The 70,744-nt window shown below is 40.2% G+C and overlaps 6 protein-coding genes across 8 annotated transcripts; 1 reads left to right on the forward strand and 5 right to left on the reverse strand.

Annotated features, from left to right (window-relative positions):
* Positions 1-648: 648 nt before the first annotated feature.
* On the reverse strand, positions 649-6,542 carry pigv (phosphatidylinositol glycan anchor biosynthesis, class V). The gene is made up of 3 exons (XM_017694034.2): positions 5,404-6,542; positions 3,660-4,826; positions 649-2,607 (listed from the first exon to the last, which is right to left on the reverse strand). The coding sequence occupies exons 1-3, from the start codon at positions 5,491-5,493 to the stop codon at positions 2,314-2,316; spliced, it is 1,551 nt and encodes a 516-aa protein (XP_017549523.1). The 5' UTR covers positions 5,494-6,542; the 3' UTR covers positions 649-2,313.
* Positions 6,543-7,263: 721 nt separating this feature from the next.
* Positions 7,264-33,413, reverse strand: arid1aa (AT rich interactive domain 1Aa (SWI-like)). Of its 3 annotated transcripts, none has more exons than XM_017694033.2 (20): positions 32,140-33,048; positions 24,187-24,393; positions 23,252-23,836; positions 22,180-22,293; positions 20,715-20,955; positions 20,446-20,538; positions 20,184-20,354; positions 17,068-17,380; positions 16,347-16,489; positions 16,074-16,177; positions 14,814-15,023; positions 14,436-14,640; positions 14,196-14,328; positions 13,942-14,108; positions 13,014-13,155; positions 12,744-12,866; positions 12,542-12,638; positions 11,351-12,188; positions 10,652-10,782; positions 7,264-10,548 (listed from the first exon to the last, which is right to left on the reverse strand). In XM_017694033.2, the coding sequence occupies exons 1-20, from the start codon at positions 33,046-33,048 to the stop codon at positions 8,617-8,619; spliced, it is 6,858 nt and encodes a 2,285-aa protein (XP_017549522.1). In that variant the 3' UTR covers positions 7,264-8,616. The 3 variants fall into 3 exon arrangements, with proteins under 3 accessions (XP_017549522.1, XP_017549520.1, XP_017549521.1); XM_017694031.2 differs by having other exon boundaries at positions 13,942-14,114; XM_017694032.2 differs by having other exon boundaries at positions 8,617-10,548; positions 13,942-14,114; positions 14,814-15,020; positions 32,140-33,413.
* Positions 33,414-40,372: 6,959 nt separating this feature from the next.
* Positions 40,373-42,485, reverse strand: gpn2 (GPN-loop GTPase 2). Its single transcript, XM_017693901.2, has 5 exons — positions 41,622-42,485; positions 41,359-41,515; positions 41,032-41,192; positions 40,806-40,936; positions 40,373-40,615 (listed from the first exon to the last, which is right to left on the reverse strand). The coding sequence occupies exons 1-5, from the start codon at positions 42,120-42,122 to the stop codon at positions 40,543-40,545; spliced, it is 1,023 nt and encodes a 340-aa protein (XP_017549390.1). The 5' UTR covers positions 42,123-42,485; the 3' UTR covers positions 40,373-40,542.
* Positions 42,486-45,623: 3,138 nt separating this feature from the next.
* On the reverse strand, positions 45,624-50,036 carry snip1 (Smad nuclear interacting protein). The gene is made up of 4 exons (XM_017694030.2): positions 49,731-50,036; positions 48,347-48,482; positions 47,212-47,738; positions 45,624-46,644 (listed from the first exon to the last, which is right to left on the reverse strand). The coding sequence occupies exons 1-4, from the start codon at positions 49,892-49,894 to the stop codon at positions 46,380-46,382; spliced, it is 1,092 nt and encodes a 363-aa protein (XP_017549519.1). The 5' UTR covers positions 49,895-50,036; the 3' UTR covers positions 45,624-46,379.
* Positions 50,037-50,906: 870 nt separating this feature from the next.
* Positions 50,907-52,720, forward strand: dnali1 (dynein, axonemal, light intermediate chain 1). Its single transcript, XM_017694029.2, has 6 exons — positions 50,907-51,085; positions 51,300-51,436; positions 51,515-51,684; positions 51,992-52,170; positions 52,337-52,501; positions 52,597-52,720. Exons 1-6 carry the CDS (start codon positions 51,005-51,007, stop codon positions 52,630-52,632), a joined length of 768 nt encoding a protein of 255 aa, XP_017549518.1. The 5' UTR covers positions 50,907-51,004; the 3' UTR covers positions 52,633-52,720.
* On the reverse strand, positions 52,714-67,401 carry gnl2 (guanine nucleotide binding protein-like 2 (nucleolar)). The gene is made up of 16 exons (XM_017694028.2): positions 67,176-67,401; positions 66,397-66,481; positions 66,171-66,265; positions 64,891-65,030; positions 62,307-62,491; positions 62,097-62,163; positions 61,805-61,963; positions 60,543-60,656; positions 58,879-59,007; positions 56,949-57,053; positions 56,690-56,848; positions 55,329-55,436; positions 54,549-55,051; positions 54,143-54,228; positions 53,368-53,447; positions 52,714-53,184 (listed from the first exon to the last, which is right to left on the reverse strand). Exons 1-16 carry the CDS (start codon positions 67,237-67,239, stop codon positions 53,050-53,052), a joined length of 2,214 nt encoding a protein of 737 aa, XP_017549517.2. The 5' UTR covers positions 67,240-67,401; the 3' UTR covers positions 52,714-53,049.
* Between the last annotated feature and the right edge of the window lie 3,343 nt (positions 67,402-70,744).

Below are 70,744 nucleotides of genomic sequence, written 5' to 3' on the forward strand. Positions count from 1 at the left end.
ACTTAATGCTTCAGCAGACCAAGCGATTTTGGAAAATTTAATGCTCCCAACTTTGTGGGAACAGTTTGGGGATGGCCCCTTCCTGTTCCAACATGACTGCACACCAGTGCAGAAAGCAAGGTCCATAAATACATGGATGAGTGAGTTTGGTGTGGAAGAACTTGATTGGCCTGACCTCAACCTGACAGAACACTTTTGGGATGAATTAGAGCGGGGACTGTGAGCCAGGCCTTCTTGTCCTATATCAGTGTCTGACCTCACAAATATGCTCCTGGAAGAATGGACAAAAATTCCCATAAACTCACTCCTAAACCTTGTGGAATGCCTTCCCAGAAGAGTTGAAGCTGTTATAGCTGCAAAGGGTGGGCCGACATCATATTAAACCCTATGAATTAAGAATGGGATGTCACTCAAGTTCATGTGTGTGAAGGCAGGCGAGTGAATACTTTTGGCAATATAGTGTATTACCATTTACTAAAGATTTTTTTTATTCAGTCAAATACTGTACAGCATACTACTATTAAGAATAGTGTGCAGTATACAGTATTTACTAGTGCAGTACGCAATGTGTGGTAAAGTAATATGCCATTTTGGAGGCATGCATATTTTCACAAGGGGGCGCCAGAAGTACAGACCTTTATAATAAGAGAAAATATCATCTGAGGTTTATTAGCATAATTATATAACAATGTACAGGTGTAATTAACAGAAGACCAAAAGTGAAGCAGCGTACAATTTTTCCACATCTTATTTCTGGTTTTGTGGTTAAACATCTTAAAATATCTTTAATCTCTAAAATAGGTATTACATATTTAAAATCTAAATAATATATATTGTGGTATCTGCCACAGAGCGCACTGCTGAGGACCACTACACCACTCTCCTAGCATAAAGAGAGACATTTGTTGTTTATACTGTTCTGTTGTTAGTGTGTAGTTGCCTTCACTGGAGTAGTTGTGGCCGAAGACGGGCTTTGTATTGTAACAAGTGGTTAGAAGTGTCCTCCCACCTCCCCACCTCACCACTGCCCCGTGTTTCAGGTTCTACACACACAGTTTGTCACTCACATTAAGAGAAAACTATCTTGTGAATGTTTCAAAAACTCGAAGTTAAAAAAAAGGCAAAAAAAAGAAAGATTTGCACGCCACTTTAACCCACACATTAGTATTAGTTCTTTGTTTTTTTTATTTATTCATAGACAAAAGGTTACTTGTCTACTCCTCTCAAGAGTTTTAACATTGGTATTTCCTAACTTTGTCCTAATAAAAATGACTTAATTTTTAATGATTTCATTTTCGTATGTATCATGGGTGGAGTTCCTTCAACTGTGACACAGCATCAGGACTCCCGAATTTTCAGAAACAAATCTACTTCCCACTTTAATCCGAGAAAAGTCCCAGAAATCATTAGTGTAAAGGACTAATGGTTTAAGACGGGATCTAATGGGATCTACAAGAAACTAGTGGGCGGTAATGTTAGCCACCAAGCAAGTCCTATTAGAAAGAAAATACATCAGGTTTTAATCCTAATAGTTCTAATGTTGTTTTTCAACCCCAGCAGGTTAATCATATGAACGGGATCAGTCGGGTGAACAAGCTCCTTCGCATCGCTTCGTCTTTCTCACCGTCAGTGACGCGAGTTGTTTTCACTCTAATTCTACTCGGCTGTCATGAATGCCGACATGCAGCTGCTCACGCAGTTACCCCGAAGACCGTGGCCCTCGAAGACGTTCTTCTCCTCCAAAGTCTGGCGACTGTGCGCACAACATTTTAGTACCACGAGATGGCGCCACAACGTCACGTTACCATCGACAGCTGCAGATTTTCTCTGGTTCAGCACGATCACTTATCCAGGCCTACAGAATACAGTGATCACCACAAGAAACAAGCTTTACAATGATTTACGATTTGGCTCTTTTGGCACACATTTGAAATCAGTTTCAAGAAATTTTTGACAATCGTTTTTTTCCACCAGCACTGTGCTTAATAAATCAAACAAAACTGCTGAAATTGTCATCTGGGGACAATGGGCTAACATTTACCACGCTAACTAGCTTTATTTTATTTTTTTAATCTCAATCTTACTTTCTAATTTCTGTTAAAAGTACAACATATAGAGAGATTGTCAAACATGACAAATTCTTTAATTCAAGCAGTTCTTCATCAAAAAGGGATGTTTTCAAGCAGCCAAAGCAATAATGACAAGGATATTTGCAGTTTGCTCTGTCATAATTCCTCATGACCATCCACCCAACACTGAAAAACAGTCCAAAGAAACTCTAGGCACGTTTTGTGTCCAGTTGAATCCTGAACATTAAGTCCAAGGTAGGAAGTTGCAGTGCAGAGCCAGACCTATCAGCCAGAAGGACAGGAAGTATCCCAGGATGCAGCGGGTGGAAGAAGAGCAAGTCCTCCAGTGCATCAGCAGCTGAGTGACAGGATTGTTAATGTACATTAAGAAAAAATGAGCAAAGTCTTGTTTGAAGTTGTCCAGTCGCTGGCCATAAGAAAAGTCTTTGGTCTCTCGTAATAAGGGTTCAGATGAGAGAAGGTGGCTGCTGATCCAGTAGATCACAGGTGAAGAGGAGGCTAGGAAACGGGTCAGCACCTTGTGAGAACATTTACAGTGAATTATGTTATGAACATGTCTCATTTACGTTCTACATTTGCTTACATTTAACCCTAGAGGTGGATGATATGGTGACAGTATTCTGTACCAAGTTCAGATTCCTAGGTATTTCAAATGCCATGATAGAAAAACTATTCTCAAACATGCTTTAAAGTAGTTGAAGCATTTCTTCACTTGAATGTGTCTTTGAATGCAGCTCATATCGCAGAACCCATAGTAATTCATGCATAAATCAATTTGACCACAAGGTGGCAGATAGAAATGGAAATCAGAATTAGAAACAGATGCTTTATCTTGTCTTCTTTAATCATTTTCTCCCAAATCTAAAGGCTTCCTATACACAAAATACATAGTATAGACCTAATTCTGATTCTTTATTATAGTCTTTATATAAATATAATTATGTGTATTCTAATTTTAATACCACCAAATCTACAGTTCCCTCAGTAGATGGCTGGTTTTCCACGTTTCCATTGGGAAAAGAAAGGAGCATTCCAGCCAAAAACTAGGGTTTATTGTTATTTATCGGATTATGCGGTGTTCTGTAGCGCATCATCATAATTTTCAGCTCCATACGTTTTGGCAGAATTCACAATGTTATATCTATTAATGTTTTCACTCATCAGTGTTCTCTCACTACAATACCCAGCATGCATTACACAAATCAGGGAACCACAGAATCCCTGGAATATCAACCAGTCCTGAAGGCTAGCTTAGCCAATAAAAAAAAAATAAAAATACAACCAGCACTAGTGGAACTCTCACCTTAACTGATCAAATGATCAACTGTTTTCATTATATATTTTAAAACATCTTCCACTGCAGTTATTGCAGAATCTTTCTATGACAAATGCCTTATTAAGTATTAGCTGTCAAATGGGGAACACAGTTACACAAGTTGCTGTCCCTAAAGACCTCTCTCATCATACTGAAAATAGTGTGCACAAAATGTTTTTGTATATTCAGTGATTTCACACTGCGATACCCTCATCAATAGAACCATTAGCTAGTACTGTTTAAGAGAAACTTACCTGAACATGCATGCAGAATGTGCCAAATGCAAGTAAGCAAGAGCAATGAGCAATGTAGACGAAAACCTTAGAGTTGCAAAAGTCTGTTGGTGGCTTTTCTTCTTTTTCTTTCATTCCCCTCTGCCCCAGACCGAGACGCAAACAAAAACGTGGATTGGCTTTTATGTATACGTACGATGCAATTACACTCAGCGTAGCAATTGGCAGTGCCAGCAGGAAGTTCGGTATCTGCTTTAACTGAAAATAGCGGAGGAATCCGATGTCCCAGTAAACATCTTGAATGTAAGAGTAGAGCACTGGAATGGGCTTCAAGCACCAGCTTGGAATGGGTGCTGCTTCGTCAGGAACTCTGTATCCTTTCTCCTTGGCCAATTTAAGAAGCACAGGAGAAACCTGCTCCTGAGTCACAGAAGGTGTGCAGAATGTGTAGTAACCATAAAACTGGAACAGACAAAATGGTAGCACAACTACTGCAACACAAAGCGCTGATGTAAGCAAAAATCTGAGCGCTAGGAAGGTGTACTGACGATATCTCCTGTGCCATGTAGATCCTTTGCCAAGGACCTGGGCCTCAGCAAGGGTCCGCTGCAGTGGCAGGTACAACAAGAATCCAGCATTAACCAGTCCATTAGCACGAGTAAAAGTGGCTAAACCTAGAAGAAGACATGCTCCGAACATGAATCCGCTCTCCAATAACCACAGCCCTCCAAATGTAAGAGCTGCAAAGAGGGTTTCTGAATAGCCTGCTAACATAAAGACACTGGCAGGTGTAATGCAGTAGATAAGACCTGAGACAAGGGCAAGCTTTCTGTCCTGTAGAACTACATGACTTAGTCCACGAAGCGCCACTGCGCTCAGCACAAAGAGTGTGCTATTAACTAAGGCCACTGCTAAAAGTAAACGTCCACGAACTGTGAGAAAGGGACTCAGAGGCCACAGCAAAGTAGCTGCTACCAAACGAATCACAAGGGGAAAGAGCGGAAAGAAAGCAAAGTTGTGTTCATACAAGTATCCTCGCTCTGCGATGAAGAGGAAATGTTCTGCATCCCAGCGGCCTAGGCCACCAAGCAGCAGTTCCACGCCATAGTCTAGGAGTAACGGCTCCTCTGCCCGGGGAGGACTGAAGGCATCTGCTATGTGATCAGGAATAGCTGCATTTAGAACAGCCTATGTGGGAGACAAAAGAAACAAATTCAAACATTTCTTCATTCGCATGTGCCTTTGAATGGGGGACATAACCAAGTAATTTATGCACCATCAGCTTGACCACAAGGTGGCAGAGCAGTATACATTTATGAGAATATACACAAAGTTTATGTGAAAGGAACAGAATTTAAAAAGAAAATGCCTGCTGAAATCGACAGACTTTTTCATTAAATGCGAGTTCGTTGTCACTTGCACAAAAGTGCAAGAGAATTACTACAAAGTGGTGGGGCGTCCTGGCGTAAACACCCTGTAACTTCACCTTAAACAGTTGGATATGTCTAAACGAGTTGGTTTTCGTGCCATCGCAAAAACAATAAATTCAAGACGAGCTGTTTTCGTAGCTAGCAGTCCCTGTAGGGACTATGGGAGTAAAAGGTACATTTTGAAACTTTTACAGAGCTTATACATTAAGAAATTCATACACATTTGTTTTGTGTTGTACGGATCCTTTAATATCACAGAGTTGATACAGCAAACAGGAAAACTGTACAACGGTGATTTTATTATTCACCTTTACTTCAAAGTCAAGTCGTCTTACCTGTAAGAACAGTGATGACACTCGTGTGAAAGCAGCAAATCGCACAATTATCCGCACGTCCAGTTTGGCAGGACTGTCTGAGCCCAGCATGTTTGAGCAGACCACCCCAGAAAGCCTTGCTGAACCGACTACCACATCTCATTCAAGAAAGAAACAAGTCTCTAGATATCTAGCAATTTATACAAGTTAAATACCAAAAAGGCACACAATTACAGAAACATCTACACAGTTTCGTTTAATTGGATTAGGACCGTGTAGTTTGTGTACATCCGGTGCGCTGTGCCTCGACACCGTCAAAATAAAAGTCTTTTCTGGTTCTATGGAGTTCTCTTTAAATGAGAGGCTGCGTTGAAGATCATTTAGAAATGATGCTGCCTCCAACGATAAAAAAATACACCTACGACAAATATAGCAGCGCTTCCTACTGAAAGTGACAACATGTGAGATTATCGGCTCAAACAGGACATTAGGAGACAATACCATTTTGTTTTCTATCTGGCACCAGGGCTAATACCAATACAGATGCGTGTCGTTAAAGAGACATGTTCATTTCTACAGTCTAGTTGGTATCGGGAGCATATTTTTAATCACCAATATCCTTAGCAGTGTTGTTGCTAAGAATAAAATCACGAAAAAAAGACTTCAAATCTTGCTTCTCTTTCTTTGTGCTTGTACATTTATGTGAGAACCGTCTGTGTAAATGGAGCGGGACGAAGCAGCGGAAGAAAAAGTAGTTCCAGAGAAATTAGCTACAGTGCAAATTCACACGCCACAGGAAACTAATGTTAAAACTGCTATAAATAATAAAACACTACACATCGATATTTTTAGGTTTGTGTCCCCAAAATAAAACGCCAGGATTGGACGTATGGAGGAAACAGTACATCATCGTCTAGTTTCAGTAACCGCCGTATAGTACCTGTTCATCTATGGCCACTGCTCGGAGTGAGACCAGAGAACTTGTAGAGGCGGATGTCCGTCTGTACAGCAGATCACAGGCACACGCGGGAATTCAAGTTTAGTTCAGAACTCAGTCATTTTAAGCAAATATATTTGACCAATGACTTCAAATAAATCCAGCAAACATAATAAAAGATACAGTTTAAATAAACGTTAACCTCTTCGATGTCGATTTTAGCTAAAGCAGTTAGCAGCGGCGCTTGTTCGAGGCGGAACTTCTTCAGAGTGAAAGGTCATGGAGTAGAGAGCCACTCTACTCACTCCTTACAAACTTACACGTTTCTAGTCACCAGACGCGCCTGAGAAACTCGAGGCATTTGGTACCAAGTCAATTTTCTCGGACGGCTGAAACCGTTTTAAACTTTCAGTGGTGTATACTAGACAAGGCACAGAACTGTAGACTTGGCTTTGAAACACTTCGCAGCCATTCGCACTGGATTCCTGCTCAACATGTCGCGGCACAAAGGTGTTCAAGCATGATCTCCGTAGAAAAGTACTGCCTGTAGAATGAGGCGCTCAGCAGCACCAGCAAAACCGCGTTAGGTCACCTTGCCCAAGTGCTTTTTTGGGCTGTGGAGCTGCATTTTCACTGCATGTAGTGAAGGAGCTCCATAAAGACCTTTGTGATGAGCTGGAGTGGCGTTTATGCTCATTTCCCTTGATTTCAGAAGAAACGCTGCATGAACTCTGGACACACTACATATCCTGTATAGAATTCTTTATATTGTACATATAGGTGTAATTTTCACACTGATGTTACAAGAGTTGCTTAATCTACCAAAACATTAAAAACTTTATCAAGGGCATCAAAGTAACAAAAATGGCCCAGTCAAGCCACTGTATTTGAAGAACTCTTGGGGCCTCCCATAACCACCCACTCAAATGAATAAAACAATCACAAACATCTTACGAAGATTTAATGTACATTTATTCTTACCACATGGAACATATAGTATAAAGATTTCATACTGAATAAATGATATTCATTGAGCCAAAAAGGGGAAAAAGGAGGAATTTACATTAAGTTTTAGCTACATAGTCTGAAATACAAATATGCAGAATTCATCACTGGAGAAAAAAAAATATCTCAACTGTGTTTCTTCATCTAGAGTTTATTTTGTTGTACCAGGAGATGAAATTAAAATATTTAATTTGTGTTCGCTGTACTATGGAGAAACTGTGGGGAGGCCAAAAGGTGGTTCCTTTTATATACCTAAGGATTTTATGTAATGAACCCGACTCGAGTGTCCACTTTCATTCTTCATAGATAAAAAGTGTGAAGCATAAGAGTGAAAGACAGAGGGAGAGAAAGAGAGACAGAAAAAAAGAAGTGTAATGTACAACATCTTATATACATTACAGCCTGGGCTGTATCTTAAGTTGAAAATCAGTCCTAGAAGGTGATTTCTTTATAAGGGTCAAGTCATACAATCAAGGGGTTAGAGAGAGGAGGTAAGAATGTCCGAGGTTCTCGATACTTTGGGGAGAAAGCCGTTCTCTCTTTACCATCAAACTAAATTTTAAAAACTTTTTAAAAACTAGAGTGGAGCTGCTGAGCCAACATTTCTCCACATGAAACAGTGCTGCAGTAAGTTTACAGTCATAAGGAAAATGGAGTACAGATCTGCACAGAAAATGTCTACAATCTACTGCACAGGCCTCCATTGTAAGGGTATCCTGCTCACAGCTGACAAGGTGGCTCCTGTGGGGCTGAATGTGCAGCATCACAACACAGCAACATCACCACTGGAGAGTTCATCTGTCTAATCAAACTTCAAATATGAACCAGAGACGTGCACTCAGGGTGCCCACTAGGGGAGAGCGAGGGCACAGTTAACCCCAAACTCACTGTAAACGAGACAGCAACTTTGGTCAAGAGTTTTTTCTGCTATTTATTTTATTCATTTATTTATTTTGCTATAAAAAGTAATCCCCCACTACCCTCCCACTGGGCAGCAAATAAAACCTGGGGTCCATGGCCATTTATTTTGTCGGCATCATGGTTGCTAACAGTTTGTGTCGTTATTTTTTGAGGCTCTGGTTCATGACCCGCAGCTAATTTGTGATATCCTCCCCAAAGTGAGACACAGCAAAAAAGGGGGATCAAAGGGTTGAATCCGAAGGGGCTTGCATAAATTAAAAAAAGGGAAACAGTCATTTTTCTCTGTTTTTCATTCCCTGCACACTGAGGGACACAGGTGGAGAGGAGAGAACGAAAACCAGAGAAGATGGAGCCACCGCTCCCCACAGCTGTCATGACTGGCCAATCAAAAAGAGTACATCACAGATGACATGGGACACTAAAGAGTTCATAAGCGGTGAGACAGAGAGGTCCAGTAGCCGCGATTCATAGAGCGTAAACTCAGAGTGGTTCTCCTCCACCTTGGCGAGGGCATGCAAAGCCCGAGCAGCCCGGCGCATCATGTCCACACTGGTAGGTTCAAAGTGTGCTCCCTGCATGTGCAGAAGGGAGCCCTGGCTCTGCTGGAACTGTGTGGCTGCTAAACTGTCCTCAAGAAAGCCTAAAAGGTTCCCTACACTGCCTTTTTGTACCGCAATGGCACGCGCTGCCAGGCTGTCTCCCTGGGCCAGGTTGGCCAACAGCACGACTGCCATCTCCCGACATACAGGTACCTTTCGGTCCCCAACCAGGCGTACAAGGTTCCCAAAAAGCTTCTCTAGTCGACTGAAGGGAGGTGTCGCCAAAATTAGGTCCACATTATTATCCTGGATGCTAAGTTTACTGAGCGTCTCCAGGACAAGTCTCTGAGGAGACAAAGCCCCATTAAGCCCAAGAGTGGGGAAGGGATCCTGGGCTTCTGCCGACGGACAGACAGCCCAATGGAGCAGGCCATCAAGCAAAGGCAGGCAGATACTTTCAGAATAGATGGAGAAGTCAAGCTGGCCTGAGATGTTTGCCAATGTGACCAAGCAGTTCTCTCGCAGCATGTCCAGACAGTCCCACCACCATTCCTCCTTGTCATGACCCGTGTCCTCATCAGCCTCCTCCTCCTTCTCGTACGTTAAAGGGGCCTGCTTACGCTCAGGATGCCAATGGTGAAGCAGCACAAGACGACCCAGTAGCAGCAGCAGTCCTGGGTGCTTGGACATCTCCAAGTCATTGCCAGGGATAAATGAAAGACTGCGGACAATATTGGAGACACAAACACAGCGACGGGCAAGCGAGTCCTGCCAGTCAGATAGCGTGATTAGTGGAGCTTCATCCTTGCTGTGAGGTTCATCCTCCAGAACGGTCACTGAACGCTGAATTGGTGAGGAAGAGCTGATGTTGGGGAGAACTGACTTGCTGCTCTCTCGGTTTATTCTCTCAGGTCCCTCTGTCTCTTTGTCCTTTTCCTTTTGTGATACTGGCTCTGGGGCAATCTCAGGGCCATTAAAGGGCTTTTCTTCCCTTGCTTCAGAAACACTGTCTGTTAGCTTGCCTGCAGGTGACTGCTGAGAAGGCCTTTGGTCGTCTTCTTTTCTTCGCTCTACACTAGATGAGGGCACTACGGGTGCTTCGCTTTCTCTCTTCTCAGATGTTTTCTTTCTTCCAGATGCCTGGTTGGGCAGTATCCACTTCCGTGGCTGCAATAAATCTGCCTTTCTCTCAAAATGGGTTTGAATGTGTTCTGTGGTGTCTCCCCCTCCAATACTCCAGTGCACCAGGCCACTGTCAAACTCCTGAAGCCTCCCAAGCTTGCCAGAGCAGTCTACCACAAAGGGGTCCTTCTTCTTCACCACCTTCAAGGGAAGTTTGTCAAACTTGCTGGCCTGTTTTGGCTTCTCCTGAGCTACAGCAAAGTCCTGAACAGGTGGCTCTGACGTTTTGGGATCTGTAATAGAGGCTCTCTCCATGACTTTACCATCTTCATCTTTCTTTGATTCACTTGTCCTCTGCTCTGACTTTATTTGAGCCTGCATTGCTGAAACACGTTCTTCTTGTTGCTGTGATGACAAATTTTCTTCATCTCCTTCATCCTCATCTTCTGTTTCATCATCTTCATCCATACCCTCCACTACTGGCCCCTCCTCATCCTCACCAATCTCTTCTTTTCTGAGAGCATTGGGGTCCAGCAGTGTTCTCTGTCCTGGATCCCCAACTTCATATTCCCTCAGAATGCCAAAGATTTCAATGAGGCAACGCCTAAAATACTCCACTATTAGTTCCAAGAAACCAGGGAGCTGCAAGGGAGACAAATGTGTAATTAAGGTATTGTGCCTCTTAATGGAGAAGAAGAAAAAAATTGATTTAAAGATTGTTATATGTTGCTTAGGGAAGGCTCACCTGAATAAGATTAAAATTGGAGATACTGTTGTCATCATACAGTAGAATGTTGATGGTGTCTAAAGCCCACGTGCTCTCGGCCAAAAGACCTGATTTCAGTGACATCATGACTCGCCATGCCTCTGGTGTGCCTATACAAAAATATAAAAAAAATGATCTGATTAATACAGTTGTGGGTGATTGCAAGACAATTATTGGCAGTTAGAATCAACAGATCTTGCATATCATCTCACATTTAAAACTTAAAAACCTATTCTGAACTAAAATTTCTCTTTTATTTGAATTTAATATAGTACAAATGTTGCAGGACAACACAACAAGACCTTATTGCAAGTTAAACATTTCTGTTATATGAATATAGCCTTACAGAAAATGTCAAAAAAGTTAATCTTTCAGTTAAAGTTTTTGAAGGAAAGATATTGAAAAATTTAGAAAAATTACAAGACATGACAGCCTGTTCTGTAAAAAAGGAGTACATCTGAAATACCCATGTGATATTCAAAACAATTAAGACAAATAAACATGGCAAATGCAATCTTTTGTAAATATACAGCCAACTTACTAATGATGTCATCTGTCATCATTCAAGGGCAGACCGAACAGAAACCTGAAGCAGACTTCTCTGCCTATACCTACTGTTGCACCTTGAAATACGCTTGAACCCTCATACATTCTAACATGGAAAAATAAGCTACTTACCAATATCTTTCATTGTGAGACGCCTACGAGCCTTGAGAACAGGTTGTGTGGCCTCTACAGAACCTGGTGGGAATGGTGGGTCTCTTCTCATCAGTGGGGGCTGTACAGAGGAAGGGATGATGTGGGAGGCAGGGACTGGAGGACCTGCCTTCTGCATCTTGATGTTGCTGTGCATGTAAGGAGATTTACTGGGGGAAGTCCTGCTCTCCATGGGACGGGGCATTGGTGTAGGGCTGGATACTTGTGGAATGTGGTTCTGCATTGATTGTGGAGACTGGTAGTTGGATTGCAAAGGTCGGCTCATGGGTGGGCCTGCCCCAGCTGGGCCGTAGGGGGGTTGCCGTGGCCCTGGCCACTGCCCCTCGTGGTTCATGCGTTGTTCAGATGACATCATCTCATCAGATCGATTCATGGCATGGTATCCAGGGCCCTGTGCAGGCCCACCAGGAGGACCTTGTCGGTTAGGAAAGTTGGGATAACCCATCTCACCTCGACCCTGCCACATCCCACCCTGGGGGCCATCAGGGGCTGACTGCATTGAGCTACCCATCATCTGTGGGGGCATAGAGCCCTGAGAGTTAGGGCCCGACCCAGCCTGCATTCGATCCCTTCCAAAGGGAAAAGGAAACTGGTTTTGTGGTACAGGAGGACGCCGTTCTGATCCAGGGTAAGAACTGCCATACTGGTTGAACATCTCCTGCTGACCTGATGAGGGGCCTGTAGGAGGAGCCTGAGCTTGCTGCTGTTGTTGCTGGCCACTGAACGGTCCGCTGTACATCTCACCATCATGATGACGTTTTGCTGGAGGGTAACCACCCTCACCTGGTCTCTTGTAGTTCTGATTGAAAGCAATTTGAAATTTAATATTTATAATATTAAATAAATATAAAAAATGAAAAAGAAAAAGAAACCATATACACTTAATTGCCATAAAACAAGTAACAAATCACTTTAAAACTAGAGTTAGAATAGGATTAAGTTGGGTTTTCACATGTTGCCTTTCTCTCCATGTTTCTAAGAAAAAAAAACTAAACAATAATAGCAGGAACACCACCAGCTGTGGTTTGGTCCCAATTTCAGTGTGGTCATTACGTCCAAACAGGTTATTTTACTGTCATAAGTTCTCTCATTTAACATGGTTAAAGCTCATTTAACAATTAAGACAATTGTTAGCTTATTGTAATCACTTACTGACTGCTGCTGTGGGAACATTCCTGGTTGTTGATTTGGGTAAGAGCCACCAGGAGGCGCACCCTGGCCAGGATATTGATTACCATAGGAATCATGCCTGCAAAAGACACCAAGCATTAAACGGTTCAGTAACAGTTTAGTGACAGTATTCAACATTAAGCAGCAGTCTGATCCTAAATGTTTTAAAAAATTGTAGACTGACCGCTGTTGTTGTGGAGGGTAGCGATTTGGCGAGTACATCCCAGTGTCCGTGTTAGAAGGCATCATGCTTGGCTGTGGTACCCCAGGTCCCATACCACCTTCAGGGCCCATCCCTGACTCTGGCCTGTACAACCCAAAAAGTGAGCTCCAGTCTCATTGCATATCCCATAAAAAGAAAACTATTTCTGCCAGAAGCATCTCAACATGCACAGACACAAAACACAAATGTTCATGACTAAGATCAAGCAGGTTAAGGTTTTCTGCGGTTTACCTTCTCTCATAGCCTGGCCCATATGGATACTGCTGTCTCTGTGCCATGGGCATGTTCCCAATGGCACCTCCTGGTCCACGGTTAAACTGCTCTCCTAGAGTGCTGTTGGGACCTTGCCCACCAGGCATGAACTGCTCGCCAACTACAGCCACAAAACCACATCATTACTGTCAAGTGCTACATGAACTTTCGGTAATGTTCAAATGAAAAAAAATATTGCCAGCTACCCTACACAGCATTAGCACTTGCAAAAGAAAATCACTACCCTAGTAGTCAAAAGTGCAGTTCCTAATGTTTAATTAATAATTTGCTTACATGGCCAGTGAAAATGATATTTCAACTGAATACATGACAAAGCTAGTGCAGCAATACAGCATTATCTTATTAACATTAGTATTTTAGAACGAAGATCTCTTAATAGTACCTGTAAGGTCCTTGCATCACTGAATTATAAATAGTACTATATGAATACATCCTGTAGACATCACAAAAGTCAAGCTACAACTCCTGGTGGTGGAAGTTAAAATCTACTTTAAATTTTTCTCAAATCTACTTTTCTTTCAAAAATTGTAGTGTAGTGCATTTGGTACCCCTGCTGTTACACTATTTCTGCATAGTTGGCGACTTAATAAATAACTAAATTAAAAAAATAAATAAATAAATATTTTAAAAAAATAACATACATACATAAGACGAGGGAATCAAGACATTTGCCTACTCTAACGTTGTACGGTTGTGACGACACATACCATTTCGGATCTGATGAAAAGACTGCTGAAATTTTGTGTGTTAAAAATGAAAACCACCCTAAAATTAGCAGTTCTATTTTATTTTCAGAGATATACAGACTTCGCAGAATCTTTAAATGCTTGTAAAACAATCCAAGTAGAGAAAATGAAAATCCAGACACCTTAAACTGTCCTCTTACCTTTGCGCATCCCACCAAAAGGGTCCTTGTTGGGCTCATAAGGGCCCATGCGACCAGGCATTTCTGGAGTGCTCATTCCAGACTGGTAGCCAGAGTTAGGGGTCATAGTGTTTCTCCGGGAAAAGGCTGGGTCATTACTGTCAGCAAATGGATCCTGAAGGTTCACACTGCTCCTATGAAACAGACCAGTTAAGGAGATGTTCACAGTTAAATAAGATGTACAACAATGACATATGGTGAATGACCTGACTCACCTGCCACTTTGCATTGAGGGCATCTGGCTATGTGGTGTTGAAGCTGGAGTAGGAGGTTTTAAGTCTCCACTTTCCGCCATAGAGCTGCTTGTGGACTGTGGGGTCTGTGGACCCTGTAGAGAACCAGACCCAGCTGGACCATGAAGAGAAAGGAAAAGGTCAGTTAGGTAAGAAAGACAGACAGATCATAGCATGATTTTACAAGGCATAACCAACATGTTCAAGGAGCTAAGCCCTTACCTGGGGAGGGTGGCTGGATTTTAGGCTGGTTCTTTTTTCCTTCTGCAGACAAGATGTCAGGTGGTGGGTCTTCTCCACGCTCAATCTTGCATTCAAAAGCATACAGACACTGAATGTACTGCTTTTTTAGAGAGCTAGCTGCACTGCTGGAAGTGCCGACATTCAGGCTTGTGGCAAGCTCCCTCCACTTTTTATTCTTATTCACCTGCCAAAGAAAATCATTAGCCATATCAGTAACCAGCATTGTCACAGGAGTACTCATACCTCACACATAAACCGACAGCTATTTTGGTGTGCAAGATCTTTCTCATACCTCACAATGTCTGCTGGAGTATATATAAGCATGGGTGGAACCTCACTGCCTGCTTGTATTCTCACCTGTGTGAGACCTCCAATTTCCTTAACGGACATGTAGAGGCGGAAGAGATCTAGTGGCCTGCGGCCCACAGCGGGAAGGTTGCTCATGCCCATGGCTTTCTCCTCGATGAACGCAAGGTATCGGTCCACCCACATCTTCCGCTCTGGCTCAGATCCCAGCTCATACAAACGTGTGATCTTCTCATTGGTTGTTGTGGATGAACTGGACTTCTAGGCATAAGCAAATTTTTGGAGAAATTACACAAGTAGCTCAACAAGTTTTTAAAAAGAAATATACTTTTTTGGGGTTGCAATAACATAGCCTCTTAAAAATATTCACACTTATCAGTTGTGTACCCAAGACTAAAATTATTGCTCAGAGTCAGCAACAGCAGCAACTAAAAAGAAATGAAGGCCAGTTGGGAATGGATACTGTTATGGTAAATTCATTAAATCACAGAATTGCTAATTTTGTGATTTTAAAAGTATACTTCTACAGGGAAAAACGAATGATCGCTGTGAGAGGTCGATCAACGCCAAGCTTTCAACTCTCATTTAAACCACAAGTAAAATGTTTATTTGAGTGACCCTAATCTCCACAAGTTAGCAAACAGTGAGCTTAAAACCCAAGCTCGCTAGAGCACCAAAAGTTTCATTAAATATTCATAACCTAACCTATATCCTAAATGGCATTGTGCATGTTTCAATTTATATTAGACAGTCAACATCACAAAAGTGTACCACCCATTTTGAGCGTTGAATGCCAACATCTGTCTCCACAAAGCCTGTATCAAGCAGAATTCTGTTAACTTTCACATGGTATCGCAGGCACACAAACTGAAACGCCAGCTGTTGAATGCACCTTGGCAAAACTAAGCAAGGCAGCCTAGAGGAAAATTGTTGAACAATTCTAAAAAGGGTCCTTGCAACAACCCTTCTTGCCAAGAACACCCATCACAGGACTGACTCCACTACAGCTGTTAGTTGGCATTCAGAACACCAGCTACCTTAACTCAAGATTGACACCCTTCTCCAATTCACTCACTTAAGTACATTAGCATACACTGCATTTAGGGGTTCTGTTCTGAGGTTTCCTGTTCTGCTCATTGGATAGTCATGCCCCTGCTACCCTTCAGAAACTTCAGAGGCCTCAGGTGTCATAATGCTAAATTATTAAATAGCACTGGATAAATGTTCAAAATCAAATGCACCATTTAATAAAAAAAAAAAATAGTCTACTTTACTTCTTATGCTCAACTGTGAAGGAAATAAGCTGCAAACCTTGGATTTGGAATCCGTCTTGGGTGTCCCCTCAACCTTGTTATTCATCTTCTGTGCCTGGTTCAGTTTCCCATCCATGCCAAATTCTGGACCAGGGGACATGCCTAACAAACAAAAGAACAGGCCACATTTTCGACAAAAAATAAAAAAAAAACCCAAGAAATAAAATCAAAATGAGGTTATTGTAAAAGAATGGCTATTCAACAAAAGTCTGTGGGAAGGACAAACTTTTTTTTTTTTTTTTTTTTTTTTAATTTTATGTGGAGTGCTCACCACTGCTATTGTTGGGCATATTTCCAGCCATAGGGTAGGGTGGTCCCTGGGTGTTCATCATTCCTGGCATATTGTTCATGGAGGGCCCATATGGAGGTCCTGAGCTCATCATACTAGGAGACATATTGGGGTAACCAGGCAGCCTGCAAGTCAAAATACCAGAAATTACAATGCTAAATATAAAAAACTAGAAAACATTAGGGGTAATTCTGGACATTTTCCCCCTCAAGTGAAAAGAGCATCATCTTTGTCACTTGATATGAACTATTGGGGAGTGCTTCAATCACATGGGCTCATGTAGCACCTGTTGAACTGCTAGTTGAAGGGTTGACCTCTGAAGAAAGATACCTGTCTGTTTCTTCCTAACAGCAGTGAGAAGAGTGCCTAGTGTGTGTCCATCTCTATACCCTGCAGAGCTGTCTATCTTGAAGCTGACCTGCTTGGTCTAACTTTAGACCACTGCAACAAAGCCTTTAACACACAATACAATTTGAGAATGCACAGTCCTAAAATTCTCACATTCTGTTATGTCTTTTAGAATAACCCTATAAGACACCACTTAGCCGGTAAATTATACTGGCGTGTGAAAGAGTACTGGTTTGTGGCTTACAAAGTGGGTATACAGTTGCTCACAAGCCTGCAGATCACCCTCAGTTTAAGTGCTGCTGTTACTTCAACTTGATCAGTCTTCTGAATGATAACAGAACTTTGACAGACATACCTGTTGTGTATGGAGTTTGTGGCTCCATGCTGCATGGCTGCTGCTTCCTGGGGTTTCCTGTTGAGGCCTGGTGGTGGGCACATCCCAGAACCCACCTGTGGTGGCATGTTGCCCATATTGGGCCCCATGTTAGGAGCCATGTTAGGGCCATAAGGACGGGCACCCATCTGTCCATGAGGCATTCTACCAGGAGGCATGCCAGTAAAAGGTGGTCCTCCTCCTTGGCCAGGCATGGGATTCATAGATCCACCCATGCTAGGGCCTGGATAATTGGCATTGGGCATGCCAGTGTAGCCTGGTTGCCTGGGATAACCTACAGAGACAGGAGGAAAGAGTGTCTTAATATGTGCTATGGAAATTGTTATGGTAGGTTTGGGTTGATATGAGTAGAATTGCTTCCCACCTACTGAAAGTTATACAGTCAGCTTAAACTAACATGAACACTGTTGAAAGCAGAGAGCGCTACATACAAGATTAACCACTCACAAGTAGCCACAAAAGTTGCACAAGAAGTTGGCATGATCATTATTAATTAATGAAAGAGGATTGCCAGTGAAATTGTCTTAGAGTCTTGAGTAACTAACAAAGTAACCAGCAATGCAACTTTTTCACTGCGCCAGTTTAGGCAGACAGCAAGTTAAACCGATGTTTGTGAATTAATTCATGACAGCAGCTGATTTGGTTAGAATAGTGAAATGAAACGAACTCAAGAGGGGTGAATATAAGTAAGGACAGAGACTTCATAACACCACCTAACCATATAAGGAACAACATGACAAACATCTACATAATTGCCAAATTTAAAAGTTGAGCGCAACTCTTTTCTGCCTATTTATTTGGTGACAATCGCCATAACTTTTTGTACATAAAGTGGAGAGAGCTGCTTCCTAGCTATTGATACTGAGTGACTAAGTGACAACAGATAAGCTCAAATAAACAAACAAACATTCACTGCTGCCATCTAATGCTGATACAGCACTGTGCCACGTGGACCAAACGGTTAATTTAAGGTTCCATATAAATCAAAAAAATCAAAGTAGCTTTCAGCAAGTCTCGGCTCACAAATTATACTTCCCTTAACTAGAGAGGTAGTATTGGAGAAGGCTGTGACAAAATAAATAAATAAATAAATAAAAATAAAAAAAACTCAGCAAACCCAATGCAGCTAGCAATGAAATGCTACTTGGTTTCAAGGCAGTACCAATATCTATCCATCAACTCTGTCAATGGAACAAGAATCACTGGTTATAGTTGTATTCCAAATCCTTATTTCTTAATATTAATAACACACTGTATCAAATACGCATTATGCCTCACTCAAGGCCCAGTGGAGTCAGAGTCCCCTGAGTGTAATAGCAGGCTAGAGTGCTGCTGTAGCACACAGTCACAGTGGCAGCTCAACTGACGTGGGCTGTGCTACGTCAGCTGCCTCTTTTCACCCAGGCTAAAAATAGCTGCACTGTGATCCACTGGGCTCTCAGAGAGCAAGGCAGAGGGAGACAGAGAGACAGAGAGAGAACAAATTGAAGTCCAGTCCAAAAAATAAAAGTTCCCCATGTTGAACTTCACAGAATTGTAGACCTGCTTCAACCCCATCTCATCAGTACATGCCAAAGGAATTATGACAATCGGAATTAGCCATTATTATTCAGATCTCTTAACTGAGATGATATAGCAGCTGTCTATATATTTGGGCACACTGATGAGGCAACAGACAAAAAAAATGGGCTTAAATACACACTGCACTTTGGGTTTTACACTGCTGTTGAAACTACGAGATATACTTTTCAACTGTCAGTAAGCTAATGGAGATTGAAACGATATATGCATATATTTGCACAATATACTGCAACTTGAATAATGCATTTCCTGAAGAAAATGTAGAGTAACTGCATGGGTTAGTAAGGAGTTGAAAGGCAACTGCAATGGTACAGGAGTTGGTTGCCCAGGTGTTGCTAGAAGTTTGCCATGGTGGATGGGATGTTTTCTGGTTTGTGTGAGGGAAAAAATAATTGGGACTCTAAGGGAGAAATGAGGGATTTAAAAAAAAAAAGAAACAGATGACTGTAGTACAGAGGATGGGTGTCATTTTTGTACCTATTCATTCCTTTGGGAGGCAAATTTACAATTTAACAAAGATTATATGAAAACTAAAAAAAAGCACACCATTCCTGACCAAACTGAACATTCCAGAGTTATAACAGAGGTAATATCTCAAAAATCGCAGAACAAGTCCAGCAGATTTTTGTCTGGCTGAAAACTATATAATTAATAATGTCAGAATACTGCATTTTCAGAACGAAATGCAGAGTGACTGCACAGCTAAAGCTTGTTGCTAGGCAGTTGCTATGGCATTAGGGGTTTAAACTGAGTGGTTGTTAGGGGGTTGCCAAGTGGTTGCTAGTTGTTTTGAAAAATGATTGTAAGTCTACGGGAGGAATGAGGGATGAAAAAAAAAACGACACAGTGGAGTGCAGGTCAGTATGGCTGTGGATTAGAGGATGGGGACCTGCCCTGAGTGAGTACATGCAGTTTGTGCTCAGAGGCCAGCCCTGATATAGTATACGCGAAAGTGTCCTTTGCTCGAGCAGAAGTACAGCAGACAATTTTTATCCCATTAATTCCTATGGGACAAAGCACTGAACACTCGTAATTCAATGCAAAAAAAAAAACATGCGTCGGATCAAACAGTTGTGTAAAAGCCCACCATTCCTGATCATTCAAAACATTTGAGTTGCGACAATGTTGATATTTTGAAAACCCGTGGGACAAGTTAGTGGGAAAAAAAACTGGCAGTACAAGATAAATCAGACATCAAAAATGTTGCGCATTTGTTGGGTTAGTATGGCTTTGTAATGCACAATCACTAATTATACTGCTCTGTCCACTGCACAACATTTACTGTACAATTTTCTGTGAGGGCTTTTTGCATGTTGTGTCCAACAATATAATACCACAAGGGTCAATGCTATGGTGTGAAAAAGTAACTGGACAACACCCTTGGGAAAACTACAATACCTACCAATTCTGCTACATCAGCAAACAGACACTGGGCAATCTGAACTCAAACCTTGATACATGCTTCCTAACCATGGCTTCAGTTTTTAAGTGCTCACCTTGTGGGCCATATTGGCCACCCTGAGGCCCATAGTTGCCCATCGAGTTATTCTGCTGATAAGGCCCCATGCCACCATGCATCTGACCTCCAGAAGACTGACGAGGAGACAGAGCAGAGCCAGACTGAGGAGAGCCGTAAGGTGCCATCTGAGGGTTCCTTTGCAGAAATCCTGTTTAAGGGGGGGGAGAAAAAGTTGTTTAAGAAAAAGCCAGGTAAATTGAATAATTACATTAATACTTTCTGCCTAGAGTTATCTTTACCTCTCTCCTGGCCCATGCCACTAGGCTGATTCATAGCAGGGTGCATGATACCATCAGACTGACCACTAGGGGGGCGAGGAGGCATCTGATTTCCTATTAGTAAAGGATGGATGAATGAACGAATAAATAAATAATCGTTAGGCATGTAACATTGGTGGAGAGCAACAAAAATATCTGAAACAAGGCAAAGCTCATTTAAAGCTAAATTAACCAGCTCATACTGATGGAAGTCTTCAGCTGTTACGACCATCGTTCTTGTATGGAATTACCTGGCATGGCAACTGGAGAAAGGGGTCCAGAGCGGGACGCCGTGGCACTAGCAGGTGAGCTGACAGGAGACGGGGATGGACCACGGATGCCTGGCAGGTGAGGGGAGGTGTGGGGGGAGAATGGGGACTGTGCTGGGTTACTCTGTTCCCCTTGACTGCTGGACACCCCAGATGTGCTGACACCAGGACTGAGGGCTCCCTCTGTACCTGTTGGTAGGTCATCAATAGACCCTGACAGGTCCTACCGAAAGAGAGGGTTATACGGTCAGACGAAAGACATCACCAGGTTCACACTACGCTTCAACCAGAGTACCTTATTATACATGGCCTTCAAAATCACAAAAATTGTAGCTAGTTTGAAGTTATTATGACCTCCCTTGACAGATTAAAAAAAAAAAAAAAAAAAAAAAAAAAGCCTACATTTTATCAAGTTCAACATTTTCCTTTTAGCTTTAGGACCTGTGACACTCAATTCAACTGAGCTAAACAATACCAAGTCATCGAGCCAAAAACTAAAGAAAACTTAATTCCTACTGTTGGATCAATAGATAATGACTTTTTCCTCTTCAAAATCTGAAGACTATTGACAATGTTGTTTCGATGGTGTTTCGCCCTGCAGAACTTAACACTGGCCGCAAATAAATTCAAATTGTAGAATTGAAAAATAATGTATTCACTGCATGTTTAATTTGAACAAAAAGCAGAGATAAAAAAAAAAAAAAAAAACCTATCATCAACTAAAAGCTGGGAATTCAGAGGTTAAACACCATAAAAAAGCTATAGTTTTATAATCAAAAGAAAAAAAACATCTGATAAGACATTGAACTGGAATGCCATGTTAATCCATAAAACAAGAAAAAGTAATTTAATTAACATTACAAAAGGTCAATCACTCATTTTTACTTTTACTGCCCCTCCCTCCACCCCCCCCATCACAACCTCTAGGACATGAGCAAAAATTTTAATCTGTCACTGTTTCTGCTGAGCCACACACACCAACCCCAACCAACCCACTGGCCTTATTTATCTCATCTGGAGAGGGAAAAAAAAAAAGAAAAAAGAAAAAAAATCCACAAAGCGTTCAGGGGTTGCCATGGTTACAGCAGTTAACTGCACATATGCTGAGTCAGCGCAGGCAAGTCTCTCCATCTGTCTAAGAATTCAAGAGGTCAAAGCATCCACTTTCTTGCCCTAGCCTTAAAGTTTCAACGATCTCCTATCTCCCCAGATCTAGCCCTTTTACAGCCTTAGAATCTACTAACAAACAATCAAAAGAAAAACCTTAGATTAGAAACTCCTTAGGAATACCCTTGGCTGACACTGCAGTTAATGATGAGATTCTTTAATGACAAAAAAAGAATCACCTCAGAGGTGCAAATTCTCATTTCGCAATGCATTAATGTTACACTACAAGCTCAAAATGTGTGAGGCATGATCAGCATGAGGTGAATAACAGAACACTTACGGGTAGACTGGAGGGCCTGCCCTGCATGTCCTCAGAGCCACTTTTGGAGGAGGCCACAGGTTGACTGGAAGGAGGAGCACTGGACTGGGAGCTGAAAGACTCCTGAGAAATTTCCTATGGTACACACAGGAGCAACATGAGTCCAAAGATGACAGTAAAAGGTGAAGCATAGAGCTACATATATTATGGCTAGCCTTTAGTGAGAATGTCGACTTTTTAGATGAGCCTACACCACACGATTATTTGCCTAATTTGCCTGTTCCAACAAATTTTCACTACCCGAAGCAATTTTCTTGGTTGGGAGCTCAGTTAGAGGCAATTGACAAATGATCTGCAGGTATAAGAGGTGAAACAAGTCTTTAACTTTCTAATACACTTACAGTGATCTGAGGCCTTCTGAGATTTTTAAATACGTTTGACTTGTACTACTCAAAACATTTATGGTGTGGTGAGAGATGGCCAGTGATGTAACTGAATGAATGGTTCAGCTAATCAAAGAGAGGAAAGAAAAAGAATGAAGAGATGTACATAGATGCTGCATGTGCAGCTGACAGCAGAGAGAGAAGTTGCTTGTGGAACAGAAAAAGTCACTCATAAAATTTAACTCAGCTGCCAGTTTGCAAAAAGTATTTCTCCATCACTCACTGTATCTGCATTTCTCAATCCCATATTCATCTCCAAACTGCATTTTTGCTTTTTGCATGTGCATGAAAACCGAACCTACCCAGTTTGGCTTTGTATCATGTGATAACAGTGAGATCTGTGTTTTTTGTGTCTTGCTAGTTTAATGTTATAAACTTATATTTGGACAGGTTTTCAAAGTTCAAAGCAATACTTATTGTGACATGCTCCAACTTGACTGCAATTACTTTTGCAATGGTGTAATGGTACATACATTTATCGTAAACAACCATGGTACAGACATTGTAGTTCAGTGGATGCAGTCATACTAAGAATGCATTAGCTCACATATGAAGTAATTTAAGAGGTGCAAGTTTCACCTGGAAACCCCCCACCTCTCCCTGTGTACCGTTACACCCCCATTTTATGGTATTTTAAACATCCAGGTTACCTGGGGAGGAGGAAACCGCTGATAAGACTGCTGCTGCTGCGAAGCATTCTGGGGATATGGTGTGGGCTGTCCCTGTGGCATCTGGCCATGTACTGTGGGCTGCTGGGTGGCAGATGTGGGGGCTTGTGTTGGCTGCTGTGAGGGAGTCTGTTGGGGACCTTGACCTGGGGGATAGCTGGGCTGGGCCTGTGACACTGATGGAGCCTGGGAACCACCCTGTTGCTGAGGCTGGGATGGGGGCACCTGTTGCTGTGGGTAGGGTGACTGACTGGACTGCGGAGCAGTAGGCTGAGAGTATGGAGGCTGAGACTGGGATGGGCCCTGTGGGGGTCCTGTCAAAGGCCCCTGGGGCTGCTGGGGCATGTGAGGCTGTTGATAGGGAGGGCCACCCTGTGCATGAGGGGCAGATGGCTGTGAAGGGTGGGGCTGCTGGGAGTATGGCGGCTGGTTGCCCGGCTGGCCCGGTGCAGGCTGAGGGTATGGCGACTGCTGCTGACCAGAGTGAGGGCCCTGGCCCTGTTGACCATAATAAGGCTGCTGCCCTTGCCCATAACCGCTTGGTCCCTGCTGTCCATATGATGTCATCTGTAAAAACATGTTGCACCACAGTCATTACAAAGCTGACTGAGGATTTACAAAAAAAAAAAAAATCTATGCCAGAAATTATTACATATATAATACACACCACTACGGTAAAACTAAATTAGCCTATTAATTGTACAGACAAGGACCATTTGTTTTGAAAGGTTGATCCTGTACTTTACTCCATATAGATGGCCTCAATGACAAACTGAAATCCATATCATGTCATTTTTACACTTACTCAGGTTGAAAATATAAACCAAATAGCAAGTAAAAATGTATATAAAAAGCATGTAAATATTTATATACAATATTGTAGTCCAGTTTAACACGGGTCATAAGCAAACACTGACCTGTTGGCCATACTGCATGCGCCCTTGCATGCCCCCTTGCATGCCCATAGGATATCTTTGAGGACCAGGAGGCCCATAACCCTGGCCTGGATATGCAGGTCCCTGCTGGGGCCCTGAAGGCCCTTGGTGGGGCTGCTGGGAGTAAGGACTGGCTGCTCCATATGGCTGACCTCTCATTTTGCCAATCTGATCCATAGAACCTGGAGTCTGTAAAACCAGAGACAAGTTTATGATCTGGGCATAAATTCAACATATTAAATGGCTGTTTGCTGTATATGTCTGACACTAATACAATCCATTTTTGTGATTTTTTTTAAAAACTTACATATTACTACTTTTCAACTGCTTTTTTCCCAATGTTAACAATTTCAGTACTGGCTGACCCAATTTTTCCCCATTAACTAAGCTTTTAAAAGAACCATTTTTAATTGTAGCACTTTACTTATGATGACCATTTACAAGCAGACTATTAAACCACAGGGGAGGGGGGGGGGCACACAGGTAACATCACATTATACAATGTGATGCAGCACAAAACCTGGTAGCACCAATCTGATATTTCTAATACAGTCAATGATTCTTATATAGCTTCATATTCTTAGAGCATGATCCCTATTCTTATCAATTAGCATTTAAATTTTATGTGACCTGTTAAAGAGTGTACTTAATTATGTACAAACCATGATGCATCTCTAAGACACAGACAATAGCCATAGGACAATGCACTAATGCAGGTATGGGGCAAAAGAATCACTGCTAACACTGAAGCTAACAAATCAAACCATCAATTAAAAATGTTCATTCAATAAAACCCAGTCTTAGCACCATCTTTTCAGGTGTGACAGTTTCGAACGTAATACAAGGCTATTTTTCTTTCTTTAGGCTTCTGTGTGCTGAAGCTTAGGACACAGAAGACAACAGTTTACTAAGCCATCTACCTTCAGCAAATGTAGTTATTACACAGCCTACAACAACTGCCAAACAAAGAAACTGTAGTTCATTCCAGGCGTATGAGGTCTACACAACTCGTAAACCTCAGCTGCTTACTCTGACACTTTATCTATTGACATAATACTAATACTTACATTAATAATTTATTGCTATTCTAATCCTGATAAAACGTACTATAATTGTTTTAATAGGACATTTCCACATGTTGATAAGCAAAGCAGTCCTAAACATAGAGTAAGCAAAAAAAAAAAAAAGCATAAAATGTGATCACAGTAAGAAGGGAGAGAAGAGGGGGAGGATGTTTCCCACGGTTATTAACCTGCATGTTACCTTTTTCTGCCTTAGTTAAGGAAGTGAAGAGTGCTATATATAACTCAATTCAAATGGAAGGCAGTCTGCCGAATATTTAACACATCCCAGCTGTACTTCTGTTTGAGAGTGAGCCAAGTTGACTTTTCCTTTTTTTTTAATAAAAGGAGGCATTCTTGGCACTGAATAAATGACAGAAGCCATAGCAATATAAACAGAGAGGCCCAGAATCATGTGAGCACTGTGACTTAAGGTTGATGGTGTGCACATTTATTAGGAAAGGAATCAATTTTAAAGAGACGCGTCCTTCAAAAGGACAACATACATTGACTATTCACAAAAGGCTCAGAAGCCTTCTATAGAGGTCGAACATAGGGCTAGATATTGACAATTAAATAGTATAATATACACTACGGTCAAATGTTTGGACATAAATCAATGTTTCTCCTGAAAACAAGGATTCTTAAAGAAGTTGCTGCATTAACAGCCTCTAATCTTCTGGCAAGGCTTTGCACTAGATGGTCAACGCTGTCATGATGGTTTGCTTGCATTCATCATCACAAAACATAAATGAGGGAAGGTAAAGTTGGATGATTGGTTCTGGTTTAAAAAAAAAAAAAAAATTCCAAAATCATTCTAAAGATATTCAATAATGCTGGACTAACTCCAGAGAACTCCTAACTTAAAAAAAAAATAAAATTAATAATGCATTTTTAAACAGAATTTGAAGCAAACAAGAATAATGCATATGTAAATAATGCTGGGAGTTTCTAAGGACTGTATTACAGGTGTTGTTCACAAATTTTCACCATGTGCCACAAATCACGCACATTACAGCAGCATCATCTGTTTAGCACAACAGTAACAGTGCTACACTACAAAGCAATGCTATAAACAAGCAACCAAAATGCTAACAGCACTAAATAACATATATATGCGTGTACACACACAGTAAATATTACCACTTTTGAAAAATAGAGCTCTAAATATAGTCTTCATTCTTCAGTTTATAATAGCTTTGTCATTTTAGAATGTCATCTGATGTATTATATTTTTCTGCAACAGAAATGGTTCTATATTTTATTGCATATTACATTAAACTTTCCACACCCACACACTTCTAACAAGTTCACTTCAAACTGTATCCTCTCCTGAACATATGCAAAAGGGGCCAGAGTGAAATATCATCTCCAGTACAGTCTCTCTTTATCACCAAACTACAACTACAACAACGCACTGGGCAAATTTCAGTATTCATAATATTCAACGGACCTCAGACTTAAATTCAATTTCAGTTTCACTTGTCAATGTGGAAAAGTAGACATTAAATTCACCTTATTTGCAGGGGACAATAGTAATATTACAGAACTTTCTAAGAATTTCTTGAAGAAAATACTAAAGTAAATTCAAACAATTACCTGTTTACAGCAGGACACTACTCAAGCATCAAATTGAATTAATACAAGCCAACACTACAGGAATATTACTGAAAAACAATACAGACAATTAGACACTACCAGATAGATAATTAGATACAATATGGATAATTAAACACTACTACTGAAATCTGTGTCAAACTATTACAGATCTTCTCTGTGGTCGGAAAGATACATCCATCACTATATATGCATATTTCCACAAACTTATTCACAGTATACTGCCATTCTGAACAGCCCTAGTTAAGTCATAAAAATTTAGGTTTTGTCCTATTTCAAGCACAGCAAACCCAGAACAGCTTATACTCACATTAAAAAGTAGTTGAAAATTCCCAAAGAGGAAATTAACACAACACAACTGCTTACACATCCAGATTGAAACAAAAATACAAAATGACTGGAGAACTGATATGCCACTAATAAACCTTCTTTATGTAAAGAGCAAAAACTATTAAAGCAATGGATGATGGAAACTAAAGTTCATAAAAATGTAGTCAGTCAAGACAAAACTGATTTTCAAAGTTTGCTCCTGCAGTTTTGCAGCGGAACTACAAAGCAGACAGATTTATACACAACTAATTATCATTGAACAAACTGCACACATTACAAGCCAGCCTCCTCTATAAGATTTCTAAGCAATCTTAAATACCTCATGAAACTGTGTAATAAGTATATAAACTTCACAGCTTAGAAAAAGGTGTAGCGGGTGAGAATCATTAGCAAACAGTTTGGTACTACGTCATGCACAAAACATACTCAAGTAGGAGGCGGAACATACACAGTAAGTTAGACACGATTGCGATAATATAGCTCCGATTTGATTGCATGACTCAATATTTTAATAACTTCTATTTTCTGAAACTGTTTAATAACAGCCAAGCCATGTTGTGAGACAAGGATGAAACTAGTCATTTACGCAAAGGGAAAAAAATGTCAATTTTTGGTCACACCATCACTTTAGTGCAGCATATATTTGAAGGTGTGCACCCTGTACTCTTCAAACATATTTATAGACAACATTTGACATCTGTGCCATTTTACAACCAGAAAAAAAAAAAACGGATCCGTCATCTCAAAAAAAGGCATTCCAAACCAATTCCAACACACTCTGTAACCACAAATTGCAAAACTATACTACTACTACAGACTCTACAGATATCCAAACCTGTTTATCAATTCAAGCTGTTTTGATTTAATTGTAGACCTGACAGAAGGCCTCCTTTGGTAAACAAACTAGTTTTAAGTGGCTGCGCTGGAGCGCCTCTTGACATTTTCCAGTGTCCAAATGGAAAAATAAAATAAATAAAAGCAGCACATGGCTAATCTGCATAAGATAAAGCAAAGGCTCCCTTGGCAGGAGACTCCGCTGGACTGGCTCTTTGATTGGCTGTGGGGGATGGGGTGGATACTGGAGCTCCAACAGATGAACTGAGGGCAGGGAGGACACCATACAGCACAGCAGCAACAGCTCTGATCAACAAAACCCACATCACAGCTTCAAAACAGGATCCTCTATGTTTATGCCAAGTTTATCAATACTCATTGGTATCTGCATCAGCCCTGTCTGGTGTTGGAATAAACATTGCTGAAAAAAAATAATAATTTAATTGTATAATGTATACTGTTAATGTATATGAAAAGAAAATGGCATAACAGAACAACACAGAGAAATAAGTGCAGAAGCTCTGGATAGAGATGACAAATACACAAGACAAATAAAGTTGATTGGTTTGCAAGCTAAGAATGAAACCTACAAGGCACACCGATAAGACAAGACTGTCTTCAAAAGATGACAATAAGCCAACAATGTCCGATAAATAAATGAATTATTTTATAAAATGACAACAGGATAGTGAAAAGACTGCCAGTCGAAAACTGTCAGACAACGCTCTAGTGGCCGTTAAGTCTTTGTGTGTTCTGTTCATCCTTTTTCCTATACCACACACACAATCTTATAGTATTGTGTCGTGATGTTTTATTTTGCTCTGGATAGAAACTCTAGGAATCCAGACATGCTAAAACTGGAATTTTAAAACAGTACAAAAATAAACAAGATCAAGAAAACAGAAATCAACATCAAACCAAATATGCAAGTTACAACCTAACTAACTAACTAACTTTAAAAAAAAAAAAAAAAAAAAATTAAGACTTTTACTGATCGAACTGAAGTAAATGATACCTACATACCCCGTACCTTGAATTTGAAATTAAACCATCTGGCTAAGGGCAGGCGATATAAAAATATCAAGATTGAAGATGTTTTGACAGAATATGCACCACAATGTTTAGTTTTCCTGAGGTTTGATGAGTTTAAAACAGACAAGAAAGCAACAGCAGGGCTACATTTAAAAAAAAAAAGAAAAAAAAAAAAAAAAAAAAAAGGATGAACTACAAGCAGTGTATTATATTGAACGTCTCAAACTGTGTTGCAGGTTTCATTAAAACAAGTCTAAACGTACTCTTTCTAGTAAAGCATGTAGTTGCTCAGAAAAGCCAAGTGTGAATTATCACAATGATTATAGCCATATCATTCCCACATACATTTGTCCATTATTTAGACATAAAAAACGTGAAAGTTGAATAAAACCTTTCTATATTATAGTAAACAACAATAAGGTTGCGTTCGTGACTTTGGTCAAACTATGTATAACCTTTAGATGAAACCTCACATACACCCTACACTTCACAGTGAAAATGTATATGATATGAATAATGCTGCTGAACATTAGAAACATTTGTAGAGATTTTGGAATAGCTTTCAATTTATAAAATAAACACAAAATTAAATGAAATTCACTAGCTTAAAAATGTACAAAAAGCCCACCAGCTAGCCACGAAGAAAAAAAAAAGAATTTGTAAATTAATTTAACTTAAAAGCACTGAGAAATTCAATCAAAAAACAAAATGAAAAGATTCATTTTACTCAAAGTGTGGTTACCACTGTGATTGAAGAAACTAAGAAAATACTGAGACGTTATAAAAAAAGAGCAGTATTATACTTAATGATATCATAATAGTTAAAAGAGCAGGCAGTACTGAGTCTGTATGTCAGTAAAGATGAAGGTGTAGTTTATTCCTTAAACCTAGACGAATAGATCAGGATTTTCACCACCATCATGACTGGTACACAGCTTGTTTGTCAGCCATGGTCAATTTGTGTTTTAAAACTAAGAATGAAGAAATAACTACCAAGTTCTATTATGGAAACACTAGATAAAATCAATTTGCATAAAATAAATTCTTTGTAGTTAAAACTACATTAATAGAATTTTCCTATTATGCATTTTTTCTGTACAGCATCAGATTGAGATTATTAAAATTGAAGGCATTAGCTCTGATTGCTAATGAAATGCTATCAATGAAAAGGCAATCAAAATGTAAGTATTTTTCAATTGCCATAGCACAACTATTACACACTCAAAAAAAAAACAACACACCACATTTAAAGAAATGTATATTTCAGTCCCCCAACATCCAAGGAACAACCTGTTCAACAGACTGCTATCATCACCAATGAGTAAACTGTTAAACCAGAAACTGAACATATTCATACTTTTGCCTGTTGATTAGGCCCAAAGAACACAAGCTTTGTTAATCGGCCTCTACAGTGGCACTGAAAGAGGCCACAATATGCCCAAGAGCACTAACAAATCACAGAAATTTACATTACATGCTATGCAAGATCAACGTCAGATGCTCATTAAGACCACGATTCACTGGTATTCCAGCAAATTCCATTCATATAGTCTTACAACTGAACATAATTTGTGGTCATAATCATACAGCTCTATCTTCAACTGTCACACAAAGGAATTCACAGATGTGTTTAACCATCCTGCACGTCACACTGCAACAAACAAGCCTGTTCTGTGTTTTATTTTCAAGTTTAAAAGATTTCAATACTCGTAATTGCCATTGGCCTATGTTTGGTACAAGGGGATCACTACCTTAAAAACACACCAATTTACCTAAGAATCTGAAACATAGTAGGACATTCAAATCCAAGCATTTCATCCTTCAAGAAAATCTGTACATAATAGCTTAAGTGCTTTAAACAAATAAGTAACAAATAAGTAATTACAAAATTAAATGAATCATTTTAGCAATAACAGGTCAAATAGTGCTCACAATCATGTTTTCCTGCAATCATCGCTGATTGCAAAGACAAGGTCAGAACTACAGATTAGTTCAGCACACTCAATACTGAACACTTCAAAATAAGAAAGGTTGTTTCAAGACATGCTGAAAGCCTATTAATTCCATTTACTGCATGAAACATCACTTCTGGAGAAGCTGCATGCTCTTCTTTCAGTGTGTGGATATGAGCGATATAAACTCATCGGGAATTGTTTCTGCGTTACATCATAAGCAATTATAAATGGCCAAGAGCAGAGGATGAAGAGCCAATCAGATTTCGGCTAGCATGTCAACCCAAGACCAACTGTCTCCTGCCTTTGACAGGAGGATTTTACCTCCACAATTCAAATCCCACAGCAAAGCAATCTGCACTCACTCAAATCACTTGGCTTGCGTTTACAGGCAAACTAATACCGCCCGGCTAGGCCTACCTAGCCATGTTTGAAACATGGCTTTTACAAAGTAAATCACACAATTCTGCGCACATAACGACTTTTTTAAAGAAACCATATTAATATGCAAATTCACTGCTGCGGTTTGCTCCTACTGTTAGCTAGCCAGATACTGCCGTTATGAAACGAGCAGGTCCTTCAAACACAGGCGTGAAACGTCCGCTAACCTGACCCAAAGTAAACACCTTTATCCAAATTTGACCAACTGACACGTGGAATAAACGATCTGTCTGAGAACCGATGCACATCAGTCTCCTTAAACTGCACACACTCCGAATTACACGCCGAGACGCCGTTCACTCCGAGCTGCTGGCCAACCTTCAGCTAATTATGTTTAAGCCGCCTGCTGCTGGAAAAAGAAAGTGGCACAAAAATACGCATTTCTCGCGCTTTTACACACATTTTGCGCTTACTTTAGCCCTTCAATCGACTGCAGTGGTCGTTTTACACAATATAAGCAGGCAGCGAAGTCGCACACCGTCACTATTCCGCCAAAATAAACGCTGTTAAATGAAGTGGTGTATGAAAAACCAAGGAGGCAGCCATTTTAGAGTATCTCTAGGCTAGACAATAGCTAGCCTAGCGTGCTCAAGGTACACGTTTAGACTGAAACTACGCGAGGGGAAACGAGTTTTTCTTTATAAAAATAAGTGTAAATGCCAATTTACCTGGTTTCTACCGATGGGCTGCCCTGTGCTTCCCGGGCTCATGGGCGGCGGGTGATGGGTCCTTTGTTGCCAGCCCGGATGGCCCCCACCATACTGGCCGCTGCTGCCGATCTCCGCTGGTCCCTTGTTAGCACCTTCTTGGCTGTTGTAGTCGCTCTGGGGGTAGTTGGGGTATGCCCTGGTCGAGCTCGGGGAGGTCAAGAGTTGGTTCAGAGTCGGGGTGGACGTGGGCTGTGGATTTCCCATAGAATACCGCTGACTGTTGTAAGATGCAGCCATAGCCGCGGATCCTCCCGCTGGCTGTGGCTTGGCCGCCTGCCCCCCTGCCGCCTGAGCCGGAGGATTGCGCGGGGAGTTCACGGCGTAGCCCTGGCCCGGATAGGGCGTCCGGCTCGGAAACGGGCCATAGCTGTTAAAGTGGTGGTTGGGGAAGCCGTGGTCGTGCGAATTCGCCTGATACGGGTCCATCATGTTGCTCGACAGCGCGCCTGGCCCCGCTGCAGCTGCCATGCCAGGGCTTTGTTGTCCGCCATGTTGATGAAAAGGGGCCCGTCCGTAGTGCTGGCTGTAACCGTAGGAAGGCGGCGGAAAAGCGGACGCGTGATGGTGTACCATCCCTGGGTGGTTGTTCCCGTCGGGTCCAGTGGTATCATTTTGAGAATTATTCACTCGAGAAGGGTTCCCGTTCCCGTTCTTCATCTCCGACTCCCCTCCTCCCCCAGCATTTCCAACATCGGCCCGGTCGTGCAGCTCCCCGCGGCCCGGAGATCCGCTCTCCAATCCCGGCTCCTTATTTTCCTGCTGCTTCTCCCCCGGTACCGACTCCTCCTTTGGGTCTCGATCCGGTTTTTTCAGCTCGGAAGGCGGGCTGGTGTTGAGAGAGGCAGCGCTGGCGACCTGAGCGGCCATGATAGCCCTCTCTCCCTCTCGGCGAGTCCAGTCACAATCAAACGCTCAACATTGAATGTAAATACAGCAGTTTTACAACAATTCACCCGCGTCCCGACTCATCCCCACCCCACTCCTCCGGACCGAATCCGGGCTGCACCGCCAGCACGGCTTTGCTGAATAAGTGTAAGTAAAGTGAGGTCCTGGGAGTGAATTTAACCGACACAGAAACTGTGGGGGCTTCTGTTACAGAACTAGACTACAGCGGAGGAACGGATCACACCAGCACGAGGCTCACACAGCCATTTTACCGAGCTAGGCTGGAGCATCAGAAACCTGGCCTGGACTCTCTTCAGAGTGCGGAATGGACTCGGTTGGGGGTGGTTTTGGGAGGGAGGGGGTGTCTTGACGTTGCATAACAACAAGTAAAACAGTTTCTTGGCAAGAGATAATTTAGCACAACAACTTGATATAACATTTTATTTTGCCATACAACATGAATTGATTGGATTGGAAGTGTCGTGTATAGAATTTCTATTTTACCTTAAACACTCAATTCAGGTTTGTCGTCATCTGAATATTTCCTCGTTCTCTAATAAACTGCTGCGAATGAAAGGCACCCATATAGCACAAATGCAATGATATCCACATTATGATAGAACAAGAAAAAAATAAAATATATATGTATGTATATAATGTGTGTGTGTGTGTGTATGTATATGTGTGTGTGTGTATATGTATGTGTGTATATATATATATATATATATATATACACACACACCATGTAAAAAAACAATTTGTTTTTTGTCCTGATTTGTTTTTCATACATTCACTGAAGTGTCAGAGGGGAAAAACTAGAAAAACTCAAGTAAAGGAGATCTTTGCTTGAGAAGCAGAGGAAGAGGCAGAAGCAAGGAAGGCTGCTGGTGGGCTGGGCTAGTCTGCAAGCAGGAAGTGAAAATGGAAAAAAAAAGAGAGAGAGAGGGAGGGAGAGGGTGAGAAGAAAATCAGATAAACCACGGCAAGCGGTTGAAAGGCAGAATACATTATCATCACAAAATAACCTCTATCTATTTATACTGTGGTTCAGCTTGGACTCTGAAAGAAATAGAACCTGGATCTCACGGGAGAAAATATTTCTCTTCAGAAGAATAACACGGTCTCTCGCTCCTCTCATCTCTCCCCACCCCCTCTCAGCTCTCCCCTCTCTCCCTGCCTGCCTCTCGAGCTGAAGCCTTGCTGCTTGCAAAAGAAGCACCGCTCTGGCGCTGAGCGTGGGGGATGGGCGGCACAGAGCAGCTTTAATGCAGTGCGGAGCTGCTAGTAGCCTGCTGCCGGCCTACTCTAGCCTTGGCCTGCGACAGAGGGAGATCCCTTCATGTTTTTCTGGTACAAGGCTACATTTTAAGGTTAAATTTTAGGGATTTCATTTGTCTCATTCACATATATCTTTCTCACAACTATCTACCATGAAACGTTGCGCTTGAAGAAGATTTACTCCCACTTCAGTCCATAACAGGCAATATTTTCGACCGCATTTGCAACCACAGATGCTGAATTTCAGTCATAGAAAAAAGTGGGAAAATAATATTTTGTTCTACAGAATGAAATAAAAAACTGAGGAAACAGTAGGATTATAAACGTATGACTTGTGCGCTTTAATTAACATATGAAATGATTTAAATAAATATATGTTTACGTTTCTCGGTATTTTAATCATATTAATTTTTACCACAGACTTAGTTGTGGTTTAAAAATCCAAATAACCAATGTGTATTTTTTCATCATTCACCAGCCCAATTTTTTCCTCTAGGACTTTTAGACACTTATGCTGTAGGAGAAAATGTGACTGTCTAAATCTTTATCCTAGAATGATCACAGTGCTTTATTGTTAATGTTGTTGCTGAATGTAATAAGAACATGGTGAAGTATTTATGTAGGTAAGATCATAAAGTCCCCCCACTTTCTTCTGTACTATATTTCAAAAAGAGTTGGAGTAAAATCTTGCGTGTTTATACCTATCCAGTGAACAGATGTACTTGCAAAAGTGCTAAAATGCATTAAAGGTGATGTTACTACTATTTGTCACCATACGTATCAGAGTATACAGTACAGCTTGTAAACCTCATACCAAAACAGCCATGACCTTAAATATGCCAATAAGCTACACTGAAGGCAGTAGGGAGGAGATTGTTTTGTGGAGCCTTCCATTCAATCAGTGGTTCATTCAATGGCTTGTTCTCAGACACACCCCCACATAGGAATCCACAAAGTAACCAGAGCAGACACAGGGAAGTTGGTCCTCAGCCAGCAGGTTGCTGGGCAGCCGTGACACACACAAACTCATTCTCTGATGTGTGCTAAGGAAAGAAGTAGCACTCCAGAGGAGCCGGAGCTGGTAAGCATATCTGTGGTGTGCGTTCACACAATCTGTACCCACCCCCCTCCCTCAAACATGCACAACAAACCTTTAGGAAATGATAACACAGAAACACAGTAATGTTGTAGGCCCAAATTATTATTACTTTTGTCAGAAATGCAGTGCTTATTAATTGCAATATCATGAATGTGCTAATATTTTGTGTGCAGATCAAATATTTCTTAAATTTCTTATATCAGACCTTCACACATTTCATCTGTTGTCTTTTCCTGCGCATTACAATCTACTTATAGATGTGTTTGCTTGGCATGACATGAGACTCAAAGACAATGATTGTTCTTTCTTTCACACACATCTAGAAGAAGGCATGAATATAGGACCAGACTGCATAATGTGGAAATGTAAAAAAATAAAAAATGTAATAGATTTATTGTGTAGAAATGAAATCATTTTAATCTCAAATAGAAATATCCACAGTCAGATACGCTGCCACATAAAATAAATAAGAGAACCTTAAAAAAGGGAGGGCAAATAGATTTTTCTATTTGTCAAACTAGAGCATTCATAAGCCCAGGAAGGCAGAAACAAATTTCACATTGCTAACTCCTTCTGCCTGTCTGGCTCCTGTTTTTGCCGTGAAGATCACACGAAAACATGAACTGGATTATGGACTGAGACAATAGTTGCAGCTTTGCATCATGTCCTGTTTACATTTACTGCCGAAGGTCCAAAAATCCCAGCACGTACAGGAAGGCTCATCTGAAGGAAATGAAGAAGTCATGATAAACATATCATGACTATCAAAACAAAACCTCGTATCTCTAGAATAGTAAGATTACAGGGGAAACAAGAACATGCTTGGTTTTCAGTGTTCCAAGTTAAGATTAGGAGATCATTCGGAAGTCATTTCTCTTGGTCTGTATGTCATGAAATCGTGACACAGTACAAAAGGCAGCTGACATTTACAAATTATGTGAAAAAATTTCAAACAGCGACAATATAGGCCTCCTGATCATCTGAATATGATTAAAATGGGATGCAACACCATGTGTGATGCAAGTTGAACGTATAAAAATATGCAATCGTAAGTATGTGTACCTCACAGTGAACCACCTTACAAGTGAAATTTCTCTTTGCCATTAGGACGGTTGATCTAATACTTCATGCCCAATGTAACAGTTCTAGCTCTCCTTCCTTCATTACTTAGGGATCCTGCTAAAAATAGTAGCAATATAGCTAAGGAGGCCCACTGAATGTTACTACAGACTTCCAGCATTGCGGGATGTAGTGGTGACCATAAACGGGATGACATGCTCTTATTGTGACCAGCACAGCGTACTTTGATAAAGCTAGTTTGTAGACTGAACCATTTTGTTGCATTAGGACCCATCATGTGTGTTCTACACATTATGTATATAATAATAATTTATATGTTGTTGATATATGTGAAGTGTAAAGTCATTAATACAGAAAGAATTGTTTCTAGAAAACACCAAAATAAACATAGTAATGCACAATTATTATGAGGAGGACATGAAAGGAAGCACAGATCAGCCTGCTAATGAGATTGTTTCAGTGTGACTGGGTTATAAACAAAGTTACATTATGAAAGAAGTACACAAAACCCATTATATGTCCACAAGAAAAAAAAAGTAAAGTCTAAGAAATATTTTGGACTGACCAAAGCTGACAAATAATAATTTTACTTATTTATCCAAAGTAAATGGTGTTATCATACTTTGATGGATTGTTCCTACTAGTGTAAATCAGTGTTTCTTACAACAGAGTACTTACACATTGTATGCCAGCTCAGAGGCCTACATGTGCTTTGTTACACCTGACCACTGCTAAAAAATCAGCCCAGATACTCAAAGCAATATAAAACATTATACCATACATGCTACAGTTCTCTTTCTAATCGCCTAGTGCATTTACTCCTCAAATAAATACGGCCAATAAACCATTCATCACAAAACTTTACAATAAAAGGATGTTTTTTTAACAAAAACTTAAATATCTTCGAATAAACCATGCAGTTCCTGGGTTGGTCCAGTATGTGCCTGTGGTTCCACTCCGTGTTTTAGAAACGCTCAGCTACACAGAGTGCGCTAAGAGGCGAAGCACTGCTCTTTAGACCCATGTCTACTTCCGCGGATCACACAAGTATGCGTTAAGGTGATTATTAGCGCAAAACCCTTAATAGGCTGTGATGTGACACAGGTTGTACAGAGTACCTTGGCTTGGCGGGAAAAGCCCCAAAAACATAATCTTTACACAGAAAAGTAGGTGCGAAAATACAAGTTCTGAAATCAAGAGGCACTATGTAACATAGTTGTCATCTCTCCCTCGCATGTACAATGCATTCCTGTGTTACTCCGCTGGTGATGGGGCCTTTACAAGGTCCACGCTGCACATGATGGGGAAGGAGGATCAACTGCAGTGTATCTCCTTTGAAACAAGTGTGTGACAAAAACTTCAGTACAAAAATGATGTGGATAGAATTTGTACGTTACATGCGAGGAAAACCTTCGAACCTGCGTAAAAAAAAATCATGAGTCTACCACCGACTGCAAAACTGACCATCTGCTCTGATGTCCCAGCCACACAGAATGAGCGCACTGAGGGAAGCCCTTCCTTTAGAAGACGGTCAAACGCCGTTCATATTCTGCTCATAGAAATCATAGCTTTGCTGTGGAGCACCCTGAAAAATCAACGCAGACCTTTACATCCTGCTGAACTAGTCGTTGCACATGGATTCTAGCCCTCTAGCCCTCTCTGGTGGCAAGACTTTATAAGGTCAAACTCAACGGTGTAAAGTAACCTTCTTCAAAACACGGTTGAACAATAAGATTTTGGGCCTACTCCCTAAATTTCTACATTACATTTAAGTACATTTTCACATTATGTGGTGTGTAAATTTACCATGTTTATCAAAGTGGCAGCCCATACATCTTTTTAAAATCATGCACTGTAATTGGTTTTCAGTAACTGTCCAGATAACATCTAAATGGACGTGTTCTCATTAAGCCGTTTCATAAGATGAACACCAAACCAGGAGCTGATTCTACTGTTTTTCAAAACAATTTTTCGGTAAACTTTTATGCACCATCTGTACGCTTCATTAAAACCACCTCCTTGTTTCTACATTGTGCATTTTATCAGCTTTACTAACCATATAGGAGCACTTTGTAGTTCTACAGTTACAGACAGTAATCCATTTGTTGCTGTTCATACTTTGTTAGCCCCCTTTAACCTTTTCTTCAACGGTCAGGACCCCCACAGAGCAGGTGGTATTTGAGTGGTGGATCATTCTCAGCACTACAGTGATACTGACGTGGTGGTGGTGTGTTGTGCTTTCACAAGTGGATCAGACACAGCAGTGCTGCTGGAGTTCTTAAATCATTTTTGGTCGGTGGACTGTTCTCAGTCCAGCAGTGACCCTGAGGTTTTAAAAATCCCAGCAGCACTGCTGTGTCTAATCTTCTTGTACCAGCACAACACACGATCCACTACCCAAATAGTACCTGCTCTGTGGCATAAGGAAGTGGCCAGAGTATATTTAGTGTTGAAACATCTGACTGAATTATAGAAGTATTGTTTACTGTTAAACTATTGAGTCTTGACTTGAAATATGACATGTAAATATTGTAAAAAAATGTAAATATTCTGGTTAAAACATAACAAATGACACACAGACCAGATCAGTTACTAATAGGTCGCCATTACAGCACTGTGATAATGTCATATGGCTGCAGTGGAGTCAGTCCAATAAGACAATCAAAAAGTTCTCTTGAGTTATGTCACACTAGTGTTTTACTAAGTATTTTGGTTAGTTTTATACAACATATTTCAACAGTACGAGACATGTACAACTTATTAAAGCTTACATATCTTAACAGTCGTGGTTCCCTTTAAATATGTGCAAATCACAGTGAGGACAAAATTAACACTACAGTATTACTTGTAAATACAAATAATTCTTTTCAAATCATGTTTTTTAGAAAACAAATATATGAATTTTACATTTAATTAAGAATCATGTTTAAAAATATCAGTCAGTCAACATCTATATTCAGGTGCATTCTATGCATTATAGGATAGGAAGAACTACTTCTGGCATTACAGCGAACAATTAACTGCAAAATAAAGCAATAATTACACTACACCCCTGCTATTCGGCTGTAGTTCTCTCTTTGCACTCCAATAGTAATGTTACTTCCAGTCCTATGCATTTGTCCCCACACACATAAAAATGTATTAATACTATATAATATTCATACTGAATATTCATCTGCAGAGAGGACACTTGGGGTTAAGTTGCCTACACTGTTGGAACTGCATGCCTCCAGAACCAGGAAGCATGCAGAGGAGATCTCCATAGACACCTCTCACCCCGTACACCACCTGTTCCAGCTCCTTCCCTCAGGCCGGCACATCAGCCTGATGAGGATCAGGACACCCAGACTATAAAGGAGCTTCTTCCCACAAGCCGTCACTCTCTTGAACAGTTAAAATATTACACAAGAACTATATTCCAGCTGCACTTCAACATACAATGGTATATAGTATCACGTTCCACTCCATCCTCTCGAACTGCCGTCTCAAACCAGTGTTTATATTAGCATCTTACGTACCTGCCATATTACCCCACTACTCATTGATCCCTTTCTCTGCCACTATACACCCGTTAACTGCTACTTTGCACATTGTAAGGTTTACAGGTATGACTGTGTGTGTGTCTGAGTGAGTGATGGTAGGAATGCATGTTTTATTTTATTTTGTTATATTTGATTCTCTCTCTCACACACACACATATATATTTCCTTCTGTATATTGTCTTCTTTTTTTCTGTATGTTTTGTGTTGTACAGCGTACAACATCCAACGTACGGATGTCCTTGAAGTACTGCACATGTGACAAATCAGATTCTGACTCTGAAATGCAAGAAATATAAGTCTGGGCAGATTAGATATTAAATGAGAATAAACATTTATTTTTATTATTTATTTTATTGAGAAAAAAAAAAGACTTGCATAACTGAAATACATCCTACAAAATACAAGTCATCAAACTAAAAATAACCATATATCAAACTATCAAGCGCTAAGATTAGACTTTTAATAGGAAAGATACTGTTACAAGTCCATAACCTCTTCTTCCAAAGTCTTTTTGCTGTGTCCTACATATTTCTCTTGCACTCCAAGAGTTCTGGAATAAAAGGTTAAGGAAGATGTAAACATGTTTTAGCTACTCCATGGAATCTGCTTCATTTCCATGTCTCCAACCAAGGAGCATATAAGGTGCATACAAGTCAATCATTTAAAGTTCACTCAGTGAAGACAAAAGAACACAAGGGAACAAGAACATGAGAAAAAAAAAACTCATCAAGTAAGGATACGAGGTGAATTGAAAATCTGCACCCACAGCAGCAGACATCATTGCCTGGAGATTCCTTTCCTCCAAGTCACCAAAACAGTAGCCATTGGCTTTGTCAACTGCACGCAGGACTTGCATCATGCTCTCCTTATCCTGTTGAAAAAAGACATAAGTGGTTATGACTCAATTTGTCTGTTAGTCCTACGTAACTGAGGCTGTTGTTAGAGTGGAAGAGAGACAGTACTTGCCTGCACATTCAGAGGCACAAAAGACACCAGGCTGTAGTCCTGAATCACCTCAGCCAACTTCACATTCAGACCATGAAATTTCTTGAAGAACGGATCCACGGCCAGATGGTCCACCAGGTATGACAAGTCCATAACCTCAGTGTAGAAATCCAGGTTAAAAGCTATGAAGTATGACCGGGCATGAAAAACAAATTTGATGGTGCTAGCTCACAAAACAGAGGAAGAGGCTTTTTATACAGTAATGCTGGCTCTATATCCATATAGACCAGACCTGATGAGGCATGCATTAAACAATATCACAGGATATTAAATCAGCTGTCTACTCACCCAGCTTGCCATACTGCTCAATAAGGTCCATTTTAGAGAGAACGTTGACATGAGGTTGTTCCACCTGGAGCATGGTTGACAGGGAGGTGCAGAGCACAGAAATAAACTTGGCTGGATCAGCACAGTAATGGGAGTCCACCAAATGCACTGCGGTCAACTAGAAACATTTATAAGAGTTATTAAAGGATATCAATGTTGTAATTCCAACATACCAGTTAGGAGATTCGCTAGAGGAGCTTCAACGACCTGACTTTTTTACTCACCCTGAAGTTCCACTTGGACAGCTGGGCAAACATATTTCTGACTGAGCTATGATGAGTGTAAAGCTCCACTTGGCCGGGACAGTCAAAAAGGAAGTAGTAATTATGGTGCTTCTTCAGCTTACCCTCCAGCCAGTCCAAATTGGCCTCCAAATATTCCATACAGTAAATAAGACCACCGTTAGGGCCTAGTTTCAGACCCTCCATTACATCATCAAGGGTGACCAGCTCTGATATGTCCACAGCACATGTGTATGGCAGTCCCTCGTTTGCAGGGTCCAGGTTTATAACAACCACTTTGCGGCCCAGGTGGCTCAAGAACTCTTGCATTGCACGGCAATAGGTTGTTTTACCTGAACCAGGTGGCCCAATAACAACCTGCCCAAAACGCAGGGATGACTGTTCAGGTTCAGAAGTCATGCTCAAAGAAGCTCGAATGAAATCTACAAAATAAAGACTAAACACATTTTTAGGAATTAATGGGCATGGCGGGGACATTAACATACACTTAGATACACACCATGGACCCAAGTCCAGTCTGCTTTAACCCGGGCGACAGGAAAACCACGCAAGGCAGAGGTTTAGTTATTTTGCTAACGAGCAAACGAGCCGTAAGTCCGTTAAGCAGCTAATCTAACGAACGCGGAGGACTCGAGCGCAACATCTCGCCTAACTACGAGAGCAGCTTCGAACTAAAGTAACACGGCTTAAAAAACAAACGCCACCTATCACAAAATAAACTAATACTGATAAACAACAGCAGGAACTGTACAAAACATTCCGCAAGTAAAGAAAAATAAAACACAAACAAAAAAATGTGGAAAAACTACACCACCAATGTGAGTAAACGATGCTACTATCACACCCGGGTCAACATCCAACTTCGGCTTCAGAATAAAAGTCTCTTAACGGAACGAAGCGGCGGACTGAAGCGCTTGGCGAAGGTTTTTATGTTGTCAACATTTCTTATACATTTATTTTCCAGTCTGTGTTTTTCATGCAAATCCATACAGTCGCTGTCCAAAAGACTGTATCTACATTTGTATACACTGTATCAATACCTGGACCCCGCGACCTTGAGGGAGAACTCTCTCTCTCTCTTTCTCTATACACACACACACATATTTGCTCACATTGTAATGTAACCCATATATATATATATATACATACATATACATACATATATATATACATACATATATATATATATATATACACATATATATATATATATATATATATATATATATATATATATTGTATAAATAATACATATATATTATAATATATAAATTTATATAATCATATTTTGTATTTGATACCGTGAATGAAAGACTGCAAAGATTGGGCACATTGTACTTTGGGCTGTTTTCCGTCAGCCTTGGCGGTCAGATTTCTTCAGTAATCTTACCTGTAAAACATGTAACACATAATTTAACCTACTAATAAAATCACGAAAAAAAGGCATTTCTCTTTAACACTGCTTCCACATTAACCCTCTAACAACAATATGTATGAGTGTACAGTCCTAAAAAGGGCCCTCTGTTCCTGTTCTCAGGATTCAATCACACATTTTTCTTTCTATTAGTTTTAAATTGTGAGAAATTATTTTTTTAAGACATTAAGTGCAAAACATCATTATTTTTATGCATTTTTAATTGTGTGAGGAAGAATAAGCAACATGTGTTCTGTGTGTTTGAAATGATACACGTTTATTTGAAACAAAAACGTTCATCTCAATGTTCCAGTTCCCTGTTTAGTTTTAGAAGTAATTTTATTTTTTCAATTTCTCTGTCATAATAGTGTTTTTTCATGATAAAAAAGACATTTTCATTTTATTTTCTACAGCGTTAAGCCTCTCAAATTTCATTTTTCAGTAATATATTCATTCATGAGTATTTTATAAATTCAGCTAATATTTCTCAGACTGAGCCACCTGGACATAAAATGTTTTGTTTCACTGTTTGACAACAGCTGCTGACAATCTGCTGTTGAATTTTACAGTTGGTTTTCAGTAATATAATTATTTCCACATTACTGTCCTTATAGTGTTATAGTACTGGCATACTATAGAGAAGAGGTGAGACCAGAGCAAATAAGCAGAAATATGTCTTATTGTAGGATGACCACAACATTAGTCTCACAGGACAGTTCATACTGACTGTACAGTAAAATTTCTTCTTTTTAATGATTTTGATTTACTGTGTCTTAAATCTGTCTGACAGATTTTTGAGACACTTTGAGAATCAGGAGAAAAACGCTACAGGAATTAATCCCAAAGTGCAATTTGTCCACACTCTATAGTCTTAGATGGTATGCGAAGTGTCAGTTTTGACAATCTCAAGGTAATTACACAGCGAATAAGTGCAGAAGTCTTTGCATTTAGTGTTGTCTCATGCCTCATTCAGAAGGCCACACTGAATACACTGTCCAGTAAGCAAGCTTGAAACATTAAAACCATGAGATATTCAGAGTAATCAAGCAGACAGTGTAATTACTGCCAGCTGTGTATAAAAACAATAGTGTTATTGCAAAATTTCTCATAAATCAGCATTTTAAGACTTTTAATAGTTGGATGATAAGTCAACAGCAAATAAGCACAACTTCACTCGTTTTCTCTTATTACTGTATTTTACACAATATTGAAGTTCAAAATAGGCATATTTGGAAACAGATTGGATTTCTAGTGTGGACAGTCGCTGTGTATTTTTATTTATTTATTTTTTTATGGGGCGTTAGCACAGCTATATTTATTTATGTAAATTTACATATGCAATTCTCAGTGTTTAGACGCCATCTAGAGGCGTCGGAATGTAACTGCAGCGCCATTTAAGGTGGGTCGCGAAACTCGAATAAGAAGCTGGTGAATAAGAACTTGAGGTTCGGACGGAGATATTAGGCTCAGGTCCACGTTACTCTGAGACCGAGGCTGCGCCCAAAACCGCATCGCTGTGTTTACTGTTTCGCATTAAAGGTTTCTGAACTCGTGTTACCGCCTTTTTGTCTGTATGAACGGCCCCTAAAACACTAGTTTCGATTAGCGTTCCTAGAGCACAGTAATAAAAAGCTTTTTTACACAGAGAATATGCACTGATTTACATTCCTATATCTAACACGAACAAAGTAACTTATGAAAACGCCACATAATCCATTTATTTAAATGTAATATTAAACATATTACATACGTTACACACTAACCCAGTGACGCTGACAGAAATATCGCCTAAACATTTCTGTCTCTGCAGGAAGTTCTAAAGATAAGGAAATGTAAATGCACTGTTTTGGCCAAAGTCATCTTAAAATGGCTGTTTTTACCACTTAATTTCTACGTATGAAACATACGGGCAGCAAATTATACATTTTGAAACTTTAACAGTGCTCACTGCATCAGTCTTTTCTAAATAAAGTCAGGAGCATTTAGAGGATCATTTGTATTTCTACAACACTTCGCAGTTTAGAGGAGGATTGATCCCTTTTATTTCTTCTTCACACTCTTAGAGTAAGTCCTGCCTGTGTTGTCCTCCATTTGCTCAGTGGTGGTCTGGACCTGGACTACTGTAAAGCTGCTTTGTCTGATGTAAACTGAACTGAAAGAAATGCAAAAAAATAAAAAATAAAATACTCCACTACCTTTCCCAACTTCTGACATGCATTATAGACACTACAGCTGAAAATAGTTTACTATGAAGGGACATAAGGCCTCTTATTTATAACATTAATAACAGTCTTTTACTGAAAGCCTGTTTCTCTATTCCATCTCACCCTTACTTAAAACAATCCTGTAACCTCACTGATCAATTAAAAATGTCATTAATGTAATACAGAATACTACATTGAATTTGCACTAATGTGTACAGTAGTACTCCAAAAATTATTTCCACCACTTAGAGTTCTGCATTACTGAATTAATTAGCGCACAATCACCATCAACCACGCATCAACCCACTGCACCAGCACAATTCTGCAGGCACGGTGCTCAGCATGTTCAAATGAAGCAAAAACACAGTCATTACTGCTTGTATTTATTTTACAGTACAAAACGGCTAAAATGCAAACAAGATGCTGATCAGCAACCCAACATTTTCAAGCAAGAATGTCCTGTGGACCAGAATACAGTCTTACACTGTTTTAATTTTATAGGGCAATGAAGACATGAAGACATTTCACTGCTATTGAGTTGTCTTCTCACCGTGGATGGCTAAACAGAAACACCTGTAGATTTTTTCAGATCTGTCAGATCTGTGAGCTAGATTTTCTCTACAAACTAGAAACAGCTCTTCAATCATTCAAACTTAGAAAGTGACATGTAAGTGAAACACCACCTACATTGACTACATCCAGTATATATACAGTGAAAAAATCTGGATGTAACACTTTATCAACACAATGAATTATCCAAAATATATATGTAATTTAAGTCATTTGCTCTGGCACTGAGCACTTGGTTTGAAAGGACTACATTAGGCAGTGCCAGACAATACAACGTTGTCTGATATATTGTTTATGCTGTCCACCTGAGAATAAGATTTATACACAGAAAGTAGTCAGGCTGAAGCCCATCAGTGTATTTCTTAATAAACCTTGTCCACAAAAGAACTGTCATGTCTAAACCATCAATAAAGGGAAAAACAAGAAACAAACAAACAAACAAAAAACCATTAACATCTGGGTCAATCACAGCCATCCTGATGGTGTAGTCAGAACTCTTTAAGAGCCTCTTTAACATACAATAAAAGAACTTTGGTGAACACTGAGAGGCGACTACTCATCAAGGCCTTCGTCGTCGTCTTCTTCTTCTTCTTCCTTCTTGGCGTCAACCTCAGCTGTGTCAGAAAACTCATGCAGGAGGACATACTCCCGGCTGCTGAAACCGAATTTCAGCACGTCCTTCTCCTTGAGCTCATAGTAACGCTGTGGTTCTATACGCTGATTATTCAGGTAAGTTCCGTTCCCTGAACCAAGGTCAATAATGTAGGGCTTCACTCTCCTGCCCATGGTACCATCTGCTCGTGTGCACTCCACCAACCTGAAGAGGACAAGAAGAAGTTTCCTGTGTCGTTTATTTCATTTTTTCATCCTTACAACATTATATACACATACATACATACATATCACACAATTCATCTGCTCAAGCACAGCAATTAATAAAGGCCCAGGTTTTTAATAAAATAACAAAAACAAAACTACATAATAAAATATCATATATTGGCATTGGCCCATAGTAAATCCCTGTGTTCTGGTTTTGATGTTTAAGAGAAGTTAATATCTGCCCATACAGCCTTTACAGACTAGTGGACAAATCACATTTTTTGCCTGCCATTATGTTATTTTGCTGGCAGAGATCAGATACAAGTGTCTTAAGCTGGCAAAACATGTAAGCTGAAACTGCTGTTTACTGGAGCTTGTGTGCTTATAATTCTCTATGCATAATTTCCTATGGTCTTAATGCTTGACTGAGCAAAAAAATGTTAATTTATAGATTTTGGGAATCAAGTAATTATAGTCAAGTATAATACAACTAACTAAAAAAGAAAATAATGATTGCTATAAACTAGGTGTGAAAAGGACCAGAGATCCCCCAAACTCTCCTCACCTGTACTGAAACACAGCATGCTGTTTGGAACAGGAGGGGTGGTCAATAGGTATGTCAGCAATCTTCCTTTGTCTTCCAAGGAGATAAGCACTCTGTCGATGGATGTACATGACTGGAAGTGGCTCATCATTCTTGAAGGGGTACAGTCGCCACCTCCTCTTAGGGATACGAGCCTCAGGAGGCTCATTGTACTTAATAACTACCCCACGATACGTGTTTGTGTCTTCAACAAGAGCACCTGAGAGTTCAAAGTTGGGTTTCTCTTTCTCCGCATTGGGGGCAGAACTTTCTCCCTGTTCACCACCAAAAACATGTCTCTCATTTTCACTGTCTGCCTCCTGCCTAAGGCGGTTTTCTCGTCGACGCTCATTGTGTTGTTCCCTTTCATCTTGCTGTTGCTGGTGTAGACGTGCATCCCGCTCGCGGGACCTCTCTCTTCGTCGCTCCTGTCCTCTTTCACGGTCATCTTCCCTCTTCACCCGCCGCTCATCTGGCCTGTTTCCTCTTTCACGATGATCATCTTTCTCCTGAAACAGAAACCACTGATCATGATTGGAATTTGTTAAAAGGGCCCAAGTTGTACATTTTCTTTAATTTAATTAATTTTTTACACCGAGGTCTATTCATGACGGTCTTAACTGATTGTTAAATGACATTATTCTGTCTCTTTAACCCAAAAAATTAAACAGGAGTGTTTTATTTTATATCTCTCTCTCACACACACACAGACACACATTTTATATTATATATATATATATATATATATATATATATATATATATATATATATATATGTGTGTTACATTACACTCTTACTTCAGAAAGCCTTTTAATTATCCAGTTAATTCCACTGTGTCATTTCAGTCACTAAAGCAACAATAAAATGGAGTTCCAGCTTAACTTAAGTCAGCAGTCATCTTATAGTAATCTTATAGCAGCTTAAGTCATCTGTAGTAAAATTACAAGGAAGCTAGTTTTGAAGCAGGCAGGTTATTGGAGAAGAGCACAGTAAGAGTTTAAAAAATGGCACTTTTCCATCCATGATAGTTAACTATAACTCATAGAAACACTTAGTGACTTCATTACTGACAACAAATGAATCACAATAATTCTGAACAGGCGCAGTCTGAGTCACCCGGTTTATCCGAACATCAGTGCTGCGATGTGGACTTCGACTCTGCCATCCTCTGGGGGACCTGTCCCTTTCCCTTTCCCTATCCCGCTGCCGTGCCGATGACCGGTCCTTTCTTTCTGGCGACCTGCGTTTTCCTCTGTACAAGGAAAAATATCCAAAAGAAATTCATTTTCACTGTAAAATGTAGATTTAACATACCTGCCCATACACAGAAGAGCCCTGTCTGTCAGTCACAAAGACTGCTCAACACTCTACTACATTAACGTCACAGTTGATCATAATTTCTAACTCCATTTACTGAGGTCCCATAGATCTAAATGCAGATGTCACTACTTTTGAAAGCGCATTCAATGACCAAGCGTTAGTACGATATACAAGGAAAAGCAGGCTCAGGTGACTAGGAATACACAGGACATGATCAGATGGAGTCAGTAGGTCACACAAAAGGATATAGCACATAAATCCCTCACAACAGACATCTGCACATTTCTGTATTCGGTGGTGCAGAAATCATTAGCACAACATTGACTGGTCTACAGAGATGTGGAAAAGAGTGATATGGCCAGATGAGTCATTCATCATATTCTCCAGAAGTGGGTGAATGCATGTGTATTTAGTTAACTATAATTAGGATTTAGGAAATTAAATCAATTACTTAAATCACACAAAATAATAATAAAAAAACATTAATTTAGGTTTTAGTTTATTCTTTGTCCTTTCCAGAGTCAGAACACATATCTTTGATTATACTTGGAGTTATTATTATTACTATTATTATCATCATCATCCTCCTCCTCCTCCTCCTCATGTCGCCATAGCACGCTTTGCCTTCTAGTGCTTAGCTGGTTTGTATTTTGTTCTTAAAAAAGTAACGTAAGTATGTAACTAACATTAATGTTTAGAGGCCATGTGAACGTTGTTGCAGTTCTGGTTGGTTAACTGTGTTTATGAGTGTGAATAACCGTCATCCAGGTTTGGGATATACAACTGAAGGGTTTAAAGAGCCTATATCCCTCTTTACAACAGCGATTTCTCACTCTCGTAAATAAATATAAATAAACCTGCGTTATGGGCACAAACACTGAGCTGTGTAAGCTTCTTCTGTGAACAGCCCACGCTTCATCATCATCAAGTTCTTAAATGTCTATACGCCAGTTCTCATTGTATCTGTTTTCCTAAAATACGGTCACATCAGTAGTGTTAACTAAAACGAGAGAGAGAGAACGAGAGAGAGAGAGAACGAGAGAGAACGAGAGAACGAGAGAGAGAGAGAACGAGAGAGAGAGAGAGAGAGAGAGAGAGAGAGAGAGAGAGAGAGAGAGAGAGAGAGAGAGAGAGAGAGACAGTCTGTGTCGTGAGTAGTGACCCGGGCTCCGTTACTCACCGCTGCTCGTGCCTCCTCGGGCTGCTGCTGCTGTCGGAGTGGGAGCTGCTGGAGCGGCGCGCTCTCTCAGCTCTCGGAGGCCTAACCGGACTAACTTTCTCCTCTTTAATTTTGATCTTGCTGTCGCGAACAGGAGACCTTCTGTCTCGTTTCTTGGCATCCATCACTAAACCTGATTGACTGTTTCCTTCGCACTGCTATCAATTATAGTCAGAAAGTGAAAAAACTCGCACTACAGACGGACATTCTGGGGGAAAACAGCCCGCGTCCGCCTCCTGTTGGTCCATGTACGTTCACGAAATAAGCCCTGTCTAAACATGGAACGGAACTTTAGTTCCGTTAGGTGGAGAACTTCTACGCCATCTGGTGGTGACGTCCCCGTTTTGCACACCATGGCTAAAACTACACACCGCTACACATGCTACTCTTAATCAAGGCGCTGCTGCTGGTGGTGTACTACTTTAGAAGTGCTGCATATGGACTACATGTATTAAATACATGTTTTCACTCATGGCTATATTTAGCCAAAATTCCCCTCTTTCAGTGTAAAGTGGGTGGTCCTCATCTCGGGTAGAGCTAAGATAAGCAGGACCCTCACCAACCGCTCGGCTGCTGCGGCTTCTCCTACAATCATTTAATAGAACTGCCTCGCTGTCCAGCCAGAGAGGTGTGGATCGATACTTCTGATGCTGATCCTTACATGAAAACACTGTTTTCTTTAAGCATTAAACCGATAGTGAAAAATCAAAACATGATCATAGCAAATAAATGTGTCACAAAAATACTTTTCCTTCCTTGTCTGTTTTTGCTTCTTACAAACACAAGCACAAACAGCAAGAGGAGACACACGATGCTCTACAATCGGCAGATCAAGTCAGTTCCTTCCCAAACTTTGCAAGGAAGATTAATTCAACACTACATTTTAAAATGTTAGAATCACAGACATTTTCCGTGTTTTACACCGAATTCCTTGAGACTTCACTGTTGTGCCTTGCAAAGGTTACGATATTTTATCCTGGTTCTTAAGCAGCTGATTTATGTGATATACACATCTGATTTTTGAATGTTTACAGTTCTCACTTTAAGACAAACTCGGTTGTCAGGAGGTCCTTCACGGCTGGAGCGGGTCAGCTTAAGCGTTCAGCGGTTGCCATAGTAACTGTAAACACTCAGCTTGGGTGGATGATCCAGTCAGCCGATTCACTCCGACCTCCACTTTCAGATCAAGCTCACAACCGAGTGAGGCTTTAAAATCTTATACTCACATTGCGAACATGATTCTTCCTGCCGACTCTCTGCTGAAGTATGATAACCCGGTGTTGGTTAGCAAGAATACAGACAAAAAATCACCAAAGGTGAGTTAACCTAAGCTAACGTTAGCTACGATAACGGAGTGAAATAGTTAACTGGGTTAAGCTAGTGAGCTGAGCTGGGTTTGTTACACTGACATGAACTGTATGCAGAAGTCGTGAGCAACATTAAAAGGCAGTGGAATCGAAAGTTGATATTGCTGTTAGACCTTATGCCTGAAGCAGGTAACTTTCTCTCTTCCACCTTCACTGAACTCAGGCTCGGCCTCTGAAAGTGAGTCCGCAGCCGCCGGCCGTGTCCGGCCCAGTGCCACCTCCACCGAAACCAAAGTCACCCTCAGCTGAGGCCCTTAAACAGCAGACTGAGGAGATACTTAATGCCATTCTCCCACCGAGGTACGGGCTCCCTCCAAAGAACCTCCAAAGTGCTCCTTTTAGGCCATATTTTAATTGTAATTACAAATCATGTTGCAGGGAATGGATGGAGAACAACCAGCGCTGGGTGCAGCAGGTGTCCAGCACCCCCTGCACACGAATGGACGTTGTTCACCTGCAGGAGCAACTGGACCTAAAACTGCAGCAGAGACAGGCCAGAGAAACGAGCATCTGCCCTATCCGCAGAGAGCTTTACTCTCAATGCTTTGGTTAGTAAACGTGTCTACTAGAACAGCCAGGTGACCTACTTGTCTGTGTTATCTGCACATAGATGCGACATTGATACTGACGCATCAGCACACCATGCAAAATGTTTTACTGAAATAAATTCAGTTGTGTTCAGAAAAAGCCACAGCCAGGAGTGAATATTATTATTATTATTATTAATGATTATTATTAATTACAAATGACAAGACATGAATGCTTCTTTGCTTACTGCATGGCAAAAGGTCAACAATCCTATTAATAAAACACAAAGGCAAGAGACAAACAAGTCATGCATTGTTTTTCCTTTAGATGAGTTAATTAGGCAGGTCACAATCAACTGTGCTGAAAGGGGGCTGCTGCTTTTACGAGTGCGAGATGAGATTCGTATGACTATCGCTGCCTATCAGACCCTGTATCAGAGCAGTGTGGCCTTTGGAATAAGGAAAGCTCTGCAGGCTGAACAAGGGAAGTCAGACATGGAGCAGAGGGTAAGCATGGCACCTGTTTTCCCAAACTCTCTCGCCATCCCTTTTTAAATAGTCCCCTGTATTTTTATTTACTTTCTAAAACCTGAAAATGCAATCGCATACTTTATAGACAGAATTATAACTGTGTTGTATTGTAAGATCAATTTACCCTCTTGTACCTGGTCAGATTTCAGACTTGGAGAACGAGAAGAGGGATCTAGAACGGCAGGTAAATGAACAGAAGGCTAAATGTGAGGCAATTGAGAGACGAGAAACTGAACGACGACAGGTTGAGGAGAAAAAGCACACAGAAGAGATCCAGTTCCTCAAACGCACCAACCAGCAACTGAAGGTATGGCCAGCAAAGGCTGTGAACTACTATGTAGACAAATAGGTGTCTTAATGTGACACCGAAATGAAAAGCTAAACTTTTTTTTTTTTTTTTAGGCCCAGCTGGAAGGAATCATTGCCCCCAAAAAATAACTGCTTCAGACTACTTACAAATGATAAAATCTGTTTTCTGCTGGCTTTCAAAATAAAATATATATATATAAAAAAAAAAAGTCAACTTCTGTCCACTTTATTGATATTTTCTCACACACTGGAGAACAGTTTCAGTGCTGCTAAACAATGAAATTTTCTGTCAACAGCATTCAGTGGTGAAACGTCCTTGGGTTTTTACGCATAAAAGATGGTGTAGCAGCTCATTACCATTATTGTTATGTGGATGGATGGTGCAAGAAATGTGCATCTGTGAAGTTATGATTCAAATCAGATGAATCAATCAAACCCTCACAGTAAATGCTCTTCATCGCTATACCTCCCCTCCTATCCCCAAGTCCCAAACTAGACAGGTCCATAGAAATGTGTGTGCTCAGGCATACGTCAGAGCAAATGGTCTTATCTCTTGACTCTTCTGCCTGTACTGCCCTCCTTGGGCATTTTCCGGTTCTTATTTTTGTTCTTCACATTGTGCGTCTCATAATAACGGACTCCGACCTTCTTCACCTTCTGCGTGCGCTCCATTCTCCTTTTCTGTGGAGAAAAAAGTACAAGATGGAGAGATAGAAGATTAATGAGAGTGATGTGCACTGAGGAAGACCAGAAGCATTCTCTCTACCCTTAGAAGACCATCAAGAGCACAGATCTATCTGCGGTGTCTAGATAGATGGATGAGATGTCTGACATCAGTAGGGGATCTGGGAGAACAACACGTACCTCTTTAGACGTGAGTTTGGTTGGCTGCGCTGACTCCTCATCTTCCTGAGCTTTTCTCTTTCTGCCAACATGCGTCACAGCTGAAGAACAAAGAGAAAATGATGAGTGTGACCATTTGCTCATTTGAAATATTAAACATTTTAGTCTCATCATCATGTGCCTGCACTGCTCCAGAAAAGGATTTGTAGGAAAGTGTGGTCCCTTCTCCTGATTTGTTTTCCTGTCAAGTGGTGGCCACATACAAGCTAGTTGTATTAATCTATTTTAATCCTGTTTCCAAACTAAAGTGGGAAAAATAGTATTACGTACCATTGAACATACTGTCACCGTCGGGACAAAACCTTTCATGGCACCTTGTGCCATTAACATCTACTCAAAATTAAGAACATACTTTCTGTCACCTGTAAAACTGCTATTTTGAAGATGCAAATTTCCTGAGAGCGACAATTTACTCCGTTACACAACTCTAAACTACTGCATGAAAATGGTGAAATATTAACAAAAATGCTTTAAAGCAGGTTTAATGAGTCTAAAAACATGCTTTTTTGTCAAATCTGAACATGTACCATTATACTTCATATGTACATTCCTGGACAGACAGGACTGCGCAAGGTGTAATGATTTAACTGCTCAGACTCACGATTCAACAGTTAATTGGCAAGTTTCTTTGGCATGTATAAGCAGGGAAATTGCCAAACTATGCTGAACTCCAGTCTTCAGTTCCCCACCCTGAAAGTATTTGAAGTATTGCCTATTATAATTGAAATCAGTGTACCTTTTGGTTGTGGTTTCTTTATGCCCTTCTGTGCCGTTTTCGTTTCACTTGAAACAAGCACCTTCTCAGAAAGTCCCTTGGGAATTCTGTAGAATACAAAAACAGAAACCTTATTACTTATAGGACACCCAACTAATTACCAAGGTTTTAGAGGTGCTGGCAGGTCTGTTTTAGCCTCATGATCTGTAGGTCAGAATAATAAAAAAAAAAAAGGCAATGACGCATAGGATACTGGAAAATACAACATAAATCAGTATATGAGGCCAGTGCTCCCGCCAGTCTGGAGGTGGAGGCCTGAGTTCACCTTACAGAACCTGAATCTGGTTTCACTGCCTCGTTAGAACAAAGGAAAGCACACACGAAGGGGAAAAAAGCACAAGAGAGAAAAATGAAGGGGCACACAGACCGGATGGCAGAAAAGCGTTTGGACTTGGCACGGTCCAGGAAATGCTTCAATTTGGCTATCTTCTCATCCAACTCTTTGTTCACCTCCCGTGCACTCTTGCCCTCTGCTTTGGCAGAAGGGCCATCTGCAAACAATTTCTTTCCATATTCTTCTTCTCCACTCTCCTCTTCTTGCTTTCCAGTCTCCTCCACATTCTCGTCCTCCTCCTCCTCCTCACTCCCATCTTTTTCATCCTCCTCCGATTCTGAAGAGTCAAGGAAGTCAGGCATGTCCACTGGCACAAGGTCCTCCTCACTGAACTCCGGGGCTACATTAATTTTGCCGAAGTTCTGTCTGACGCTGGCCAGGATCCTTTGCACCTGTTCATGTTTCTGTTTCTGCTGCAGTGAGACATCCTGTTCAGTGTCCTCTGTTGTCTCTGTGCTCTGCTGCTCTGGCCTGTCTTCACAACCGTCCTGCTCTGCTTCCACTCCAGATGCCTCCATTGGCAGCAGTGCCTTACCCTGAGAGGAAGGATAAACAACAGATACATACAGATGTGTATGCCATTTTGCACCATCTGATCCAAATCCTATGTCCTAACAGGTCAGAAGAAAATTATCATATCAATTGACATGTTATATTTAAACAACATGATGGCCATGCCCTGTATTGGTTTTAACATTTCACACCTGAGCCATTGCATTGCTTGGTACAGATCTACATCTTGGAAAGTGCTTTTGTGTTATTAAATTAAACCAGAAAGTTTCAAAAAATTAATAAATCATTCCTCTATTTTACCCCTTCATCCATCTCAAATCCAGGCGGCTTGACGAAAAAGGGGATGCGTCCCCTCTGCCAGTCATTTAGCACCATTTTGGAGACAGTGGACAAGTCAGGTTCTCCTCCCTACATAGGAAATACAGTAGCAAGATTAGTGTTATTAATCTAAACAAAAACACTGCTTTACACCCCAGTTTTTCTTTATGTACTATCATTGTGCATGACAATTGATATAGGTCAGGATCTACATAACAAAGGCTTGGAATTAGAGGGGTGTGACTAATTTTACAGGAGAGCAAAAACACATTTTAACCATACATTAGGCGTTTATTATTACCAAAAATAATCTTTAACATTAAAACTGCATTCACATTTGGATTTTGGCATGATACAGAGCTCATGAAGAGCTTTAATTTGATCTATTGTTTTGCCCAAAATGTAATTTATGACCCTCTAGTTCCAAGCCCTCAACAACTAAAAAAGCTTTTGATGCTAGTAACACTGTTTGCTTACATTTAATAACATGCTTAAACAGACTTCCCACTGCCAAACGCATTACAGGAATTCAATCTTTGACCAGGTTTTTCCTTTGTCTTAGAGTGTTAAAGGCCGAATCATGAGTAAGAAGTCGATCCTATATCAGGAGCAGCTGCTAATGCATTTCTGACATGCATTAACTTAAAGGGACACAAAGGGACCAAAAACTCAACATTTTCAGTCTGTAACAACAGGGCTGCTCTCACCAACCACATTAGGATATTTCAAAGTAAAATATTTCAGAATTTCTCAAAAAAAGATTTTTAATTCTAGTGTTATTTTTGAATATCATCATAACTGATTATGACCAATAATTAAACTGATAGAATCATTAGATTAATCCTTTAGAGTGATTCAGTCTGCAGTGCCTGTATTTTATGAAGGATAAGAGATGTAACTGTGCACTGGGTGTTCTAATTAAGCCTAAGAGAAAAGTTTCACTAGCATCACTGCTGTGCAACACGGTTCATTCTTTCCAAATGCAGATGCCTGCCACCCTTGACTAATACTGGCCAAAAACCCGCGGGAGCTACAAAAGCGCACAGGAATTATTATTTTCATTTACCTTTTACTCCATTTTTATAAACACTTATCATACTTTTCTCATTTAAATGGGAAACTTTCAGATAGTTAAAAGCAGGTTTTCATTAACAATCAGGAGTAAAAGCCCACATATTGCTGCTCAAACTGATTCCAGCCCTGCTCCGAGTTCTACTTCTTCCACTGGCAGGCTTAAGTATATCTTAAACTGGGGTTGTTTACTGAAAGCGCAGAGTAAACAAACACTGAGCTGGAACTGCACTTCAACATGCTGTGCGATCCTTCACAATCAGAAGCCAGACCTTGAGTAGTTTCCCCGTCCGGAAGGCCAGCTTTTCCAGAAAGTCCTCGGCAGAGCTCCAGGATGGGACGCGATATGTTTTCTGGATGTACTCAGCCTTCGCTCTCTCCAAAACAGCTCCAATGTGATCTTCTGGGTTGCGGATCTTCTCAACCTGGACCTAGGAGACGGGTGTGATAAATATAACACAATGTGATCTGTTGAAACCATACAGAACAGTACACCTGTGAAAGCCATGTTGAAACCGACAAACATCTTACCACTCCCTTTAACACAATGTCAGTCTCACTGTCCTCAGAGGGGTAGACAACGCCAGGGCAGTCGATAAGGAAAATTCGCCTCATCAGCGTGATGTACTGCCAAACCTTGCAAAGACAACATATATAAATATGCATTAATATATACATAGGGAACTGCGCTAAAGTCTTTTTCACTTTTTGTGCTTCCTGGACAACACGTGTTCTTGCTTGTTAAAACATTATATGTTATTAGAATGCAAATAAACATCCGTAAGTAAAAAGTAACAAGAATTTCAGTTGTTAAAAGTTTTAACAACAATTTAGCAAAAAAGATTTCTCCTTGAGGTCCCCAAATATTGAGTCCATTACCAGCACACCTGATTTTACCACAAGAAGTATTAACTGAGCCAAGTCAGGTACAAAATAACTACAGGTAATTCTGGGGCTCCTCGAGGAAAGGTTTGGAGACAGTCAAGCACACACTGAAATATATCAATTCATTACTCATTGAAAAAGCTGCTGGACAACAGCTATCTGGGGAGGTTAAGTAGCAGAACTTGAATTTCCTGTTTTATTTCAGTTCGGGGCGCTAGTGCAGTGAGAGTTATATCATACCATTGTACTTATGGAGTTGAGTGTATAGTGACTGATTTATTTATTGGCTGTAGGATTATATTCTTACTGAAAGAAACGGTCAATGGCAAAGACAAATCTGGAAAGCTGTTTTCCCCCCACACCAATTTCTGAACTGCAAATGTTAGTAATAACATGACTGCTATAACGCTGTGACTACAGCAGTCAAGTTTCTTCAATATTTTGGGAAAATAGATGTTCTCCTAAAGTCAAGGAAAACTTTGACAAAACTTTGTAATTTGGACAAAGTTTGACTGTGGGGTGGCAGAAGCACATGCATATTTGGACCCAAGACATGGTTGAGGTACTATCACATGCACTCATTCATGTATTTTCATAACAGCGAGCCTTGCCGCTTCCTTCACCAACAACTGGACCTTTTGGGGATGAATTGCACAAACATGCAGGAGAGCAAGAAACAGGGTCTTTTTAACTGCACGGTCAAAAATAACTAGCTTTTTGGACAAAGTAAAAGGGACCTCATGTTTAAGATTCTATACAATATTCTTCAAGTTTTCAAACCTAAAAAAAAAAAACAAAAAAAAAAAAAAACAAACCACATTATACCCAAGCGCATACTGAACTCGTGTGTCCGTCTTATAAGGGGGGGGGGGCATGGGCAGAGCGTAAGGCTGCTACTAGATAACTTTTTAAAATTATGTGAAGCTGTTGTCTGCATGTGAAGGTACCACAAGTACTTCTTAGTTCCGCATGAGAAGGTACCACCAACATGTCTTGGGTCTGAACGTGCATGTGCTTCTGCTGCAAGCATTCAGTTTGAATGCGCTTGTACTATGAACATATCAGTTTACATGTGCACATCCTCATTCCATAACTGCACGCTCTGCAAGCAGATCTTCATGCCACAAGGGGACATCAATAAAGACAGGGATGACACCCCATTCAATGCATGATGAATACAGCTCTGTGAAAGCTGTCTGACTTGGTCATTAATCTCTCTCTTTAAATGTTCTGTAAACCATTATGCAGTTCCATGTTTGTACAGTGAGAGGAAAAGCTCTGACAAGCTGGAATGGGGTAAACAGGCCATTTTCACACAGGAATAAATACAAGCCTGTTGCAGCCAAAACTGAACAGCTGTAAACCTAATACATCTAAAATGCTAACACGTAATAAACTGATGCTGTGTCTAACTTGTATGTAATCTTTTGATCACTAGTGTGCTCTGCAATAAACAAAGTCAAAGTTGTTTAACGTGACGTATAAGAAAAATGTTTAAATCACTTAACGTCCATGATTTGGCTAATGATGATTAATCATGCAAGTAAGCACTCCCCTTATTTTTAGAAACTCCTACCTTGGTCTCACCAGCGAGGGGCGCCACATTGCAGACCTTTTTGGAGCGCAGGGTGTTGATGATGGAGCTCTTTCCTACATTGGGGTAACCAATGAAACCCACACTGATCTGCTTCTTGTCTGTGTGTAGCTGGAGAAGAACAAGAAGATGAATTGTACTGCACTGCTTGATCATGACTACAGAGATGTTTCAGACCACATAGTGATGATAGAAGTCTGCATGGCAGCAAAAAGAAGACCATGACAGTAGGGTTAGTGTTAACCCTAACCATGAAAGAAGCTGGGTATTAAAACTGTGAGATATACAATCATTTTTAAAAAGTTTTATTTGACTAAATGAACAACAAAGATAAGGAGTAACTAATTTAAAAAAACTGGAAAGGATGCCGATAAAATGCTCAGATCACAAGCTAGATTGTGCACTGATGCTTGCTGAGGCTTAACTAAAGAAGATTTAAAATATGCTCTGATTCTGACTGGAGAGAAAAACATCCAACACAGTACAGACCAACTCAAACCTAACATAGAAAACATATATTTGCAAGAATTTCTCAATCAACATCACCAACATTGCTCTATGTTGAAATCTAAATCATAGGTTCATGTAGGACTCTACAGCTAATAGTAAAACACAAATTCCAGTAATAAAGCTGGAAGCCAATTTACAACCCCAATTCCAAATAGCACTAAATACTATCCGTTTGAACATTAAATATCTTCTCTTTGTAGTGTATTCAATTGAATAAAAGTTGAAAAGGATTTGCAAATCATTGTATTCTGTTTTTATTTGTTTTACATAATGTCTCAACTTTACTGGAATTGGGCTTGTAATCAGTGAGCACTATGCCAACTGTGTCTAATAGGTAGGTCAATTAAGTTTCTCCAAATAGTTTAGTAGGGCATTTAAGAAATGGTGCCCACAATTCAAACCGAAATAATGTGTCAGAAATAGCAAGAAACTCTTAACTGAATATCAAATATAAAAATCAACTGTGTAACATGCTGCTTTGTGAATACGGTCTAAAACTATTTACAGTTTGATCTTAGCCAGAACAGTTAAAAATAAAAATACCAAGATCTAAATACCTTAACTACCTACCCAAAAGATCAACAAAAAATAGTTACATTTGAAAACGTTCCCCTCTCTATTCATGTCTGAAGCATTTATAATAGGGGAAAACCACAGGGAAAAAAATCTGCACAATTGGATACACACCTTATGCAAGCCTCTTTAAAGTCATTATATTTCTGGATTTATACCTTCACTTGGTAACCATGAAATTTTTGTGCTGTTGTTTTCCTGAGCTTTTGAGTACCTCTGTTGTATAACTTTCAACTGAATTTATATTTTCAACCCCCCTCGCCTTTTGTGTGCTTCCAAGTCTTTGTTTACGGCTAATGTCCCAAAAATAGCCCTGAAGCAGATGTGAAGACAGAAGTGGAGCCCAGTAGCTATGAAGGTGATGGGGAAGGGAGCCAAGTTGCTCTCCAAATGTCTGCTCTGCTGCCTTTATAGACCAGATAACTGATAACAGCAATCAGTCTGATGTAACTGCAGGGTGCTTGTCTTTGTTGTGCCTCTCACTCACTGCTGTTTGCTTCAGTGGAACAAGAACAAATACATGAAACAACCCGCAAATAGTTGAAAGAGGGGTGAAATCTCACCTTTCCAAACTGCCGGAGGAGCTGAATAAGAGAGCCCTTGCCAAAGGAGTTGGTGAGGCTGGCATGAAAGGCAAGTGTAGGGTACTCCTGAGACAGCACTACAACCCAGCGTTTCTAATGAGCGAGAAAACACACACAACCAAAAACACATCCATCAATCTAATCCTGAATAAGCCCAAATGAGAATGTTTTCCTGTAAATGTACTGTTGGTGTCCAGTGATGTCTATACTGTCTCTCCCAGGGCTAGAAACAATAAGTAATCAATTAGTTGGTTCTGAAATAACGTACACTGATTCCAGTCTCCAGTTCATACCACCACAAGGAACAGAACAAAGCCCATGAGATGGCTGCAGCCATGATTCAAGCCTTGATGTCATATATATTTAGCAAAACTGTGTTTTCCTTCTGACACATGAATATTTCCCGTAGCCTTATATTTTCCCATAGTATTTCCTTAGAGGCACAAATGGCTTATTCATTCAATTGGAAGGGTCCTCAAATACTCACTGGGTATAATACAGCTGTTTTAAGGTTTTACCATCGTGTTTAACAATTTAACATGAATTTTGATAGTTTATCAGACTATAATGTTGAAGTACACTTTATGTATATTAGCACTTTGCACTAGATGTTGGAAAACTTCTGTGAGGATTTGATTGCAAAGGAGGTGCAAGCTGCATGTGCATAACTGAACACCTGTGTCAGCAATTGGCACAAAATAAAGTAGCTAAATTCATTAGTAAGAAGGAGGGTTGGGATAAGGTAACTGCCACTGTCCAATTGTTTATTAAATATTAAATAATCTCCATAGGAAAACATTGCCAATTGTATATGACAATCTAGAGCAGCCACAGATAAGCCCAAAGTCTATATGCCCAATGCCAAGTGTCATCTGGAGGACATGCTTTGGAGTGATGGCACTCCACCGAACACCTTTAGTTGGAGTCGGAGTGGTATGTGTGATCCAGAACTAATTGCCCAACAATCAGTACCTGGCCTGACTAATGCACTTGTGGTTGAATGCAATGCAATGCAATTTCAAAATCTGATATAATGCCTTACAAGAAGAGGAGCTGCAGTAATGGTAACAAGGGGGATGGGGATGCAAACTCCCTATTAATACGGATGATTTCAGAAGAAACTTTGGATGAGTAGATGTCCACAAACTTTTGGACATACAGCGTAGATATTCTTTACATGCTTTACAAAGAACACAATTTAAATCTTAATAAAATATGCATGGGTTGACTTTGAAGCTCACCGTCACCCAAGTAGGAATAAGGTCACACTTGTTGAGCACAAAGATTAGGTGCTTCCAGGGCTTTTCTTTCTTCAGGTAGGTCTCAATGTTCTGTGACCGGGTGCCCATGGGGTCTCGAGCGTCTAGCACCTGGATGATAACATCTGAAGAATCGATTACCTGCAAAGAGAAGCCACTAGTGAAACTGAAGAAACTGAGCCCCTAATGCCTTTAATCACTCATTGTTGATTTAGATTTATAAATTACATGAACAAGTGGCCATCTAATTCCTCCATGAAAGCCAAAGAATTACCTTATAAAGCTCGCCCCAGATCCTCTTCGACTGTCCTTTCTTGAAGATCTCCTCACGAGCCTCTTCCCTAAAGCAGCATGTTTACACCACAGGATTAGTTAGGTCACAGAAAACACTGAATTACGCACTACTTTGCTATGTCAGGACTGAGACCTCATGCATCTTTGCCATCTTTTGAGCTACAAGTGACATTGAATGGGGCCTTCTCACCTGACTCCACTATCTTCAGTCACCAAGTCACGGTCTTTCTCTGCACTGTAACCCTGAGCTGAAGCCTCAGCCTTCTCAGCTAGCTCTTTCAGTTCCCCCACACTCAGGTTAGGCCTTTTTCTCTGAGCCTTAGGCCCAAATGTGGTCTCAAATGTCTCTGTATCCAGAATGTGCACCTTGGAGTTCTGAAAGGCATGAAGATATTATAAATCAAACAGGATCTTATTGTAAGGTCATCGCAACCTCTCCCTCCACTGGAACAATATAAAGGTAGATTACAGAAAGGATGGAGTATGAGAAACGTGAAATGTGGGGCTTTTTTTCTCCCTTTCAGCATTCTATTTCTCCTCATCTTCATCCATCATGACCCCAGGCCTTTTCCAAAAGCTGCGCCTGACGTCTGAGCTCTATTAAGAGTTTCGAGTTGAATCGTTCTCATACTCTTCAAGGCCAGGATGGCTCAGCCAGAGGAGGCACGGCAGGGCAGCGTACTCACCAGTACAATTTATGGCCGGCTGCATTGTGTTAAAGAGTACCCTTGTATGCAATGCAAGGCAAATATTTCCTTAGTGCATGAATATTTTAAATGTATATGTACCAGGACATCTCTGCTCCATAGCCTCAGTGTACAGCATGGGGGGAAAAATCCAACTAAGCACGTGGATTTATGTTGCATGCACAGATAACACATTACATGTGGTAAAAATTAACTTTACCTCCTGCAAAGGAAAAATAGTTCTGTTAGCTAATGATATCAAGCCATTGAACTCCCGGCATTAAAAAAAAGCACAGACTAGAGGAATTTGGTGGCAGGTTTTACAGTGGTGTACCCTTTCTAGTGGCAGATCTTGCTGCAATTCAAGACCAAATTTTTAAAAAGTGGTCCCGGAAGTGTCCATGTGTTACAAGATCATGTTGGGCCCCTGAGACTATTATGCTTTATGGAAGGCCATATGATGTTTGCCTACTTTGGAACCATGGCCATGGTCAGAGGACAAAGTGTTGTAGTTTGTATGCAGGCCATGTCAATATTTTTCTTCTGAAGGTCCAAATGTTTTTAAGGGCACGATAAACTAGCTTTGCATTTTTAAAAAAGATACTGCTGGATTAATGCTCAGCCATGAAATGAAGGTAACATTTCAAAGAACAGAAAACAAAACACCACCACAACACATGAATTGCAAGAAAAACAACTTTGCCTAGCTATAAATTAGGGTCTAAGAGGTGTGGCAAACCAAAGTAGGACACATAATGACCCCAAAAACAGAAAGGAAGTCATACTGTTGTTGTAACATACAGAATGGACAAGCAATTTACAACTCTTGTCAGAATGTGTAACTTTAAAGATAAAGATTTCATTTCTCAATAAAGGCAAATGTACCAATAACCACAAATTACGTGAAACAACCTGATTTGTGGCGATCTACTACATCATACAGACCTTCAAGGGAGTAGAAAGAAAAACATGTTCAGAGAATGCCCAACTGACACTCATGCACGCACACACTCGCACACTTCTGACAGCGGGCCAGCACTGGGCCAGCACACACTGGATCCAAGCAGCTCAGGGCAGTTGGTCAGAGCTTAGAAAGACTCACCACAAATCAACACAAACATTAAAACAACAGGACATAATGTCAGATTTTTGTTCACCAGAACCCTCAGGCATACCAAATAAAAGAGTGTCATGGGTGTAAAAAGGAGAATGAAAGGGAAGCGGACATTCAGCTCACACTGCTTGAAGGGTCTTACTAACACATGGAACCGTTTAAGGGGGGAGAAAAATCCCACTGAAAGTCAACAACATTTGCTGAGGGAACACGAGGAACCAAGTAAAACGTTAAGTGTTATTTCAAGCATGTTTTACTCTCTCTGTTCTTTAGTGTTGGCAGAGACAGGATTCAGAAATACCAGAGAGAAAGGTTTCCTCTAGGTCTGCCTTGAGGGAGGGGAAATGGGTGATATAGCCCTTCACAAGGATCTCACCATAAAATATATTGATTACAACACGGTGAACATTTCCAAAATTACAATTTTTCTGCTGACGACCAATTACCATATAAATTGCCATATAAATAACTAACAATTTAATTTTCTTTTATTTTATGCTTCCTAGCTGTTAATACATAGTAGCCCCCAACTGTCAATAGATACAACTCAAGTTGCCCTCATAGCACGAGTCAAAAGTTAAAACACTCATTGTTTCCGTAAGACACATTATATGTCTCAATCGATGCATTTTGTCCTCTTTTATTTCATGTACTTGCCTTAACCTAACTGATGGAAATGTATCCAATTCACAGTCTGCTTGTTGTATTCTAAACATATGAATGTAAAGTTAAAAACTTTGAGAAATTAAAAATCAGCTTATCAGTTGTAACAGGAATGTACCAGTGCTGACGTATTTGGTACATAACATACTGCCCATGAAATACTGTCTTATTAGCATCAACAGCAAGCCTATCTCATAATACATTTGGTTACAAAATTAAATAAATGGTACATGTTTAAATAACAGCACAATTTTCAAGTTTTTAAAAAGCGTAAGACACCAGAAGAAGAGTTTTGGTATTTGTGCTCTTACATGTGCTTTTATTCCGTCATGCAGGAGGGACATGGGGAGCTTGCTCTGGCGCATCACCACTCTGTATGGATCCCTCTTCACCGCACCCATCTCTTCCTGAAACTTCTGGAGGGATGACTGCTTGATGACCCGAGTATTAGCTACATAAGTATCAGTGGAGACAAAAACAAATTACAAGAGTACCAAACAAGTTTACCTACTCTCTTTGGACCTCATGCCCACAACCAACTTGTTTGCAAATGGGTGCATACCGCACATTAATTTAACTGAAACCACAAAACCGTGGTGTCCCAACCAATCTATCTGGAAGGGTAACTCAGAAAAACAGTAGACTACAGGAACAAAAAAAATGAAGAAACAAGCCATTAGGCATGATTTAAACTAAAAAGAATCACTTTAATTTGAAATGTTTACATCTGACAAGTTGACATTTATACTGACGTCAAAAGTCACCCAAATATATGTAGGAAGCTTTATGTTAGATTGATCTCATCACTATCAGACCAAAAGCACTGCACAATTACAACTATTCCCTTACCCAACACACCTGATCCAGCTCAAGAAAGGCCCAAAATCGGTTGATAAGCTGGATAAGGGGTGCTGAAACAATGAATATTTGAAACTGTGCATTGCTGGGGGTCCCCAAAAGCAGGACTAAAAGGCACTGGTCTACAACATAATGGCAATGATTAGGTCAATCTAGCATTTTTCATGGACATTTCAGTGGTTTCTAACTTTTGACTCACCCTATATAATGTAATAGTATCAACGGTCATTTTAGTGCCAATATTACTTTAACAGTTTTGAAATACTAAATTACAAAAGTAAATTTAAAGTACAAAGGATGTTCTTTTAAAAGCTCCGACAAAATGAAGCAAATAAAGAAAATACTGCACTGGAAAGGTGGAAGATTTCAACATGCATGCGATAAAATACAATATGAGGTTTATTTCACCTTCCCCGGGCTGAACCATTTACCATGGCAGTCGAGCATGTAAACTGTGCTACTGACACAGCCCTTTTATTTTGTGCCAAGAAAATTTTATATACAAGAAAATCTGTGAATGCGGCCAGGTCTCCTAAAACCTGACAGCACCGTCAATCTCAGAGTACTTGAAATGGAACAACTGCTTTATTAACAGTGTTATGGAGGGTACAGTAATAAGCCTCACCTTTGACCTGCAGAGGCAGTACCACTTAAGGCAACTGTATCTCACTGTACGTTACTGATAGCATAGTTCATTTCTTCTTTAGACTTAAGGACCATTATAGAAACTTACCAAACCATTTGATGTTGGGTTCAACTCTAGCTACAGTCCCAGGGGCCACAGTAGACTGATACTGTAAAGGCTTGATGACTTTCCCCCGGTTATTACTGATAAAAAAAAAAAAAAGAAAATACAGTGAACAATAATTTTATGTTTTAAATTACACAAGAAAAATATCATCACTACATAGATGACAGACTATTCTACTTTCAGTGAAGGTTAAACACCATATAACTACCATCTCTGTTTTTGCCGGTACATATTCAGACGCTTGATAGTGGCACGGTCCCTCATGTTGTTCCCTCCAGTTCCTTTTACCCGATCTAGGGAAAATGAATAAGTAACACAGATGCTGTTAAAGTGGGTAAAACTAAAGAAATGAATGTGAGAGAAAGTAGGTACTACATACTTTTTCTGGAACAGGATAAGTCTACACTGAACCAGAAAGCTTACACAAGACAGTTAGAACTGACTAGCCAAAAAAAGAAAAGATCTTTTACATCTTGGTCCCATTGTACTCATGTCATACACTGTACAACGAACGCTCAGGCCAGGCCATTAGATCAAGTGTGACAGTGTTGAAGTAACTGAAGTCTTTATTAGTCACTACGCCTGAGCTGAAAAAAGGTAAACAACCCAGGGGAGTCATAGGTTAGTCTATCTGTCTGAACGCGTGAATTTAGACAAGGTAACAATCTACTGATCCTACACGGTCTGAGATCAGACTCAGCAGAGGAAATCAGACAGCAGGCTGAACTCAGAAGCTGGTCAGAGAGAGCCGTGCGCCTGGCAGCTAAGCATGCTAAACATCAAGTGCGCATGCGAACATTTTATGAATAAACAAAAAACGGCCTAATCTCCTATTATGCATCATACACAGAAATGCTTCCCCAATTTCACTTCATGTTAATGTAACCCTGGTTTCTGTGCATCTGCTTTGACTTTAGCTTTAGCGTCGTTATCTGTTTACATCCAGGCTGAGAGAGAGAGAGAGAGAGAGAAAGAGTGGAGTCTTACCGGGATTACTGCTGGAGTTGGACGGATTTATGGAACTCCTGCCCTTGAATTTCGGTTTCGTCATTCTGATTTGCGGCTGAAAACCCTCTTATTCAGTGAAAATAAAGACTAAAGCCGTGACTTTCCTCTCACCGCTGAATTACACGTGTTACTGTAAAAGTCCACACGCAACCCGGCGGAAACACGTCATCAGCCAGGCGACTGCTTTGAGAGAATGGACTGATGATCCTCTTTGGGAAGTGCTGCTTAACCTGGGAGCTCCGAGCCGAGCCTCAGCGTTTTATTAGAGCAGTTCAGTGCATTTACCGAGTCTCTTAAACACAAACGCCTTAGCAATAAAACGCTGTGTCTAATACCAGGTATATGAAGGATTTCTATAAGTTTCCCGGAAGATTGAGAGTGTCGTCATTGTAGTTTATTCTTTATTTTTATCCTTCTTCCCTGTGTTTGGTTGGTGTTGTTGAATAAATATGTCTGTAGTTCAATATGGGTGTTCTTATTTGCAAGATTATACACTTGTAAAAACACACGCAAAATACAACAGAAAGCTACCCTCCGGTCCAGATTTCTGTGAAGGCGTGAGTTTCGATTTTTGTAACTGAAAACTAAAATGTAATACAGAGTTTACCCTGAATCCCAAAATATGGGCACAGTTTCCTAAAATCATATCATAACGGGGGTTTCTACTGATCTTTTAGAATTTATGAATGAATAATGTGCTAAGATGTAAACACAGTGACTCAGGGTGATTTGATGTGAAGCTGTCTGATACTCAAGGCATTATTTTTGATGGTATGGAAAATAAAGTTTTGGCCTTTTTAAAAATGTATTTATTTCTTTCATCTGTCCATTGGAGAAATGTCCACACAGGGTTTTGTGAGGCAAAACATATTTCTATTTTTTATTTTACCACTATTTTACCAAAATCAATTTACATATAAAAACTCAGAAGACACCTGTAGGCTCAGTAATCATTTTGGATAGGAAATTAATATATTTGTGTTGTAAATATGGCAACCCCTGGTTGTCATCGCCACCACTGAAAAAGAAGAGTCAATAAATTTCACTACAGTGAAACATTTCACATGACAATACTTTGTTTACATCTCGCCAACTAAGTCGTATAGTAAGATTCAAAAATCTGTGGAATTCCCATTAACATTGTCTTAACTATGAGAACGAGGGGTCAGTGTGATGTTAATTGTACCATTTAAGAATCATCTTTTTGCCAAGTTGCTAACACTGGACTGAGGCTAGTATCAGTGCAAAGTTAAAAATTTTTAAATATAGACGTTTAATTAGTCACTCTACTAACTGTATCTGCCAACAGCAAGAATATATATTTTTTCTTCCAGTGTTGGGGCAATATAATAAAACACAGACATACAGTTCAATGAAAAAGTATTTGACCCTTTTCCTGATTTGCTCATTTACTACATATTTGTCACAGTAAAAGCTTTTACATCTTTGCAATTAATTACAAATTGTAATATTAGACAATGAAAACCTAATCAGACACAAAACACATGTTTAATTATTATTTTATTTATTTAAGGAGCAAAGATATCCAACATATGAGATATCTACTGTATGTGAGAAAATAATTGCCCCCTTAAATAACTTTTTGAATAAACCTTAAGCAGCAACAACTGCAAACCACATTCCTATCATTTGACATCAGGCTTTCACATTGTTGAGGAATTTGCGCCCTCTCTTCTTTGCAGAACTGCTTTAATTCAGATACATTGGTAGTTTTTTGAGAATTAATTGCTTGTTGAAGGCCCTGCTGCAGCATCTTTATTGGATAAAGATTCAGACAGGGCCCCTTCAAAACAATCTTTTTGTTTCTTTTCAGTTATTCAGATACTGATATGCTTTCATGTTTTGAGTCATTGTCTTGCTGCATAATCTGATTATATTTCAGATTCTGCTTGTGGACAGATGAGCAGACACCTCCTTAAGAATTCTGTGATACTGATCAGAATGCATGCTTTCTTCAATAATTAGTGAGTTGTCCAGGTCCCAAGGCAGCAAAACATCCCCACAACTTCCCACTACCACCACTGTGTTTCAATGTTGGTGTAAAATTGTTATTGTTAAATACAAAACTTGTTTTAATAGCAGTTATAAAGGGAAGAAAGTTATACGTTGGCCTGTCCGTCAGTAGCACAGCTTAGGGCCTGGGTTTGTTTCGCTGTTGTTGTTTTTTTTTTAATGCAAATGTTAGACGAGCATTGATGTTTCTTTTTGTTTACAGTGTTTTCTGCATTACTGCTCTTCTATGAATGGTACTTTAGCCCAGTCCATTCCTTACTGTGGAGTCATGAACACTAACCTTAGTTGAAGCTAAAAGATCTGCAGTTTCTTGGATGTTCTACTGGGACATTTGGTGACTTCATTGTTGGATCATTCAATAAATTTAATAGTAAATACAAAAATGTGCTTTATTTATTTATTTTTTTTCTCCTTTTCTAATATTACATTTTGTTTACCAGTTCTAAACCCATTCACAATAATGAATTTTCTGTAACAGAGAACACCAGGGAGCGGCAAATACTTTTGACAACCCTGTATGGTGTTGAAGGCTCTTTTAGTGTGAACTAAGGATGAATGATAATTGGAATCATATCAGTGTTGGCAAATAATTCCTTAAAATGTCATTGGCATTACATAAATGATTAGATTTGAACAATATTTGATTGAATTTTCGTTGTACTCATGAAGAGGTTTAGATAACATTTACAGTTGTGTGAAAGTATGACATCATATAATAATATTTATTTATTTATTTATTAATCACCCCACAGCATCTCCATTGAACTAAGATCTGACTTGGTCATTCCAAAACTCTACATTTCTTTCCTTTGAGCCATTCCTTGCTGGATTTTTGGGAATGTTTTGGATCGTTGTCATGGTCCAGCTCCACTTCAGCTTCTGTTTTTTATCACATGATCTCACATTTTCCTCAGGCACCCTCTGATATGATAAAGAATTCATAGTGGATTCTATGGTGGAGAGATCGCCAGGCCCTGCTGCTGAAAGTGGCCCCAAACCATGACATTTCCTCCTCCATGCTTCGCAGTTGTCTTCTGTTACCATGCCCAAATAGTTAAACTTTGGATTCACCTGTCCATAGCACATTGTTCCAGAAGTCGTGGTCTGGAGAACTAGTCTTTGACTGATGTTTTTTGACAGCCAGGCTTTCCTCCTTGCAGACCTCCCATGAAAACAAACTTGTGCATTCTCTTTCTGATGGTACATGCATGTACTTTGACATCAACTGTGGTAAGAGCTGCCTGTAGGTCCCATGATGACATTTTTGGATTATTGGAGACTTCTTTACGCATATTGCAGGCTGTTCTTTGGCTATACTACTTGGACTGCCTAACCTGGCTATGTTGGCAGTTGTTTTAAATGTTCTTCACTTGTAAATTATTTTCCAGATAGTGGAATGGCTGATTTCTAATTGTTTTGAGATCTTTTTAAATCCCTTCCCAGACTCATTTGCATCTACAACCTTCTTTCTGAAGGCCTCAGAGAGCTATTTGCATCTCAACATGGTGATACTA

Source organism: Pygocentrus nattereri, chromosome 3 (genome assembly GCF_015220715.1).
Source record: "Pygocentrus nattereri isolate fPygNat1 chromosome 3, fPygNat1.pri, whole genome shotgun sequence".
Taxonomy (NCBI): domain Eukaryota; kingdom Metazoa; phylum Chordata; class Actinopteri; order Characiformes; family Serrasalmidae; genus Pygocentrus; species Pygocentrus nattereri.

Coding starts and splice junctions, on each gene's coding strand:
- gnl2 (XM_017694028.2), bottom strand. CDS start 67,239: ATGACGAAACCGAAATTCAAGGGCAGGAGTTCCATAAATCCGTCCAAC. Junction 54,229..54,548: donor AAACGCTTTTCTGCCATCCG/GTCTGTGTGCCC, acceptor TGTATTCTACAG/AATTCCCAAGGGACTTTCTG. Junction 53,185..53,367: donor CCAAACTCACGTCTAAAGAG/GTACGTGTTGTT, acceptor TTTTCTCCACAG/AAAAGGAGAATGGAGCGCAC.
- dnali1 (XM_017694029.2), top strand. CDS start 51,005: ATGATTCTTCCTGCCGACTCTCTGCTGAAGTATGATAACCCGGTGTTG. Junction 51,685..51,991: donor GCTTTACTCTCAATGCTTTG/GTTAGTAAACGT, acceptor TTTTTCCTTTAG/ATGAGTTAATTAGGCAGGTC. Junction 52,171..52,336: donor AGTCAGACATGGAGCAGAGG/GTAAGCATGGCA, acceptor GTACCTGGTCAG/ATTTCAGACTTGGAGAACGA.
- snip1 (XM_017694030.2), bottom strand. CDS start 49,894: ATGGATGCCAAGAAACGAGACAGAAGGTCTCCTGTTCGCGACAGCAAG. Junction 47,739..48,346: donor CTGATGTTCGGATAAACCGG/GTGACTCAGACT, acceptor TTTCTGTTTCAG/GAGAAAGATGATCATCGTGA. Junction 46,645..47,211: donor CATGCTGTGTTTCAGTACAG/GTGAGGAGAGTT, acceptor TGTCCTCTTCAG/GTTGGTGGAGTGCACACGAG.
- pigv (XM_017694034.2), bottom strand. CDS start 5,493: ATGCTGGGCTCAGACAGTCCTGCCAAACTGGACGTGCGGATAATTGTG. Junction 4,827..5,403: donor TGTCATCACTGTTCTTACAG/GTAAGACGACTT, acceptor TCTCCCACATAG/GCTGTTCTAAATGCAGCTAT. Junction 2,608..3,659: donor CATTCTGCATGCATGTTCAG/GTAAGTTTCTCT, acceptor TGTTCTCACAAG/GTGCTGACCCGTTTCCTAGC.
- gpn2 (XM_017693901.2), bottom strand. CDS start 42,122: ATGTTAATGTCCCCGCCATGCCCATTAATTCCTAAAAATGTGTTTAGT. Junction 41,516..41,621: donor TGTCCAAGTGGAACTTCAGG/GTGAGTAAAAAA, acceptor AAATGTTTCTAG/TTGACCGCAGTGCATTTGGT. Junction 41,193..41,358: donor TGAGCAGTATGGCAAGCTGG/GTGAGTAGACAG, acceptor CATACTTCATAG/CTTTTAACCTGGATTTCTAC.
- arid1aa (XM_017694031.2), bottom strand. CDS start 33,048: ATGGCCGCTCAGGTCGCCAGCGCTGCCTCTCTCAACACCAGCCCGCCT. Junction 20,539..20,714: donor TTCTCCAGTTGCCATGCCAG/GTAATTCCATAC, acceptor CTTTACTAATAG/GAAATCAGATGCCTCCTCGC. Junction 12,867..13,013: donor GGGCCAGGCTATGAGAGAAG/GTAAACCGCAGA, acceptor TGGGTTGTACAG/GCCAGAGTCAGGGATGGGCC.